This window comes from Petromyzon marinus, chromosome 4 (genome assembly GCF_048934315.1).
Source record: "Petromyzon marinus isolate PM22_M1 ecotype Great Lakes invasive population chromosome 4, UKy_Petmar_22M1.pri1.0, whole genome shotgun sequence".
In the NCBI taxonomy this organism is placed as follows: Eukaryota; Metazoa; Chordata; class Hyperoartia; order Petromyzontiformes; family Petromyzontidae; genus Petromyzon; species Petromyzon marinus.
Window position 1 is genome coordinate 12,606,754 of NC_133670.1, and position 71,256 is coordinate 12,678,009.

The following is a 71,256-nucleotide window of genomic DNA, read 5'->3' on the forward strand; positions in this document are numbered from 1 at the left end:
GCCAGCAGTCTTTGCTCTTTCGAGTGTGCAGTTGTGGCCCGTGTTTGGTCGCCTTAATTACAGCAAGCGCGTCTCTGCCATTGCTCGAAGCCAGTTCCAGGACAAACACGTCGACGGTAATGAAACTCAAGGGATTAATGCAGAAGACGTGCCATCACGGCGACTGGCTTAGGATTGCACTGCTAGGTAGCGCAAAGGGCTTTGCTGTCATCTTTGCAGTAAGTTGCCTCTGTGCATTCCTTATGAATGTCTGTCACCTATTCCTCCGAGGTCTAAGGTCAGCCAAACATTGTCACTGTCCTAAGGGCCAATATGGTTCCAGTGGGAACACATTTTCCATTGATCTGTCATTGATATAAGTGGAAGATTTCAGAAAATAAGACAAATGACCCCCTGTATAGCCTTTATCAGACTGTTCAGGCAAGTGCTGGTAGCAATTACTGATTAAGTCCGGTACATCACACCAAGAGGTGGTGTGGTCAAGTAATCGTTTAATGCTGAGTCGATCTCAGAGAGGACCAGAACCGGCTCAGATAACACTCGCCACTGATGTTAGCCATGGGCAGGAATTTAACTCAAATTGTCGGGTTTGTAGTGAAATGCGTTAACCACTATGCAACTACTCCCCACGAAGCTTGCACACAAACGAAATCCTGTTTATACCGCAGTTAATTGCTGTATCTGAATCCCTAATAAGGCTGGCATGGCACACGAGTGATGGTGTTGCCAGCACCACGTCAGCCACCTTAGTCTTCCCGATGCTGATGTTGTACAATGTACCAGGCAATAATGGTCCTGCCGAGTTAACATAAAACCCAGAGTATGATCGTATGCAATATGCCACTGATGTTGTACACTGCTGGGATTGTAGCGCAGTGTAGATAACCATTTTCCCCACTGCTCCACACCAATATACTCACAATCTAGTGAGTTTATAGAAATGTGTATCAACATTAGCCATATGGCTCAAACCAAACACTGCGGACAGGTTTACTGTTAAACATTAGGATTCATGGGTTCATGGATTGAGCACTGATCCTGCACCACTGAGTCCCTTGGTTCACATCTGGGTTTCGGCTAATGGTGATTAAACTGGGTTCTCAAGTGTAGCAACTTGGTCTCAGCCCAGACATAAAATATATACTTCACCTTATTCCGGATCCAAGACCTACACATTTCAGTTTTAGTTGCGATGAACGATGTTTGCAGCGCAGATCAAATGTGCTCCTAGTTTGGATAAATGCCGAATTAAGTAACTTCAAAAGTAGGGCCGTAATGCATTTTTCCAGGGCCATTTTCTTAAACAGGGTGATTGCACTACTAACTGCAGAATTCGGAATGGAAATCTCCGTTGTCTCGGAACACGACACCCATTTCTCAAGATAAGATGCGGGGTCCTTGAATACTTGCGCCCCCCCCCACCCCCAATTTCGACACGATATGAATAAAGTTTATTTTCAGGGGGTGAAATGCAACATTACGGTGCAGTCACGAGTAATTTCGATAAATACCGCGCAATGTTAAACACTCATGGGACAAAAAAAAGCGTTAACTAGAGCCGTACATTATTTTTTTACTGCAATGCCACTTTCAACAACTGTACGAGAACCTGGCTCTGCGAACCCAACGCAAGTTCAACGTTTAAATCACTCAAAATCGTTCCCTCTTCATCCCGAACGGTAGACGACACGTGGCTGCATCATCGCCACCGCGTACGCGGCTGCTTCTTTCTGCCGTGCGGACAAATTTGCCGAGCGAATTCGCGTGGTAAATGTTAAAGGTGCAGCGCTGCCACTGCTTGCTGCTGGAGGAAGGGGCCTCCACAAGCGAATATTTGGTCTACTCCTCCACGCTGGTTCGACGTGTTAAAAGCGGTGGGAGTAGTCACGCTTGACCCCCTCATACGCAACACTGTTGATTGACTGACTGTCGCTGGGCGTATGCATGTTGAACTTTTTTCGCAACCGTACGTAGTCAACCGTGCTAATCGATAAACGATCATGGAGAGAGGTTGAGGGAGATTTGAGAAAAAACTTGCACAATAGTTTTAACTGCTACCTGTGGCCTGCAAGTCCAGCGTATGAGCCAATATACCACGGCAAACATCCCCGGCGTACGTATTATTAGGCATTAATTTTAGATAGCACGCGTGACATTTTTTTAATGCATAAAACACTGCGTACGCAACTTATCTGCAGCAGGTAACAGCGGCAGCAATAGTGGAATAAAACGGAGACGAGTCAATACAAAATAAAAACACAATTTCAGAGCTCCTCTCTGTAAGTGGCAGGGCCATTGTGGGGTCTGTAATGGGGGGGCTAAATATGACCCAGAGTGGGGTCAAGACTACAGGGACAAGATATTGAAAACCAATTTCTTTGCCCTGCTGGAGAATAGGTCATATATACAACTTAGCAGGCACGCAATTACTCTATAAGGGGATGTAGGCGTGTGCTTTTCCCTTTGTGACAAACCGAGATAAATAAAACAGTTGGTGCAATTAAGATGCAGCCAATTATACATGAGCTGATGTGACAGCGTCGCTCGTTTGGCTATAATTACAGGAAGATGAAATATGCTTAAGGGGAAACACCAAGCACGAGTCAATGTATCTGCACCACTTTTACTAATACAATCCTCAGTTAGCACTGTAAAAGCGTATAGAGCTTATTGCAACCCATGTTTAAGGCTATCTAAAAATAAATTTGTATAACAATTAATGTCGTCAACAACCACGAAATCACCCACTAAATGGCCTCAAGCGGTCTCTCCGTGTTGCGATGGTGCAGTGCACCCAGCAGCACACACGCACGAGCTGATTAATCGCTCAATCTCTACGGTGGATGTCCTCTCAGATGTTCACTCCTTTGGCTTCCGCTCCGCAATTCGCCTCCTACCATTGGCTATCATCGCTTTTCATCGCCGTGTCATGCCCAAGCGCGTGTTCTTTTTATTATTACACGCTTTCTATTAACTCACTCTGTTGTTGTTGTCGTTGTATCCTCAAATCTTGTAACTCAATTTTAACCCACTTCCCAATGTGGTATCGACTACGAACTTGGTATACTTATGTCATACTGATGGCAATACCATATTCGATCATTAAAAAAATACTTCAAAAAACTATATTTTTTATATGTTATGTTTCGGCTTGGGTCTAATTGTCCACGGTCAATTGACGTTGGCTGTAATTGGCCACGGTCCCTTACGTTATGGCAAGCTTCGGGGCCACTTTCTGGAGTCGTGGAGTTCTTCCATTACAAGTAGGGTACATTGCATTAAAGCGTGTTTTTTTATTATTATTTTTAATATTACTTATCTCAGATCAACACTGGACGATGTCTCTAACTTGAGTATATTCCCGAATCCAAGTATTCCTCTTTTCGTTTCGTGACAATCCAAGCGTGCACCTCTCTGTACTTCGATTGCGTGCTGCTCATATTTCTCAACTGGATTGTCACAGCAGGTGATGTACCTGCTGTGACACACATGGCTAAGATTATCTTCAATATTAATCAGTTTTCCAAAAAACACTGAATCCCACTTGTGTCCACCTCTTCATTTCATTCATTTGTTCCCTGTCCGTCTGCAGTAACTGGTCTTTGTATACGTCTGGTGTGATTTCAAGTTGGTGTGATTCCAAGTTGTATGTAGTATGCCTACAACTATTGTCCCAATTGCATAGCGAACTCAATGTACGTGACTGTTGCTCGTGTTTATCTTGAGCCCAACTTTGCAGCCCTAATTAAATGTCTCAATCATACCCTTTAGTTAGTTCCCGCTGGTTATCACGTGTCAATTTAAACGTTGACACCTTTATTTCTCAAACTCAATTTTCAGAAAACATCTGTTGTGAATAACGTTAATTAAAATGTCTCCTTGCCAGACTTCCCTTCTCACATTTATTTTGGTTACTTCATGTACTGTATTATCAGTGGAATGATAAATTTTTGTTTAATGTTTAAAATTTCTAAATATATTTTTATCGATACCTTGGTTTGCGAGAGCATAAGTAACTGCATCAATTTCCACCGAGTCAACTGAATTTTCATAGTCTGCATAGGCAAGACAGATTGGTATTTGATATTGATTCATCTGTCCAGAATCATTTATAGTTTATATGCGATGAATGGTAGAGAAACCTTTCATAAACGCAGTTTGCTCATGTGGCTGGTTGGCCTCGAATTGTTTTCATTATGCTGTTCCCAATGTTTCTAAACAATGTACAAATTTGCAGTGTGACACGAATTGCTCTTCGTCATATAACCAAATTTGAGTAGAAATAGTGGGATCATTCCATGATTCGCATATTTCACATCTTTGAATGCTGAGTAAGTAGGTCTGCTAATTCCGTTCCAGCAACTCGTCCTGCATATTTGACGTTCAGTGAGTTCCATCTCACTCCCCAAGGGCTGTAGAACTTCCAAATAGCCTATTGCAAATTTTTTTTGGCTTTCATGCACCCATTGTTACGACCTCTTCAGTGATTTAAATTCGTGTTCCCATAATTCTCTAATCGTTATTTCCTTGACCATTTCACAGTTCCGCGTTTCAATATTTTGTTCAACAAATTATTTTTTCTATCTCGCCTCTTCGACATGTCTTTCGTGGTTTTCAGAAAATTTGAACTGTTTGTGCTTTTTAATCATTCCCACCCACGTTCAATGCACTATCATTATGCTAGTTAATGCAATATTTAAATTGTTGGCATCCATTTAATAATTTTGCCCCAAGCCATTTGTACCTATTTCTTAGAGCGTCTTACGATTGGCAAACTGCTGACGAAGAATTATTTTTTATTAAACTTGGCACTTCTATCACACCCATTAACTTCACTCTGAGCGATAATTGACTGGAATAAAAATGCGGTGTGCACTTTCAATTTGCCACGTTCATTTCTCTCCAGAGCATCAACACCTAATTTCGGTCCAAAAAAAGAAATCACAGCATCACGTGCTTACATCGCCCTCTAGCGAAGCAACGCGTTGCTGCTCAAAAATGCGTTAACAATACAGCAGTAATATGGTTGGTTGTGGTTGATATGTAACAAGTTAGAGAAGCAATGTCTCATTTATACCTCTCCACAAATGTTATTTTAGACACAACCCATCGGCCCCACGGCTTCCTGGGAGCACGAGATATCGGACCAACCGAGTTCGACTAAGTTATAGGATTATTCTACATCAGGCTACGCTGCTAATTTACGAGTTATTCTGGCAAAAGCATAAAAAAATAAAATGAAACAAATGTAATGCAAACAGGTATAATTAGCATCGAATTTTTATTGTGGTAATCTCTCAAATTTGCGAAACCTCAATGTAGTTTGTACATTTGAATTCGCCACCGAATGAGAAATATCTGTATGAATACGCATTCAAACGGAATGGGATTTGGCCATAAAAAAACAACCACATGAGTTTTAGATGCCTATAATAGTTAAGTATCTTAGATATTTTAGTGCAGGAATGTTTTATAGTTTAATCATGAAGCACAGACACAAAACCCCTTCGTGCCAGATTAAGTAGAATACACAAATATTGATACACACGTCATTCCAACGTGATAAGCCGTGGTCAACCCACTGCCGAAGGGCCCCTCCCTACACCGTTGGTTGTTTGACCACGTCGGTCAATACGGTTGAAGGAGAGCTCAAGGCCAGTTCAATAATGTTGAATCCACGGCTGGCAAATCTAACTCAAATGAGTGGGGTTCTTAACACAAGGCACCAACTACCATACCACCCAGGAATGATCAAATAAAATGACTGTCCACAAAAATAGTTGAAAGTTGATTTGTGTGCATAAAATTCATTTGTCATGTGATGTACTATTAATTTGTAGACGGTACACGTATTGTCAGGCTTCGTCCAGCATTAGTAGATAACTAGTTTAGCGATAACCTGCTCTTAGCGTTTAAAACACGTTTACGAAGCGCGCTCGTCAATATTAATTCCCGACAAGCGCAAAGCGATTGGGGTTCCAAGGTCGACTGCCCAACAACCTCTACACAACCACTTCTACTCATACTAATCATCAGCTGCACTGCCCTCTTCTGACATCAAAAGGACACCGAGTGAAGGCGGAATTCGACCTTTAAATGCATCACATTTCCAATGTTGACTCTCGTGCGTATGCCTTTCAAAACTGTTTCTCTTTGTTTTCAAAGGCTAGGTGCACTGGGTGAAAATATTCGTTTTCTGGAGTAATGGTGAATTGCATGAATGCAATCAGATGTTTTGTGATAATTCAAGAGTTAATTGAAAGGTAGACTCAATTAGGAATTACATAAAAATTGCTGCAGTTAAATAAAACCCTAATTGCATAACCAATCTCTCCATGCTAAACACAAGCAATGTTTATTTTCACAATTACGTTCAGACTGCGATTGCAAGCACAACTCGAAAAAGCTATGGATCGCTCCGTGGGAGCAGCCTCTCAAAAACCTCAAGATTTGATTGCTCTTATACACACGAAATGGAACTTCGCACAAAGCAGTGTGGCAAATGGAACATTTAAATCCTCAGAGCTGAAACGATTAAATATAACATGGCAGGTTTATTGTGTGGCTAATGACTGGGTGAATAATATCACCCATCAACTTGTCAATACTTGACAAGGTGGTGTGACCTGGAATCAAGCCGAGGATGTGATGTTTGCTCAGTGCTCCAATGGTATTAGTCCCCTGAAGCAAAGCCACATCAGTAATGGTTTTCCCCGAGGTCGTTTTAAGTTATAAGCAGATTTTATGTCGAGCCCCATCCCACTTAATTTTCTTCGCAGCCAAGACTCTAATTTGCATGTTTCCTAATTCGTGGAAGACTGGCCTGTCAATGGTCAAGGCTGGTTATGGAATGGCAGCCAAAGGACAGAAACACCCTCTGAGGATAGTCACCACTTGATCGAGATTAAATCACTTCATGTACCGCAGGGTAAGATGGTTTGTAACATTGCAAGACCATGGATGTTGAGAGACCTTCACCCAGCAGTGGTCAGTGTATTTCAGTACATTAAAAGAGACATTTCAGTAATATCAACACTCACATGGGCTTTATTCATAAGACAAGACAAAACTGAATGTCAAAAACTGCTGGTAAAATATTGGACACATTTTGCAACATTATTGCATTTACTGTTGATGATATAAAGTTAACTCCAGAAGTGACAGCATCTCTTTCAAAGTAGAACTCCAGTTGATCTTAACTGCCACTGAAAAAACACACAAACACACAACTCAAATATGCAGTTGGCACCCACAATCCAATAATTTTGAATGACATAAGGTGAACACCTTGAAGCATGTGCCAAAGCAGAGCCAGCACTCTTCAACGTGACTCACAAACTTATTATTTAAACATTTCTAAAATCAATGATAACGAGAAAAAATTCTTACACCAAGATAGTCTATCACATTAACAGCCTCTTTCAACACTCAACGCATGAAAAATAATTCAGTGAGAAAGGAAAAAAAGTGAATGTGACAAGGTGTAACATATAACACTCAAGTAAATTGTGCAGTGTTATTAACACTTAAGTGTGATATAATAGAGTTCAAATGAAGGACATTTGGAAATTCTACACTCCACTTACACAATGATGTTGTTGATGGGAATATGGATGAGTTTCACGAAGAAGCCGATGAAGCCCATGATGGCAAAGCCAATTGCCGTTGCTATTGCAATCTTCTGAAACTCTGCATTAACAACAGATGCATCATTACACAAAGCCATTTACACAGCAGTCAGATGCAGAGGTTACACAGAGAAATACAACTTTCCCTTGAGCATACTTTGTCTTGATAAATAATAAACACTTTTTCAGAATATGTTATACTACAAAGTGATAGATTTATAGAAGTTTTAAAAGTTTATAATCCAAACATAAGCTTACCTTACCCAAAGGTGTAATCATTAATTGCTCCAATAAGCCTCCTATTCACTCAACAAAAGTATTTACCATTAAAGAAATCCAGACAAATTTTGATGTTTAATAATTAGTTATTAACGGATAAGAGGACTTAATATTAAAGTGCAATAATTATGACTGAACATTTATAATCAAGTGCACTGAGGCTGAGCATTTGTATTTCCAAGTATTACCAGATTCAGTGACATGTGCCCCTACAATTAAGCCGAGTGTAGTTGCGCACGCATGCGATCCAGCGATTTGGAGGCAAGGCTTTAGAGATTGTGCATATTTGTAAAATTTCCAAACCCACTGGGCTGTGAGCTGGCCTGGCGATAGCCGTACACCAGGCGGGTTCGTGAGCTTTGCTGCAGATACCTCTTGTGTAATCCTCATATGCATGATATAGTTTATGCGGTTACTCCAGTTTGCACTCGCATGAAAAACACTCTTAAAAATTGGCCAAATGCAATGTACAGCCCTTTGTAAATGTACTGCTGGTCTCCCAACTCCGTGTCAGTCATGGGGTGTTTGCTATATGTTGAACGTCTTTTGCACGATGGGGTAGCACTTTCCCACTTGCCAAGCTCCAATGTACAAAGATAAATGTCGCATGACAAACCGATATTTTCAATTCTCAGAGCTGGAAAATCGAGTTGGTTACTGGGCTCAGACCATCAACACTTTAAAACTCAGCTTAACGATGAGGCAATTGCCTGGATTTAAAGATCTTAGTGGTGCTTAGCTCAGTGCTGAGCCAACCACCTAAAATTGGCATGGTTTCAACTATCACCCCAATACAGGTACACACACACCTCCAATTAGCACGGTTGCCTACATACGGTGCGAAAGAAGTTCAGCACATATACGAAAAACCATAACAGCCGGAAGCTGTGCATCCTCAGGATAATGAATGATGGGACACACACCCTTGCGGTCGGGCTTTGTGCAGCGTTTCACAAGCCGGATGGAATCCTTGGCGAACTGCCTGCCGGGCTCCACGAATGTCATCACCTGGTCCATGATGGATTAGTCTTAACCTGGTAAGGGAAACAAGAATGTCATCATCAGTCAAAATAAATCCACTGCTGGACAAAGTCCTCCCCAAGTTGGTCCCATGATGAAACAATCCACCCAGCACCTGCACAGAAGCCCATCTCATTCACTCCACTACTGCGGCAAATATCCTCTTTGGCTGCTTTCCCTCCTTTGGCTTCCACTCAGGAGTTCTCACCTGGTCCATGATCACTTTGTATGCAAATATTCATCCATGAAATAAGATCAAATCTTATATGAAAGGACGCAGGGTGCGAATGAGTTACATATTTTATTCGTTAAAGTCTGCTGAACAATTATTTTTGTGTATGCTCATGTTGGCACGACAGAGTACAAATTACATGAAATGGAAACTATACGGTTTAACTGCATCGTAAAAATAAGACAAAATAATCGTGTAACAGAATAGTGACCGGAAATACATCACATTGGGGCAGAGGCAGGGACTTCGGGGAGCTAAATGTTAACGTCCAATCATCACTGACGCTCCAGAAACCACCACACCCACTCTGGACACGATTACACTAATACTTGACAAAAGCTTTACTTTTTAACTATCAAGTTTAAAGTTTGTTTCATATTTTTCAAAATCTTGGATGAATGTTATGTAAGAGGTTTTCTTTGCTATAATTAAACAGTAAATGCATCCGCACAGTGAATCTACGCGTGCCACGTGGCACATGCGTACGACGGGTGAATCGATTCTACGACTCCGTCGGTGACTATACAGCTATAGAATCGCGTGCAAAGGAATCGATTCTTTTCACATGATTAATATCGCGTATTGTACTCGCAAAGCCACGGAAATGTATTCTATATACATCACACGAGACACAGGAGCGTCGATGTTTGCACACTATTCAAGACCAAGAATACCAAATCGTTACATCGTCAACGGTTGTTACGTTAAGCCAGGACAGGAAGATCGGTACAAAAAAAACCCATTACCACTTCAGCCACCATTACCATGAGCATCATCATTTTCGTAGTCATCGCCATCATCAGCCCTAGTCATCATTACCGCAACCATCATCATTATCACCACACACAAGAACAACAAATAAAAACACCGCACGAATCCCAATTCCCACAGCCATCGCGCTCCAGTACGACGAGGGTTTAGATACAAGTCGTGGCTGTCTTGATTGATCAGCAACCTCACTCAAGTTGCGCGATCCCATCACATGGCTGAGGCGACGACAGTCAAAATAACAAAAACTTCATGTCGATGCTAGTCATGTTAATGAAGGTGATGATTAATGACACGGCGATAATAATGAATGATCATAACGATATCAATGCTGGGGGGTGATGATATAACGAAAACCGTGAGGTGGTGTTGAAGGTAATGACGGTGTGGGATCAGTGATTATGATGACCGCGTAGGGAGCGATGTTAACACCATTATCGATGGGATCGATGACACCGATGTTGATCACGACGCCGGTGGGGATGGCGTTCTTGATCACAACGATGGGACGAAGATGTTAACAAAGTGAGTGGCCGAGACCGCCGCGTACCCTCGGGGTCCTCGTGATAACCCGGGCCAAACACGAACTCCGTAACCCTTCAAACACATACGTGTACTATGTATACAGTCACATCCTTGGGCCTAACCTAAACCCTTAACCAACCCAAAGTCTTTAACTCGAACACAAACCTCTTTGGCCATGGCGCTAACGCTTGACCCAAGCCCCCTGTCCCTTAAGGCAGCGTGCGGGGTCCGCCGGAACAACCTCACCTGGCCCGAGTCCCTGCGTCTCCTTCTCACCGGGCCGCACTCGTGACGTGTTCTTACAAACGCCTCGCTGCGCATGAGCGAACGAGCCCACGCGACGCGGGACAAAGCCCGCCCATCCACGCTTAAAGCCCGCCCATCCACGCTTAAAGCCCGCCCATCCACGCTTAAAGCCCGCCCATCCACGCTTAAAGCCCGCCCATCCACGCTTAAAGCCCGCCCATCCACGCTTAAAGCCCGCCCATCCACGCTTAAAGCCCGCCCATCCACGCTTAAAGCCCGCCCATCCACGCTTAAAGCCCGCCCATCCACGCTTAAAGCCCGCCCATCCACGCTTAAAGCCCGCCCATCCACGCCTAAACCCCGCCCATTCACCTTTAAACCCGTCCGTCCGCTGCTAAACCACGCCCCTCCATCCCGAACCCCTGCCCTCCGCCTTTAAACCCCGTCCGTCCGCCCCCTTCATCCCGCCTATAAAACCCGCCCCTTCATCCATAAACCCCGCCCTTCTATTTCGATTTAAAGCTTTCGTGACTGCAAGGATTCATCTTCTTTGGTTCTTTCGGTAAAGTCACGTAGAATGAGAATAAAATAATAAATTGATAAAATAAAATAAACCCAGCCCTTCCACCGCTAAACCCCACCCCTAAACCCCACCCCTCCACCCCTTGACCGCTACTTACGTAATTTTCTTGACCATCTGCCATCATGCCCAGCCCAATGCAATGTTTACAATTGAACAAATACATTTAGTTGTATGTGCAACTGGATGGCTTTACGTTTATTATACAATATATACAACAGTACTGCGATAAGTTAAGAGAACGTAGAGTAATAATATATATTTTTTCAGTTTATTTGTAACAAAAAATAAAGCCAAGCCCCATATATGCATGGCTTTATTAAGATATGAAACCTTGAAGTGCTAATACCCTATTTATATTTAAAAATAAGTTTTAAAACATCAGTATTGGACTTTCATGTCAGCAGCCATTCTGAATTTGTATAACATCGGTGGCACTTTCAACTGTAAACCGCTTAATGTGAGGATTAATAGTTATAAAATGCTACATATTTTGCCTTGGGAATAGAACATAGTGGGCTAGCATATTTTAAATCTTCCCATGAAGATGGGTTTGGCAGAGATGCTTCCAGTCCCTGTGTCATGAATCCCCCCAATCAGCAGCATCTCCATTTTCCGAACAGTGCCACCTGTGAGATCTCCAATCTCACTTCCATAGGCCAAAGTTCCCACACCTTTGCCGTCCCGGAGAGACAGGTTCTCACCGACTGTCTTTGGCGTTTTGAGCTGCTTTTCATTGCTCAATGATATCCCTGAGCAGTGCACACTTTTTCCATCTTCTTCTGATGTAGAGAGAGTACGTAGCATATTTTGGCGAGCAGTCGAGTGTTTGGCACCTCTATGGGTCATCCGTTCACCATCGTTGATTTTGGATGAATCCCACTCTGGGGGGTAATAAAAAAAGCCATAACTGACAGATTTGGCTCTGCCATTACTCGGTAAGCCGTTTGTGGATTTCTTAACGTGTTGCCCTCCACACTCAGCCATGTCCACAAATGAAAAAGCTCCTGCCAGGTCCAACCACTCGTGCTCCCACACGCTATCTGGATCGAAAGCCCGACACTCGTAACTCGTGGTAGAGATGTTCCAGGATGACCCGTTGCCATTCGGATCTCGGTCGAAGAAAGACACCAGAGCATGCTGGGCCATGTTAGGAGGAAGCTCTTCATTAGGAGTTGTCCGCACCTTTCTCCAGGCACCCTCCTTGAAGCGGTAGAGCCATGCATCGCCCATGACACGGCTGTTGCTCTTACCACCAAAGAGGAACAGCGCACCGCCGTCACATCCACCAATCATGCACATTGCGTGATGGTGCAGCTGGCCTGGATCAGACCTGGTGCATGATGCACCCACACACATAGATACGTGTACACGCACATGCATGGACGTTGGGATACAATTGCATAAAGAAGCATTAGACTCTTGATTTTGTAGTATAACATTATGAACAACATAATTTGTAAATTGCAAAATAACTGACTTTTAATACTTTTGGTGCAAGGTTCTGCATTGTAATGTCTGAACAATTACTGGTTGGATATTTTAATATTAGGAGGGAAGTGGGATTATCCAGAGAAGCCCAGGCATATAGGTAGCATTTATAAGTACACATGGTAAGCATGTAATGACACACTGCCAAGCAAGTTAATTTAACAATTTAGGATGACAATCTATTGTTTTTTTAATGGCATTTTTACTGTCTTTTTTATATTGCTTTTATTTTTATCTATTTTTGTACTATTTTGTTTACTTTATTCTCATGAATGTTACATTGTTGTATAATTCCCGTATACGTCGCGTAAATATCATGAATGATTACCACACACATGATTCGATGCAAGTATTGTAATCGTGTAAGAATCCATTTCAATAATTGAATTGATTGCTTTGAAAAACTAATTCCTATGAAAATCTTGTTCACATATTTTAATATAATGCACTGAACATTCATTAACACAGTTAGTGTGATGCATAAACACGGGTTTCGATTCACAGATTCACTGTACCTGGCCGTCAGCCTCATCCAGTACTCTGCAGTGAAGTCCCATGCCCAGAAGTCATCAAGAACACGCAGGCGCTCGAGGCCGCCGTACACGAACATGCGGTCGCGCCAGCAGGTCGCCGAGTGGGCGCACCTCTGCCCAGGGCTGCCCCCATTGCCCTTCGCCTCTTCCGTTGAGCGGCATCGCCACACACGGCTCTCTGTGCCCACACGACCGATCATGCCCAGACAGCCCTGTACATCTGAGTATCGCATGCCATGTTCCCACGGCCACTTGGAAGTGAGCTGACCCAATTTGCAAACAATTTGGAAAAGGGGTTAGTCTTGAGTTTCCACAGCAATCCAATACTGTGCCTCTTTTCCACTGGCACATCCGAGCCGAGCAAGCGTGGGTCCTTCACGGTACAGGTGATTGCCAGAGCCTATTGGCCATGCCGAGCCGAATCTAAACCATGATATGCTGCCCTCTCAAGACATTTAAATCTGGCTAAGGTCTGAGTACGACGCGGGGCTGGGCTGATAAGGCATTAATTGCATCTGACGTCAGTCCAGTACACTTAAATATAACATTACCACATCATCTACACGTGACTCGATGCGTTCGTGGCGTACACTGTCAATGGCACAGCTTGGAAATCAACCTGGGCCCGGGTGCAGCACGACTAATTTGTACAGTGGAAAAAGTGTTATTATTGGCCCAAGCCTATTTATCAGGTCCAAATAGCTGGCTTAAACGAGCCTGTGTGCCTCGCTTTGCTGAAGGGAGATACATGCCTTTAACGGGCCCACTCTCAAAACCAGTCGTGACGTCATGGGGTCAACACATGAGAGACATGTGGCCAATGCAAATATGTACCCTTGATTTGCACTTACATATAGGCACAATGCTTAACTTATTTTAACTAACGTTGTTTATGAACAGTATATCAGAATGCAGAATATTGTAATGTAATGTATAATCAAAATATTAAATTAATATGGAGATAATTTTCCCTCAGCTGTGGCTGGAATTTTTTTTTAAGCCACGTTACGGTGACGTGAATCAATTATGTAATGGAATGTCGTTTCTATCAAATTGCAATGCACTGATGACAACCACAGCTATGTTGTTCGTGCAGTACTACTTCTCTAAAGCATTGTATTTTATGTTAAGCAAGCACAACACTGTTTCTCTCAAGCCTCTTACCCAAGTCAAGTTCCCAGAACTCGTTTGTCGGCCCCATCATGTCACGGTGTCCACCGTAAACGTACATGCCTGCACGGTGAACCACCGCCGTGTGGTCACGCCGGTTCTGCGGGGCTGCCTAAATCACAAAGATAAAAGATCCCTTGTGCAGCCTCAAACAGTTTTGAGGCAAGTGCTCTTAGCTAGCAACTATGGATGGCCGGCACGGCATACGTTGGTGGTGGTGTGGCCAGCACGACTCGCGGCTTGTGCACAGGCCACACACGTACCAGTGGATACACCACACAGCCCTTGCAAATGCTCAACCAATAAATCAAGAGAGGCTGTTGTACCTGTCCCGGTCTCATTGGCCCTGGGCATCACCTCCATTTCGTGTTTATTTTATTTGTCCCCACATTTGTCCAAAATGTCTTAATGAAATACAATTTTTATATTTATTACATGACACCACAATGTATAGTTTATAATATATGGTTACACCTTAGCTACTGTGCATATCTGAATTATTTTTGAGACACAATGTTTATATTTTTTGTTAAGCTCTAGAATGTAAAGCATCTTGATATGTCTTTGTATTCAGTCACCAAAATGGAACATTCAAAGTCCACAATATCCCAGTCCAATGATCCCATATTTTAGCATTTATACTACCCATTACATTTGTATTATAGTCCGACTGTAATGTAATGGTATGCATTAGTGCTCGTTCAAATATTTCAAACGCTTCAGTTTTACCCCAGGTAAGAAGTTCAACATGCATATATATACATAAAAAATAGACACATTGTTGAAATGGCTTCCGACTTTGTTGTATAAAGAAGAAATGGTTGTTTGTTTGGGATACAAATAATACTTTAAAAGTTCAGTGAAGTACGAATGCCTGCACTGGCCAAAAGAGCGACTGCATCGACTAGAGACGAACTGCCCTTACCTGAGCTTTCAAGTCAGTTCCTCTAAATTCTTCCCAACAACACTCATCTGCAGATATGAACACAACAAAACATATTTTGAGTACAATTCTCTAACATGAATGGCAATAACTGTAAAACTGTGATTTTCCCTTAATGTCAGTTGTGGCCCAAATGTTTATAATAGCAGAGACCCTCAGGCTTAGAAAAATAATAAGCCTGCAGCATAGAGCTTCAAAATAAAATGGCACAAATGCAAGTAACTTTGGACAAATGTTTTTCTGAAAAAAAATCTCTGCCCAAATGGGGTAATGTAAAGCGCTTTCTGAAAACATGGCCATGTGATCTGAGAGTGCCCTGAGATGGTGATGGTTGTCACTTATTAAGAAAATGCAGATTTTACTGATTTTGCATTTGTTTAAGAGATAAATGTATTCAAACTTACTGATGTTGTAGTCCCACAGAGGCGTATGGTCAGTATCGCATAGTAATCCACCAAACAGATAAAGGTGGCCCTGTAATTTAGAGAAAATCATTCATTATAGTCATATAGCAATGCTCAGCATTTGTACAAGTGGCAACACAAATGTAAAGTAATACAATGAGTGGGATTCACAACAGATGCGATGGTCTCACGATGTATCTGTTCATCGATTAATATAAATTCTGAGCCTCATGATGTATGCATTTGATGAACTGTGTAAGATTCAATCTTAATCGATTCGTATTTTATGTTTTGATTTACTTCCAGCCACTGCACGCTGTTAAGCTGTATTCATTGCAATGTTGAAAGAAATATATTTTATTGATTAGGGACAATGTACTGAATCGTGAAGGGGCAATGTGCAATTGCATACGCAATTTCGATATACGCATTTTGGAAATGTTTATAAAAAAATATTTCCCCAAAAAATAATGAATCTCAGACCTCTTTTTCACAAGGCCCCAGCATTGGGATGTTTGTCCAGTTCCATTTTAAGTAGTGTTTTATATGTGGGAGGATACGCGAGTACTCAGAAATTGCATATGCATCTAAAAAAGATGTCTCAAAGGTCCACACAGATGGCTAACGAACCCATTTGTTGTACCGCCATCTGCTGGCCAACTCAAAGACCAATGGGTTTTGGAGTTTCAAAATCTCTCTGTTTCTCTGACCCTTGCCTCCAAAGCACTGAATTATAGGCATGCACCACCACAACCAAATCGAGTGCATCTGAATATATGACCAAAGGCAAAATGTTATAAACACTGCATGACCTCTGCTTGCATTTGTGTGAAAAGACAAGGATTTTTGTTTTGCGATATAGTATTTCTCAGATGCAATGAGCCAAATTGGTAAACAGATTTAATCCGTATGTATGACCATGTGGCTGTGCTGATACCTTACCTGTGCTGCCACCATAGTGTGTTCATGCAAAGCCGGCGCCGCAAATGCCTGCGTACGTTCATCTAGCCTCTGCCACATGTTTTTACCTAGGTCAGTCGAGACACACATGCCAAACATATTAACCACAACCATCATAAGCTTATGACTGCAGTTTATGAATAGCGAAATATAATTTCAGAGGCAAAAGGTTATTCAATTCAATTAGATTTGAAGTCAAATTTATCATGTTCCACAAAGGAATTTTCTTTCATGGTTAGCGTGCTGCGCAAACCCGTTAAGAGTGTAGATGCAAATCAAGTGTACAGAATTATTTTCTAGAACTCCTGTCATCCGTACTGTGGGCAGCTGCTTCACAGCAAGACGTGGCATTCCTCCTCCTCTTACTTTCCTCACATAACTTAGTTTTGCAACTCCCTTCAGCTCTACTTGCAATTTCATATCACCCTTCTCAATTTAAGAAACCTGTCAGCTCTCAGTTACTACCCTTACTTTAGCCTGCATCTCAAAAGGCAAAACAAACAGGGGGAAACAGTCACAGAGGAGAACAGGATGAAAAATACCATTCAGAATCAACGACTACACACGTGCTCTGGATGCCTTGCAAGCATGATGTCTGCAGACGTTTTGGCGCTTTCCATTAAAGACCTAGAGCCTCTGCTTAAATCAATAATTGTTGGCCTCAAGGCAGGTTTGGGGCTCAAAAAATATTTGTACTTTACCATTCCATAACATTTTACCCTTTCCTTTTAATGTCCACGTTTCAACTATTTCTACTCATCTAGCAATACTTTTCGTCTGTCTCCAATCGGTGTTCTCCCATCCATTCTTCCTTCCAGTACTTCAGCAGACAGCCCTGTCCTCTCACAATGTGCCCAACGAAAATATCATACAGCCCTGCATTTGCTTGCTCATGCCACGATTGGTGGAAAGGCCTGCACATGAAAGCTCTGTACATCCCTTCTAAAGGGTATCTGACCTATTCAACCCTGCTGGCCGGACATTTTGGAAGAGGTGGGAGGACCCACACTTTACCCAACAGCAATGCAACCTTCTAATCGACGAACTGTAGTGTACTGGGTGGACAGAGGTGGGGGGGGGGAATTTGGAAATTTGCACTCTTGTTTCAACTGCGGTGCCACGAGATCAAACCGGTGACATGTGGATTGCAAGGCCAGTGTGCCAACCATTACACCACAGTAGCATCATGCCTATTTGTCCACATTTATCCTTCCACATTTCAGTTATACTTCTTTGCTCACTAGGTCTTTTCCCATAGGTACAGCCTTCCTTCCACAGGTTGCTATTGCTGCTACCCCTGTCCTCTTACAATACTACTGGACATCTGTGAAATTATTGGACATTTGTGAAAAAGCGCTTTATAGCTCATCGGATTCCTCCAGCATAAATAGAGATTCTGAATCCGAAATACAGTACCTCCCACGATTTGGATTGGGACAATAAGGACTTTCATTGAGCAAATGCGATCACGATAACAGCACAAATACCTGGCTCGTACTGCCAGAGGTCTGCGAGTGAGTGGCGCGCATCTCTGCCCCCGTGCACGTAGAGTAGGCCCTTCCAGGTGGTGCACGCATGTTTGCTGCGGTGAGTGGGTAGCCCCGCGTCCCCTTCTGCAGGGCCCACCACCTCCCAGCACAGGGAAGTTGGCGTCCCAAGCTCCTGCAGCATGGTTCCCAAGGCCGCCGCCACCACCACTAAACGCGGATCTAGAGATTGGTGAAAATGCACAAACTTCAGTGAGATCAAAAGTTTTTTTTAAGGGAGACACCCAGGAAGCATGCAACATTGGCAGCGTTAAACCAACGTTTTCCCAACATTCCATGTTTACTAAGCTTGGACCTACGTAAATCATTTAAACGGTCAAAGCATCTGAATAAGTTAACCCTATCATTGTGAAATTGAACATTTAACAAATGAGAATAAATGAGTAATAGACATTTCAAGAATTCAGAGTGAAATGTAAAAGTATAACATTTTCGATGAAGATACATTTTTGTGTGAATAGACATTAAAAGCAACACGCCAATGTGCCGAACACATTTTTCATCTGTCTACGATGATCTACGACAACACCAAGGATCATGGCCATTGACAACGAAAATGGAACAAGTTGAAAAGTGTGCAAAGAAGCATGGAGAGGTGAATTTATTTGAATAATATTACAGTACTGAACACTGAGAGACAAAAAGGGAATCACATGGATCAGATCGCATCTACTGTATGGTACAAGGGACACCGAGGATCAAAAGAGCCTTTGCGTTTTAACACCTTTCTATCAATTATTACCCAAAACGCAACGTTGATTAGTCTGGGAAGGCGTGGGGAGGGCCTTAATCATCCAGCAGTGGATCGATCGTTTAGTTTCTTGTCCTTCCCCCGCGCACCTCTGATTAGCACGGTTGCCGAAGTACGGTGCGAAAGAAGGTCAACATACAGGACATACATCAAAGGCCGTTTAACTTACTTGGATAAAGTGATTCGATAACTTATCGGGCGAGGCCGCACTCTCCTTACAGATGTGACTACGGGTAGATCGTAAAACAAACCACAAAACAAATAGATTACTAAATAATAGAGTCGCGTAAGGCGGCAACTGTTGACTCCTCAGCTGTCACCCAGCCGAGAAACAAACACGAGACCCGTACGGTATTGTATAATCGCGTATGTATATACAAAGTGGCCAGGGGATGGCAGTGCCCAACATCGATGGATTGTTGAATCAATCTGTGCGGGTGCGTGAGCGTTACCTCCTCGTACGCGTTCTCTGGATGCTCCATCGCCAGCTGTGGGCAGACTCTCACCAATGGATTGTGTCCAAACATCACAATGAAGCAGGACACCCCCTCCTCTTGAAGACCAATCTTGAAGAACCGGTTCAGGCTTTCGTAGGTAAACAAAAATGAATCATTACGCGTATTGTATTATCACCATTACATAACCTACACAACTGTATTCTTCCCACACCTTACTGCCACAGTGTCTTCTAGGGTAATAAATGATTCACTATACCCGAGCCAAACATTCTTATACATACCGTTGTCAACCCATAAGGTTTATCCGCATTCTTGTACAGGGAAATTGAGTTTTCAGGTCCACACGGCGTCCAGCCGTTTCAATAGGGGTAAAGAAGCATGGTTTTTATGTCGATTAGTTTGTGTTTATCCCTTGTGATGGGACTTTGCAGGATGAACTTTGAGATTAGTAAGGGGCACGGGGTGACCAATAAGGTGTCTGAATTGGTCTGTAATAAGGTAGCGCACTGATAAGGGGTTGACAGGAATGTATTATATAATACTTCAGTATTATTAAGCATTACGTACAAACGGGGTACTTTAAAAGTCTCGTCACTGTACACAACAACCTTGCCATCATCATCATCATCACCACCACCACACGCAGAGTCGCTTTGCCTCCCGCTCTCGAGTTCGAGCCAAAGTTGGTAGCGATCGTAAAACAACAACAAAAAACCCCGCGGATAACAGCACCGAGATTACTACACAAAACATTCACGCAGCTAGAAGCAGACGGACCCAGTAATAACAACAATAATAATCATCATCATCATCAATGTGCACAACCTTTTTCTCGATCCACTTGCCGAATAGTGAAGGGCCTGGGCCCCCACGGCGTGCGGGTTCCGTTGCGGGTGCTTTGACCATACTTCACCTCGCGGGTCACCGCGGGTTGTGACTGAGGCAGCTCACGGCGACAGGGATTCACGGATGTCGATCGCCACCGACGTTCTTGTTCGAGGTGGTCGGGAAGAAGCCTCCCCACCCCACCCTCGAGTTGACGACGTCTCAGTGCGCTAACCGCTGCGCCACCCATCGCTACCCGAGGTCCCCCCCCCCCGTCACCCCATCGGACCCCCCCCCCCCCTCCTCACATCATCTCCACTGCTTCTGTGTTAAAGCTGAACGCAACACAACAACAACACAACAACAATAACCCCCTCCTCCACCCCCATTAAACTTTGACAGACTGTAGGGGCAAGTGTTGTTATCGCGAGCACTTACGAAGGCCGGCACGGCACACGCGCGGGCGGGTGGGCGTCCAAGCCACCACGCCCGGCCGCCTTTGTCTCCCTCGAGTGGCGATGTGTTACTGACACACCGCACCAAGCCGAGTCGATCTGTGTCTGTGTGTGTGTGTCTGTGTGTCTGTCTGTGTGTGTCTGTGTGTGTGTCTCTGTGTGTGTCTGTGTGTGTGTCTCTGTGTGTGTGTGTCTGTGTGTGTAGAGGGGGGCGGGGGGGGTGCGGCCGTGAACCGCTGCGCCACCGCTCCCCACGGCACCGTGACAAGCACGGCTCAAGCGACGACTGCTCCTCGTGCTTACCTCGAGTGGTGGTGGTGGGGGGTAGTAGTAGTGGGGGGTAGTAGTAGTGGTGGTGGTGGGGGGTAGTAGTAGTGGTTGTGGTGGTGGGGGGCAGCGGCACGAAACACGGCGGCCGTGCCGCTCCCTCCCCTCTGCTCCTCCGCCCTCCGCGGCGTCGTCGTCCGGCTCTGGGACCCCGCTCGAGAGCGACGATGCCGCTCTGGCGCCGGCCACTAGAGGGCGACAAGATGACACAACTCTAAATTTCGATTTAAAGCTTTCGTGACTGCAATGATTCATCTTCTTTGGTTCTTTCGGTAAAGTCACGTAGAATGAGAATAAAATAATAAATTGATAAAATAAAATAACACAATAATATTCTCACGACGTTTCGGCCACAACACAAGCGGCCTTCATCAGGTGAAGGGGGCGAGACTGTCTGGTAGGACAGCGCTGGAGTGAGAGAGCCACGTTCAGATCACGGCTTTTAAGCTGTGTGAGAGGAACAAAGAGCCTTAGAGTCGCGGCATCTCTTCAGAAAGGTGAGAGACTCGATTAGTTGAGCCTTCTTATCCCGAAGTCTGTTGAATGATCTTAAGGATGTGTGGAATCCCTCCCCGTAGAGGCGGTTAAATTTCGATTTAAAGCTTTCGTGACTGCAATGATTCATCTTCTTTGGTTCTTTCGGTAAAGTCACGTAGAATGAGAATAAAATAATAAATTGATAAAATAAAATAACACAATAATATTCTCATGAAGGCCGCTTTTGTTGTGGCCGAAACGTCGTGAGAATATTATTGTGTTATTTTATTTTATCAATTTATTATTTTATTCTCATTCTACGTGACTTTACCGAAAGAACCAAAGAAGATGACACAACTCGCCGAGGGCCGCGAATCTTCCACTCGAAACTTTCGTGACCGCTAGGAAATTCATTTCCTCCGTTCTTTTTACCGTAAAGTCACGGACATCGAAAATGAAATTAAGCAATAATTAAAAGTAGATTTTTACAAATATATTTTTTTAATTTACATTTTATTTTTTGTTATTATAAAATTCAAAATAAATTAAAAATAGATTTAAAAAATATTATTTCAATTTATATTTTAGTTTTTTTATTAGAAAATAAAATTTAAAATAAATTAAAAAAATAGATACAAAAATTATTATTTGAATTTACATTTTATTTGTATTTTCTATCTACGTGACTTATATCTTTAACATTTATTTTACTTTAATCGAGGACACACGCAGAGAAGAGATTCCCCCGGGGGCTTGCAGTGATTTAGGCGACAGCCACATTTGTGCAGGAAGGAACGAAACAGGAGGAGGATTTTAATTTAAAGCTTTCGTGACTGCAGGGATTCATATTCTTAGTTCTTTCGGTTAAGTCACGTAGAAGGGAAACAATAAAATAATAAAAATATAAAACAGTAAAATTCTCACGACGTTTCGACTGCAACACAAGCAATCATCATCAGGTGTGAAATCCACAGCTACGTGACTTTACCGAAAGAACCAAGAATAGGAGGAGGATTTCTCCACGCATCTGGCTGTCGCCTGATGCAGCTAGTTGTAATTACTGGCGAAACGTCGTGCTCAGATTGTAAATGTTTGTGGCTTTGCTCTCCAACACACCGGTGTTGCTGTACTAATACCGAATTGGCCACGTTCTGTTTACGTGTCAAACCTTACTAATTGGCTGTGTCGGGTGGTGGCGGGTTTAACGACACATTGATATATTTACGCGATCTAACCCAAAAACATCTGTACATTTAACTTTACGTTATTGTATGATTAGTGGTGTAGCTTGTGAGGTGGGATTTTTTACAATTGGTTCACATTTCTGTCTGTTGAGTTTATCATCATTCACAGAAGGTCCTTCCTCGTGTTGTTTGAAACTGAAGGCTTGAGAGCAAATTAAATGCTGTATATTGGATAATACTATTGTCACAGAAGATGACAAAACAAATTCAGCCATCCTATGTGGTCGCTGTGTAATGTTGTGTTGTAAGCATGATGTTTGTGAAGGGTTTCCTACTCGCGACAATCCACGTGGTGCTTGCTGAACGGGTGTGAGAACGACCCAGTACATCTGGGACGTTGGGACCAACGTTGGGACCAACGATTCGAACCGCATGCCCAACGTTGGGCCAGCAAACGGAGGCATGTTTACTGGGATTGTGCATGTGTGGTTTGTGTTGTTCACTCGGTAGGTACACACCACTCCACGTGGTGTCGTGTCGCTGCGTTTATGATTACGGTGTAAATGTGTACGTACACACGTTGCATATGTACGGTGAGTGTTGTGTTATTTGTACGTCCTGTAGGTCGGGTTAACCAACATTGCGAATGTGGTGCATGCACGGATCACTCCACGTGGTGTCGCTGTGTGTTGTAATCAACATGTGTTGTACCTGTACATGTCCCGAGTGATGTGTGTGGTACCAGGCATGCAGCTTTGACATTGATCGTAAAAATTCGTCACTCACGAAGAGAATCCAACAAAAAACTCACCAAAGCGTGTAAAGAAACATGATGCGTGCTTGGGACTACGTTAACATACAACCCAGCGCATGGATTAGAAGGCATGCAGGTTAAGGACAGCAAGTATAACTGTTCAGAACATAGATGGAGAGCTTGGGCTGTGTCGCTAGATATGATTGGCAGATGGTCAACAAGATTCATCTCGGAATGACGGCCAAGGAACGGGAGCGCGTGAGAGAGAATTTTTTTCGGCCTTGGAGGAGATGGAGCGGTGAAATTGGATCATTATTACATCGCAAGATTTTGGGAGAATTGTTGGGGAATTGGAAAGGCCTTCAATCCTCCAATGGGGTTTCCCTTGGCCGAAGAATGGTAAACACTGGGATGTAAAGATGTATCGCGTGCCTATGTAAGCATCCAAATCGGCCACGTGTTCTCGCGCGCGGTGCTCACTCCACTCCACGTGGTGTCGCTGTTTATGAATGAGCCGCGTTTCGTGACAGCTCCACAAAGCCGCACACCACGACAACGCCACCACACACAGGCAACGCCGACAACACTCCTCCCCCGTCCCTCCGCTATCCCCGCAAATCCAAGCGGATCCCGGTGTTGCTTCTGCCCCCCCCCCTCCCAGCGTCCCCCCATCCATGGCTTGGACGCGGCAGTCCGGGACCCCAGAGGCCGAGGAGGACCCCGTGTTCGATGAAGAGGGAGACGAGCGGGACCTGAGGCTATTGGAGTGGCGAGGCCTCATGGCGAAGAGAGAGAAGGTGAGGAAGGGGAGTGGGGTGGGGTGGTGTCCTTCCTCCCCCGTGTACACCTCGCGGCGAGACTCCCATCAGCAACTCCCTCGTCTCGTCGCCCGGGCCATCGTCGTCAAGATGCCTGGCGACGAAGGACGTTGCCCGGGTCGCCTTCCCACCGGGTGAAAGCCGCGTGGCTCAGCCGCCCAGCAGGGGGGGGTGGTGGAGAGTGCGTGGCCGAAGGGACGTGGAGCGGGGAGGGAACGCAGAGACAGCGGAGTACGCGAGCCTTAGCCGGCTAGACACGATTTCTAACCATAACCAACTCGCCATACAGCCAGACAAGTCATTATAACTTAGCCAGCCAGACAAGTCATTCTAACTTAGCCAGCCAGACAAGTCATTCTAACTTAGCCAGCCAGACAAGTCATTCTAACCTAGCCAGACAGACAGACAAGTCATTCTAACCAACTAGCCAGACAGACAAGTCATTCTAACCTACTAGCTAGCCAGCCAGCCAGACAAGTCATTCTAACTTAGACAGCCAGACAAGTCATTCTAACCTAGCCAGCCAGACAAGTCATTCTAACTTAGCCAGCCAGACAAGTCATTCTAACCTGGCCAGACAGACAAATCATTCTAACCTAGCCAGCCAGACAGACAAGTCATTCTAACTTAGCCAGCCAGACAAGTCATTCTAACCTAACCAGCCATACAAGTCATTCTAACTTAGCCAGCCAGACAAGTCATTCTAACTTAGCCAGCCAGACAAGTCATTCTAACCTAGCCAGCCAGACAAGTCATTCTAACTTAGCCAGCCATACAAGTCATTCTAACCTAGCCAGCCATACAAGTCATTCTAACTTAGCCAGCCAGACAAGTCATTCTAACTTAGCCAGCCAGACAAGTCATTCTAACTTAGCCAGCCATACAAGTCATTCTAACCTAGCCAGCCATGCAAGTCATTCTAACCTAGCCAGCCAGACAAGTCATTCTAACTTAGCCAGCCAGACAAGTCATTCTAACCTGGCCAGACAGACAAATCATTCTAACCTACTAGCCAGTCAGACAGACAAGTCATTCTAACTTAGCCAGCCAGACAAGTCATTCTAACCTAGCCAGCCATACAAGTCATTCTAACTTAGCCAGCCAGACAGACAGCCAGACAAGTCATTCTAACTTAGCCAGACAGACAAGTCATTCTAACCTAGCCAGACAGACAGACAAGTCATTCTAACCTACTAGCCAGCCAGACAAGTCATTCTAATCCTAACCTAGCCAGCCAGACAAGTCATTCTAACCTAGCCAGCCAGCCAGACAAGTCATTCTAACTTAGCCAGACAGACAGACAAGTCATTCTAACCTAGCCAGACAGACAGACAAGTCATTCTAACCTAGCCAGACAGACAAGTCATTCTAACCAACTAGCCAGACAGACAGACAAGTCATTCTAACCAACTAGCCAGCCAGACAAGTCATTCTAACCTACTAGCCAGCCAGACAAGTCATTCTAACCTAGCCAGACAGACAGACAAGTCATTCTAACCTAGCCAGACAGACAGACAAGTCATTCTAACCTAGCCAGACAGACAGACAAGTCATTCTAACCTACTAGCTAGCCAGCCAGACAAGTCATTCTAACCTAGCCAGACAGACAGACAAGTCATTCTAACCTAGCCAGACAGACAAGTCATTCTAACCAACTAGCTAGCCAGCCAGACAAGTCATTCTAACCAACTAGCCAGCCAGACAGACAAGTCATTATAACCAACTAGCCAGACAGACAAGTCATTCTAACCAACTAGCCAGCCAGACAAGTCATTCTAACCTACTAGCTAGCCAGCCAGACAAGTCATTCTAACCTAGCCAGACAGACAGACAAGTCATTCTAACCTAGCCAGACAGACAAGTCATTCTAACCAACTAGCTAGCCAGACAGACAAGTCATTCTAACCTAGCCAGCCAGACAGACAAGTCATTCTAACCAACTAGCCAGCCAGATAGACAAGTCATTCTAACCAACTAGCCAGACAGACAAGTCATTCTAACCAACTTGCCAGCCAGACAGACAGACAAGTCATTCTAACCTACTAGCCAGCCAGCCAGACAAGTCATTCTAACCAACTAGCCAGCCAGACAAGTCATTCTAACCTAGCCAGCCAGACAAGTCATTCTAACCAACTAGCCAGCCAGACAAGCCATTCTAACCAACTAGCCAGCCAGACAGACAAGTCATTCTAACCAACTAGTTAGCCAGCCAGACAGACAAGTCATTCTAACTTAGCCAAACAGACAGACAAGTCATTCTAACCAACTAGCCAGCCAGACAGACAAGTCATTCTAACCAACTAGCTAGCCAGCCAGACAAGTCATTCTAATCTAGCCAGACAGACAAGTCATTCTAACCTAGCCAGCCAGACAAGTCATTCTAACCAACTAGCCAGACAGACAAGTCATTCTAACCTAGCCAGCCAGCCAGACAAGTCATTCTAACCAACTAGCCAGCCAGACAGACAAGTCAATCTAACTTAGACAGACAGACAAATCATTCTAACCAACTAGCCAGCCAGACAGACAAGTCATTCTAACCAAAACCAACCAGCCAGCCAGTCAGTAGTACGAGCCCTAAACCTTCACTAATTAGCCAGACAGTCATGCTCACTCCAACCATAACTAACTATCGAGCCAGACAGTCGTGCTAGCCCTAACCAACTAGCCAGACAGTCAGTAGTGCTAGCCCTAACCATAACCAACCAGACAGTCAGTAGTGCTAGCCCTAACCATAACCAACTAGCCAGCCTGACAGTAGTGCTAGCCATAACCAACTAGCCAGCCAGACAGTAGTGCTAGCCCTAACCATAACCAACTAGCCAGCCAGACAGTAGTGCTAGCCCTAACCAACTAGCCAGCCAGACAGTCAGTAGTGCTAGCCCTAACCATAACCAACTAGCCAGCCAGACAGTAGTGCTAGCCCTAACCATAACCAACTAGCCAGCCAGACAGTCAGTAGTGCTAGCCCTAACCAACTAGCCAGCCAGACAGTCAGTAGTGCTAGCCCTAACCATAACCAACTAGCCAGCCAGACAGTAGTGCTAGCCCTAACCAACTAGCCAGCCAGACAGTCAGTAGTGCTAGCCCTAACCATAACCAACCAGCCAGACAGTAGTGCTAGCCCTAACCATAACCAACCAGCCAGACAGTAGTGCTAGCCCTAACCATAACCAACCAGACAGTCAGTAGTGCTAGCCCTAACCATAGCCAGAATCCTACAAGCATCTCGACTAGCCATAACCGTAATCAACTCGTCAACCAGCCACACGAGTACTATATCGACCAATGGCTCATAACTAACCATTTAGCCGATCAGTCACTAGCACTACTATACCTACCTCAAAACCTTTAACCAACTAGCCAACTAGTCCCAAGCACTAACCCATAACCTCCATATATTCATAATAAAGGTGTTTGCGTTAGATCGCGTTATTTATAAATGTGTTGTAACCCTCCACCACCCGACATGGCCAAACAGTAAAAAGTATGTTACGTTTACAAAACACAAATAGTTCACTAATTTAGCCCACCGGTGTGTTTAAGAGTGAATCAGTATCATTTACAATTTTGAGTACGACGTTTCGCTGGTAATTACATCCAGCATCATCGGGCAATTTGCCAGAATGGTGAAGCCCTCCACCTGCTCCCGGTCTTAAATAGAGCAGCAGGGTGACGTCATCATTTAACCCAAACCTCCATCTACACCAGGGGTGAGGAACGTCCGGCCCGCGGGCCGTAAAAGGCCCGCGAAATCATTTGGGGACGTCCATAAATGACGTCACGCACCTGGGGAGGGGGGGGGGGTTTGAGAAATGTGACGTCACATCAAAATGCGCAACTTTAAATAAACATAGACAACACGTTCTACTTCATTATATAGACTTTTTAATAAATGTTTTCTCCTACAACATCAGAGTGCAGCGCCACATTAAATACGCACTACAATGACAATAGTGTAAAGCGATTTGAAGCATGTTTTATATATTTTTTAGAGGGGAGGGGGGGGGGTCAAAAATCGTTCAAAATCGCGTGACGTCATTTATGGACAGCCCCTTTGGTCTGGCCCTGCCAAGGCAACCGCAGGCGCAAACCTGGAAAAGCAGTTGCGAGTAGCAACATCATCAATACCAGCTAACATCACACACCAAAGAGAAGCAGTTCCAGCCATCACATTAGGGGTGACTTAATTAAATGTTGGACCAAATATAACAGGCTAATTTTTAAGTTGATAATTTTGTATGGCCCGCGATTTATGTTATAAATATCCAAATGGCCCTTGGCAGAAAAAAAGGTTCCCCACCCCTGATATTCTATACAGTGCTCTACATACCCCCTTTCCAGGTGGTTGCCTAACCCCCCACCACCACCTCCTATCCTCCCTCAACTCCCTGCAGGAGGGCTACGTGGCTGGCCTGGAGGAAGGCAAGGAGGCCACCCTGCAGAACGGCTTCAACCTGGGCTTCGGCCGGGCGGTCGAGAGGGCGTTTCACACGTGGCAGCTGAGTGGGGCGCTGCGGTAAACGCCGCGCAGTCATCTTCATCATCACGATCAGATCATCATCGGTCATGATCAATCCACTGCTTGAAGGCCTCCCGACCCCATCGCTATCTGACGCTGTCCGAAGGTGTTGCGGTGCATCAAGTATGTGAGCTACTGTGATTTCTCCATCTCGACTTTGGACATCATTTGGCTGCTACTTCATTGTAAATCTTGTCCAACACAATCCCACTTCCCAGTGACTCCTCTACTTAGGAACATTCGACTTAAGAACTTTCAGAGATGGGAACAAACTTGCCCTATGTCCAGTCATAAGTTCAACCGCCGTGCAAATATGGCAGTGGTGGCATCTACATTTGCAGCACATGAAGCACCAGTGGCATTTACAGGAGATTATACAACTTTTCAAGCCATTCCCCGCGTTTAGTGTACATGGCGTACGACATAATTAAATCAAGTTGGAGTTACGAAAAAATCGACTTACGGACAGACCTCTGGAGCCTAACTAGTTAGTAAGCAGAGGAGTCCCTGTATTTTCTTAAGTCATGTTGTCCCATAACTTTCGTATGTTGTCTAATCCACGTGTTCCTTTCTGGCTCAATAATTCCAAGCATGCACCTCTCCATGCTTCTTTGTGCGTCAGTCTTCAACAATACTCAGTCATGATTATATGGTAGTCAATCACAGTACTAACACATTAATCGTAAATCATCACGATCACATCATTATTGTAAAGTAATGATCTCAATCATCATATAACATTCATCACACTGACCATCACAATGAGATCACTGATTCTGCAATCACTACTAAACTCATCACATTGTGGTCAACACAATGGTCATTATGCAGTTATGTTACAATTATTGATAATCGTCATTGAAAACAATTGCATCAATTTAAAGACCACATGCATACCTATAGCTTTACCCTATTTAAATTATGGGATGGGGGGAGCATACGTTTAATGTAAACTTTAAACAATAGCTGAGCATTCAGCGGTGGGGGGGGGGGGCACTCAGTCCGCTTAAGTTCGCCAATGTTGCGGGCTGTAATGATGGCTTGTGTTCTAGAGTACGTGTACCTTTTGTGCTGTTTACCAAATCGAAGATGCGTACACATTGCAGAGCACTGGAGTCGTGGAACGATCAGAACGCTGGTGCCTCGGACACAAGGAGAGAGCTAAAGGAACTGCAGGCTGCGTTTAGCGAGTTGGGACAGGCCATGATGGCGTGCGTTGGTGCAGAGTGCGATGGCACCATGGATACCGACGACCTAGGCGAGGCCCTAGAGAGCATGGACATACAATCTACAGCACGCGATGTGGATTGTCCACCAGTTGTGGGCAGTGGCTTTGCCAACCCCCCGTGGACACAAGGCATGGATGCATACTCTGAAGAGAACAAAAATGAGTGCGACCCTGTGGATTTCTGTAAAAGCGAGCTGGCATCTGTCCACAATTGCACCCCCAATGGGAGCGTTGGATGGAATGAATTGCAGATCAGGTTTCAGCAGCTACGTGAGAGGTGTGAAGCACTGCTGGGCCAAGCTGGACTGACTCGAGACAATATTGCACTGATCTTGTGTGAACATATTGGAAATTAAATGCGAATAGGACAATGGACAACATAGAATGTTCTCACGTGGTAATTTAACATATTAAACAATACTGAAGTGTAAAAAATAAATTATATGGACATTGTGTTTTTGATATTCTTGCCATTCAGCTCTCCAAGACTGCATGAGTGAAAAGAGCCAGGTGTTTTTTTTCCACATTGGACTTTTTTTTTATTGGCGACAGGTTGTGAAGCAGTAATTTTGTTTCGAGCAAGTTTGGAACTGAAATTGTGTGATTTGCCATATCTACCATAAAATTCGGAGTATAAATATAATCAAATATACATTAACACTGAAAATGTGCCAAGTTTAAATGCGAAAAGCAATAAAAATTAATTGGAAAATCCTCATGTCAAGTCTCAAATGCATCGATAAACAGATCTATATGAAAACATTGCGACGTTTTATATCACAGTAACAAACAGCTTTAATTTATGTGTAATTACAATATAGTTTATTTATGCATACAAATATAAACATTCATTAAAATACATTTTTTTATGTTGTCTTCCAACAAACTGAGGCATAACTTTTAAACACAGCTGAACCTTGAAAACTCACACACCACACCTTGTAAACCATGCAGCAATGCATAGTGGTACTGGAATGAGGACGCATGTTCACTACTCAAATGCCTGTCATGTAAACAAGCCTAACTACTGCATGTGTATAGGGAAACTAGCAAAAGTGCTCAGGGTTTAATTAAAAACCAAGCTAATTTACAAGGCCTTTTCACACTTAGTGTCCAAAGGTGTAAAAATAAAAATCTTCCTAACATCAGTTGGACTTTTCCATTTAACTATTTTACATTTTAAGTGCTACACAGTATTACCCACATAAATATTGGAGAGTAGGATGAAAAAGGATTTTGCACAGTGCTTTTACTTAGGCTATAGCTTATAACTTCACGTAGAGCTGCCAATCAAAGCTTCATTCATAAGATCATCATCTATCACGCATGGGCTCGGCTGCTGCGAGGTACCAGATCCGGATCTGAAAGACAGGTTGGATAACGGAGGCTGTTCGCTGAGAAGAGGAGACTTGGGGTAGTTTTCTGGTTGTGTGCTATGGTGTAGTTTTTCTTGATCTTGTGCATGGTTCACTTCTTTGTTTCTCCTTTTTTTATTGCTCTTAGAAGGTCGCTCTCCCGACAGGTCGATGAGCAAATTACCTCCATCCTCTGAACTCAAGCTATCGTATGTGGAGCTTGACTCGGACTCGCTGCAGCTGTCACCTGTTGGCTGTGGGTATGCTGGCGATTTGATGCAACTCGGCGAGGGCCGGTCCATTTTGGGGGTAGAACTTTCAGAAATAAAATGTGATCCATACGCTTGTTTCAAACTCGCCGGTCCCTGCTTGGTTGCTTGGTTGGTGCTGTCCACAGATTTTGAAGTCGGTGGTTTGTTTTTGATGCTCGGAGACCCTTCGCCATCAGGCTTTGAGATTATTATCTTCCCAACACTGCTGCTGCCACTACTCCCGACCTTTGGTTCCAAAGTCTTTTTGAGACCGTCAGTAGATGCTGTCGACAAAGATGCAGATCCCAGCACCACTTTAGACTTGCCCTCCCTCTCAACCTCCTTGCGCTTGTGTGGGTCAGATTTGCTGACAGAAACGTTAAATGGTGAAATTCTCTGTGGTGCAGAGCTCGGTACTGTTTGTGCAAGGCCACCATTAGCTGGCTGTGCTCGAGAGGAACTTGGAGCAGTATCTTCACTTGGCTTTGAATCCACACATTCTTCTGCCCCTCCCAATCCAGCTCCAGTTGCTGTGACCCCGTTTTTTAGCTTGTCAATCACAGCTGTTAGAGAGGGCTTACGTTGGCGAATTGATGACTTCGCAACCTTGCTGGAGCTACCTCCCCCGACTGACATTACAGGTGAGGACCCCCCACTTGGTACCTGGGAAGCAAAGCCCGACTTGATTGGCTGCGATGTAGTTGTAAAAGATAACGGCTTGGATTCTGGGTTCGCAACTGAGCCACCATTGGCACTTGAGGCTGGAGAAGTGTTGAGCACACGGATTTTTGGGCTCTTGGCAATGTTAGGGGTGTGTTTCACAGCAGCAGAGTGGTCGGACGTCATGGGGATTTTGGATCGGGATGGAGAGGAGGTTTGCTTTGTAGACAATGATGCGGAGGTAGAGGGTTTTACTATAGGTTTCATTTTGACAAGTTTGCTACCACCTCCGTAGCTTACGGGCCCGCTGCCTTGCTTCTGCAAGAAACCTTGCTTTGTTGGCAATGAATGGGATAAACCCTTTCCTGCCATCTGCACAGTCCTGCTGCTCCCATGCGATGACGACACAAACACAGAACCTCTGCCGTTATTGTTGCCCGTGGCTGCATGTGATACGGGACCAGGTTTGTTCCCAGAACTTCCTGTTCCTGATTTGCTGTTGCCTCCACCACTGCTGGTTTTGACTTTAATTTGAGGGCCGCCCTGGCGAGGAGAGGAGCTCTGAGAGGTCAGTCTCACTCCAGGCTGCCCCCGTGCTGTAGCAGTGGAAAAAGCTGGACCAGACTGAGAGGGGACTTTACTGCCTACATTTTGCCTGAGTGGTGAGGAGGAAGAGATATGTGGAGTGCCAGGCTTGCTGCTGCCGCTGGAGCCACTGTGTGAAGTCTTGCTTACAGTCAAGCCGCCAGCTGAGCGTTGGATGGTAAGTTTTGGGATTCGTGGGGCCGAGCTAGCAGGAGGGGTCTGTGAGCGACCTGGAAGTGCCAAAGGTGACTTTTCACTGCCAATGTTTGCTGGTGGAGTTAACGAGCGACACGTAGCCATGCTGTGTGACGTGGATTTGCCGTCCCCATCCAGGCGCCTGTGCTTTAGCACTTTATCTTTTGCTTTAGCATCAGGTAAAGAGGAGCGGCTGCGTTTCATTCCTTTTCCATCGTAATTGCTGCCACCACGTTGAATGCTGCCTATGTTTGATTTGTTTGTACTGGCTGTGCCGGACTTCTCCGTTAACTTGCAAGAATCCTTTGAACTCTGAGTCATCTCCGTTTTTAAATGCCCTGTGGGTGCAGATTCAGACAAAATATTGGACACCTTACTTTCCTGTCCAGATGTTGAACCCGTTGCAGTGCTAAAGTCCAAGTGAGAGACACTGACTGCTGACTGCGAGCCATCGGTTGCCACCTCCACCCTACTGCTGCTATCGGCACTGGTGAATGCTTGCGTTTCTGCCTTTGTGACCGACACACCAAAAACTAGCCCTTTCTCCTCATTCTCACCGCCTTGAGAGTTTGAATCAAGCAAGTTGTCCATGAAGCTGCCGACGGGTTCTGCATTGTTAAGTGCGTCGCTGTTAAAATCGAGTGCTTCAGGGAAAGATTGAGAATCTTCATCTCCACCACTTCCAGCCCCTGACAGGAACTGGGAGGGATCTGTGAATGTCGTTGTGGCTGTGCTCGGCCCCTCAAACCCCTCTGCGTCAAGAGGTAAGGTTTCAGTCCTCGGCACATTTTCTGCAGGAGACATGCAACTGTCCTTTTCCCTCACCGTTTGCCAATCCCATGTTGACACTGACCCACATTGCGCTAAACACTTTGCAAGCAAATTACTTCCTTTTTCTGTCCCATCAAGTGGCAGGTGGGCAACACCAATACCAAGAGGAGATGAAAGTCTGACGTGGCTGGAAGGAACATGCGCAGATTCTCCTTGGGGGTCGCTCACAGGACGCAGTGGTATCTCGGAGAGGAAATCTGGTACATTGGCAACCATGTTGGCCAATCCTTGCTGCAACTGGTTTGGAAGTCCGGTAGCTTGAGAAACACCTGGATATGTCAAGGCTGGATGAGGGCTACTGGTGTAAGGTGGTAGAGGCAGGGAGGAGACTGACTGCTGCTGCTGCTGTGCAGGATGGGGCGAGTTTATGGAAAAGCCAGGCAAGGGAAGGTGCACATGTGGCAATGGTGGCGTTGATCTTTGTGCACACGGGGAGCTATGTGCAAGAGAGCCAGGCTTGTGAGCACAAGGTGAGCTCGGAAAGTCCGTGTCACCACCACTGTCGCTTTCTTGCCGCTCCATTTCCGTGCCATCAACATTTATGTCGAATATCTCGGTATTTGTTTCCATATCCATTGAGCACAGTTCATTTGGAAACTCTTCATTCTGGTCTCTCGGGGACGTGTGTGAGCGGGACCGCCACTTTTTTCTGGACTTCGAGACCCTACCCGACACTTCTAATTTGGGTGGGCTTGCAGTATTGTGGCTACTTGGCCGGTCAGACCCAGAGTAAGGAGATGAGAAGTCCTTAAGTAGGTTGAACAGCATAGGATGGTTTTTTGTGTTGGTGGGTAAGGTCGGTGATGGCGTTTGCGCATTGTGGGGCTGCTGCTGCTGAGTGCCCAGAGCAGGTGCCACACCCAGCCCACCCGTCACTTGTAGGAGGCTCGTTAGGATTGGGTTTTGTGCCACCTTGCAAAGATCCACATCACTAAGTGAAAGTAAAGACTCTTGCTGTTGCCCTCCGGGAACGATGGCCTTGCTCTGTTGGTGAAGATGGTTTTGGTTGTGAGAGTGCATGCCGGTAGGAAAGGCAGGACACGCAGAGCCAGAGTATGCGGCAGATTGTGTATTTGCAAACTCGGGGGTGGATGTATGTACGGTGGCTGTGCTGCTATAGTGCATCGGGGGGGTGCCACTGGGAACTGGAGGTGGGGGGACGCATTCAGGCGAGCGGCGAGCCAGGTTCTCCAACGTTGCGCTCAAGTTTGAGGCCATGGCGGCCAGCACTGACGCAGTCTCCGGCCGGGACTGCAGCTCGGGCGCAGATGCCTGGATCTCAAGTGCCTTCCTGTTCATTGCTCGCATGGCCACTGGCACGGACAGGCACCTGAAGAGGGTAGAGGGACAAGAGCAGCCTTAAGACCAGTTGCACAAAGCCCCGTTTTACAAATATTATTGCTTTCAATTGACTATTCAAAGCCAAAATGTAAGTCCGTGACTCCACGAATATAGTCGTCATCAAATATTAATCTTCTTCCCTTGTTTGGTCAAATAAATCTGAATATGATGGCTTTTTCTACAGATTTATTGGAAAATACCATCCATTTTGCCACGGAGTAATTTCTTGTAAACTTCTAAAGTGTAACGAGACTGCATTATAGAGCGTAGTGCCAATAATAAACATGACCATTTGTAAAATTGTAATTAAGATTTGTTTTTAACATTTGTTAATGAATAACTAAAATGTACTCATAAGGGTATTCGTAATTTTGTGGAAGCAATATCAAAACACACGCTGCATTCACTACCCTTTTAAAGTCACCCCTGACGTCAACGCACTTATTCCATTACGTGATTACTGCACAAAGCCAGGATTCAAAGGAGTCTAACAGTTGGTGAAAATGAGCTTCAAAATAAGCTTTGCATTAGATCAGTGTTTTTTTTATATAATTGACAAAATGTCCAAACTGACTTGTGTACGTCCATAAAAACCACATATCAAGAAAAGTAACAATAGGAATAGTCTGTTGCCAAGAGAGTAAAAAAATCTCATCAGTACAGCCAGCTGGTCTTCTTCAGGAAAAGTATGTTTTATGATTTATTTTTACTTAACGTGCGAATTTTTGTACTATGACCAAATCCAACCCTAAAAATAATTGTACAAGAAATCTATCGCAATTGACACCTTCGTTCACGTAGTGGTAAGTGGTGACAGGAGACTTTGAGGAAGAGGGTTGACGATATCATGTCGTGGCACTTGCCTCTGAATGACCCTGGTTAGGTAGAGGTCGGGGCAGATGGGGGGGTCGAGTAGCCCGGTGTGCACTGTGCAGCATGGCTGCCAGCTCTCCGTCACATCAACCACGACTGTATTCATCACCAACAAGGGGCAATTCAAGTACGATGTATGGGACTGTGTTGGCACAGTCGTACTACTAGCACTGGCAGCATTGTACGCTACTGACTGCTTTATATTTCTTTTTGCAGAAGATTTAAGGTTGCTCCACATAATTTGGCAGTGAAGTATTAAAGGAGCAGTGATGTGACCTCGTGGCAGTGCATTTGCCGCTTATTGCAGACAAGGTTGGAATCCAGCAGCTGCTCTGATTAAACCTGGATTTGTATTAAGCGTGAAAATACACTTTGCCTGGTTCACAATGCATATTAAAGATCGCGTGATATCATTCGCAAGAGTAGGAAATTGCGTGTTGTGATAAATATTACCTGCAAATTACTCAATTGTAATCTACATACAAATCATCACCCCTCCTGTGAAAACGTGGCAGGACCCTCCTGAAAGAGCCGTGATACTCAGTGAGGCTTTCCTGGCTAAAACAAGCATAATAAAAGTGACTTAATGTAATCTTCCATACTTTGACACAGTGGCACATTTTTCGATTTCAGTTACAACAGCAAATGTCAACGTTTCATGACAACATGTGGACAGAATACATCATCATCGTCACCCATGATCAATCCACTGCTGGATGAGGGCCTCCCCGAGTCTATTTCCTAAAATATATATTCTCACGAAAGTTAATTAAGTATATTTGTTACAGAACAAAATTCCAAGAACCCAACTCTTACTATATATTTTTAAACATGTTTATGGCCAAAAAGCAAACATTTATTTTAAATGCATGCGTAATGTTTGCATTCATAGATATGCTTACATCTTATGGCTTAAGGTAATTGAGTGAAACCTGTTAGAAATGGACACTTACACAGTTTTCCACTTAAGATAAAAATAAAGGACATTCGTAGAGCAAACATTTTAAAATGTCTACAAGCATAGTATATGCACAGTCACGGATCAATGCTCTAGATACATATCACAGGAAAAATATGCTAAATGTATAACTCAACTTGACAATTGCTTTCCTGCCTACGCCTTTACTCCTCTCCAACAGACAAAATGCCGCAGCCCGGATAATTTTTAGCCTCCCACACAATGCCCATCTTACAACTGCTACTCCCTGCCCACACCAAGCTACGACCAGGCCTACCACAATCCCTCTTGACTACTCCCACCTGTCCTCCTGTCACCACAACTACCCCACCACTTTTAATAACCTCACTCTTTATTTTAACCACTATCATCTTTCATACGATTGTATAATTGTTTTAAAGCACCTTGGATTACGGTGCAATATAAATCTATATAAGATAAGATATATCAAGTAGATCATACTGTGTACTGGAGCTTACCACAGGCCATGCTGTCCGTTAGTGGGTGCTGGAAGGTGACTGTAAAGCTGTAGTCCGCAAGGGGACTCACTTCAAACTGGTAGTAATCAGACATATCTGGGAATGACAGAGCATCAATCACTATCGGTTAGTGTGCACACATGCTCAAGCTATTATGAGTGCTTCAATCCACTTCTGTGGCATTTTCATACAAATAAATTGATAAGAGACCAATGTGGTACAGAGCTCTGCTCCGGGATCCACACAAATCACTCGCCCAAGCCTAAACGGGCACTTTACCCATGCCATCTGCCTATACAGAAATTTCAGAATCTGTGATTTGAATTAAAGTTACCTTCACTATTGGTTCTGCAAATGTAAACTACACAAAACTTCTGTGCAAGTCATTACTTGTTGCATTTGTTATTCTTCACATCGTGACACTAAGAGCCACTTTGTAGTAAAACTCCGAGCCTAAATCTCCAATACACCATTGAGCCTTGAGATAGGTTTTATGTGTGCTTAATGTTAAGTTTCTCAATTGTATAGATTTCTAGAACCCATTAATGTGGGTAAACATCTATTATTTAACAACATTTTAAAATATATTACAGCACCCTGGCTATTTACATTGTGAAAGCCATATTTATACAACTTAAGTAAAAATGGATTACAGCAGAATAACGTAGACTTACAACTCGAATAACTCATTAAGGTATAAGGTTATCTTCATTGCCTGTTAAACATTAACTCTCATTGATTACATCGTGCTGTTTGTTGCTAGCCAACTTAAATTTTGGCCTTTCGGTCTGTGCTCAGCAAGTGATAAATAAGACTCTCAGAGATGACTTCCCTCAAGTAGTACTAATTTTAGTGCCATGTGATGGGTTGACTAATAGCCTTTAAAATCAACAGCAGAGATTAGTGCAGGAAAATAAATTGTTACGCTGTATCATACTCCAAATGTCTATGCTCAATGCCTTTACCAACCTGCACTGACAAGCATGGTGAAGTATGGTCAAATTACTCCAACAACCCGTATGGTGTAGGGGAGGCCCTCATCCAGCAGTGGATTGGAAAAAATGTTCCATATAAACTTACACATATATTTTTACTCTTGAATAGGCTATCAATGCACGAGGGCAAAATAATAATAATTCGTGACGAAAACCGTGAGCTCAAAGCCATCGACTTGTGGAAAGGTTAAATTGTTACATTGCCTAATCTGCAGGGTCACCCCTGCTGAACCGGACGCTTCTCACCGTCGGTGATCCCAGTGCGCAGGCAGCGGCGCATGCAGCTGTCCAGCAATGCGTTGTAGATGAGCTGGCGCCGCACGGCCGCCAGCACGGCCGGCACGTGGCTGGGGTGCGAGAAGGGCACCTGTCTCACGAGCGCGCCCACCAGCTCTCGCCCATCCTGCCGCACTGCTCGCTTATTCAGGAAGTAACAGTGCCGTTGGTCCGGAAGGACCTGCTTGCCACACACACAGTTGCATGGCGCCGTTTTAAAAAGGGATTGGCCTATTGGCCTAGTGCTAGGAAGGGATGGGGAAAAGGCAAAGTGCTCAAAGTTTATTTTTGGATGGAATTCATAAGCATTTATCAACCCAGTGATTCATGGAATGGCCACAATTTAGGGTCCAAATTTATTCAAAAATAAAATATTAATATTTTTACTAAATAATTTGTTTTATCTTGGTTTTTGTCTTATTTACAGTTTAGTTTTTTAATCTGCATTAATTTGCATATAATTTGCACGAATAGTAAGTTATAGATTATTTCATTTAATATTGAATTGACAAGGTTGTTGATTTAAATTGGGTTAATAGAAAGACAGATGTAAGAAGTTTCAAGGGGAGCTATAATAGTAAAGGGAGGAAGTATTTTGTCATGCATGAAGCAGCTGGATACCATAGGGATTAAATGAGTCAACCAAGCAAGTAAATTGTGTCAAAGAAAATAACACTGTCATCTTATTATTTATTGCATGTGCTGATAAATGTTACATTGTTTGTATGCTATTGTGCTTATCTATACAGGATGTCCTGAGGAAGAACTTTCAGCCAAACTTAAAATGTTTCCTTATGTCACAAATATTTTTTTTACCAAACATGAAATAGCATGTGGTGCACACATATAAGGTATACACCAATGATTGTGCACTCACACATACAACGTGCCACCAGTGTGTGTGTGTGCATCTCCCCTCATTAAAGTGCACACCAATTGAGTTTGGAGGGCAAAAGTTCAATGGAAATCAAACTTATTTTTCAAATATTTAAATGCGATATTTCTCACAACACGTATTATACTTCACATTCTTAGAGTTAAGCAAGCCTCTATAAAGTCCCCATATAGGCACACAATGGGCATTGTGGTCAGCACCACATCTTAGACCTCTGTGTCTCAGCAGTGCTGATGCTTACACAACACACCAGATAATAATGAACACATTTTGAGGCAATGATATGCATCAGCTGGACTCCAATCCAAGTAATTAAAATTGCTTCACAGTGTGCACACATGGACAATCGTGTATTGGTCTGGCATGAACCCACCACACAGTAGTACATTGCATGTTCAGTAGAAGACCCTGGCTGGGGTGGTGGTGTCTGTCCTTGTGTGACGTGACCGATGAGCTCAAAGAGAGGCCCCATCGTATCCACATGCGTCACAGGAATCCCTGTCAATGAGGAACCCACATGCACATAACACACACAATGGATGCATGAGCATGCACAGACTAACACACTGTTTATAGCTTCGTAGATTACTGATGGCACAGAACTCGCCTATGTACTCAGATTGCCATGTTTTCATATGTTTTGTCAACTCAAATTGGCTGCCATTATAACCGGGCGTCCACATTTTCTGGGCTGAGTTTGCTTCATGTGAATTTCCTACATCAAAATTTGGGCTGAGCAGAAATTAATCACCAAACGTCAATACAAGATTCTGTAGGCAGCAGAAACATACAACAGACGATTTATAACATCGCACAATTTTGCAAATGGACAAAAAAGCTTGAAGGCAACTCAGAGGCGCGGAGCCCAGCTCACCCAGTTGAAATTTCGTCGGAAAAAGTACATTTATAGATTAATTTAATTTAACATGTAGAATTAAATACTTAATTTTATCAGCAACGTGAGCTTGGACTTTTACTCCTCACAAATATTACTGGGAAAGATCTTCCCAACTCGTGTTATAACTCAACTCAGGAATTATTTTTTTTAACCAACTCAAGTTTAAGCTCCCTTAAGGTAAGGCTAACTTGAGTACACTCAAGCTGACTGGAGTAGGCTGTCCATGGAAATGTAGTATTAATGAGCACCTGTTAGAGAGAAAGGCAGCCCAATGCCTAGCCCTTTTGTCTCCATAATGCTGATGTTTACACACTGCACAGGGCACTTGTTTTTGGCAGAGGAACGCTTGTGCCGGCTCATACCACTTTTAGACGACAATTATCACTGCCATTGTGAAGCCAGGAATGGAATCAAAGTCATTGGGATCAAAGTACAGTACGTGAACCATTGCGCTCACTCCCGACCATAAACCTGCATAAATATATCACTCTTTATGGATATGAAAAAAATCAAATTAAGATAATTGAATATAACTGGCAATGTGGGATTGTTGTACATTTGAGGTATAAAATGTAAAGACAACAGTGGAAATAAAAACACCACAATACTGACGTGAACCAATCCTTCATGACTAACATGTGCAGTTCAACTGCACCTGTTTTGGTTTGGATCTGCTGCATGGCCGTGTCGGACAAAGGCAGGGGCTGTGGGAACTTGAGGTAGAAGCAAGCCGGTAGATCGATGCTGTTTGCATTTGAGATGGCGGAGAAGGACGGCATACTGGGAGAGGAAAAACACTCGCTGATTAATGAGCAGTCACTCAAGTAGAGCAGATGTCACTTTGAAGATGGCATTCCAAAGCAAAGCCACAACACATCACGAGGCGTCAAGAGTGGCTGATTCCAGAGTCTTCTTTAAAATGTCACCGTGAGTGATGTTTTTGTTCTTGCATACTAAATAATAACACGGAGCATAAGAATTCATGATGATACTCATGTGAAGTTCAATGTGACATTTTTCTATATTTTACCAACATTGTTTCTGTTGGTTGCTATGGTTGCATGACTGACATGCACACACTCCCGTATGTTACCAAAACTGCAATGCTCTGCACATCCTATAGAAAACATTGCAGTACAAAATATAGCTCCGAAGTCATGAACTTTAAATACTATGTTGGTTTTATGATATCTGTTTAAGAAGCACTTGAGTCGCAACCCTATATAATTATTACAAGATCTAGATATTACTTTGTTATAACGTATCATTCAGGTCAATCTTTCCACTGCTGAAGAAAGATCTTTCCACGCTGTCACCATCCCACAATCCAAATTATACCATGCAACAATCTAGCTCCTGCACATGATTAGCATGGTTGGCTATGTACGGTGCGAAAGAAGTTCAACATCCATACATCTCCATGGTGGAGGTCATATCAGGGACTTTCCCTCCGACAGCTATCAATGTTATGAAGTCTCAACCACCGATGTTCTGTCCAAGCACAACTTACTTTTCTGAACAGTTAGGGGCCATCCATTTAGTATGAACGCAAAATTCTGTCAAAACTTGACCCCCCCCCTCCCTGTACGCACGCATACTTTTTACAACCCCCCCCACCTAAATACGTACGCTTGATGCATCCCCCCCGAATCCTATAGAACGGCCGATATTTAATCCATGCAGAAACGATCAAGGATGAATAATATTAACGTGTTTAAGCAAATAGATAGTCCACCGCTGGACTAACTCATTTGAAGGTCAATGTAGACATTATCGAGGCTTCACCGCCCCCCCATGCGTACGTACTAAATGGATGGCCCCTTAATATGTCCTGAACATGATTTTTTTCGCTGATCGATGTGTTTCCCCTTTCTGTCTCTCAGATTAATTCTCTACATATTTTGTTGTGCACTTTTTAGCTTTTGTTCAAATACCCTTATCAGTCTATGATTCTGATACAAATTACAACAGGTAATCAATATACAGTGATCAGACATTTATTTAGGCACATCGACACATTTTTTAGTCTTTTATATGGTGCATTTGGTCCAAATATTTGCAATTATGGCAGATGGGAATTTTCTTTTCCACTCATTTACTGTGCTGTAACATGAACACATGTATCATGCTCGAGTGTCAGATTCCAAGCTGGGTCCAGGAAAAGCTATATTTCTTTCCTAGTCATCAAACCTTAAGCTGCAATTCAATAACGCCCAGCAAACACTGACCCAGAGCAGACTCACCCGGTGCCATCAATAGGGTGTGTGCCAGCGATGAGAGGCGCGATGGGCAGCTTGAATGGCCCTGTAGTCGCTTCGATCATCACGTGCGCGTTCATGCCTAGTAAACGAGGCACTGAGCGTGCAGGGAGGGGCGAGTAGGCTCAGAGTGAGATTACAGCAGTGGCCACTGGACTTTGATCGAATATTTATGCCACATGCGTATTCATGGGCACGGAGGTGAAGGTAACATCCCGAACATCTACAATGACCTCCACATGAGATGTGACACATGTACTGCTCTGTTGATGCTTAGTGCAGTACATGTGTCGGGCATTAGTTGTGAACTGTGTATCGATCCTGCATCAATTCCAATTGGCATACTTAGAATGTTATGATAACTCCAAAACAGGCCTTTTATAAAACAAACATCTTGCATTGATAATATAATAAAAATGCATGCACAATAAATAGAGCTTTCACAAGTAGCAGTCTGGTATGGCTTTTGAAATTGTATTGTTAACAGTGCTATCCCTTGATGTGCAGGTTACCATTGTTATCGTTTAACGTAACAGTGGATTTTGTCTTCTCATCCAGCAGGTCGTATGGCGAGACGAAGTATTTGAGGGTCATAAGGTGGCCTGCAAGGTCATACAGAACAGAAACAAATGCATTAACCAACCCACATTAGCAAAAGCCAGGCAGTGTAATACATACTAAAACATCTGTAAAATAAATTAATACTCTCTACATCTTTTATTTTGATTTAAAGCTTTCGTGACTGCAGGGATTCATATTCTTGGTTCTTTCGGTAAAGTCACGTAAAAGGGAAACAATAAAATAATAAAAATGTTATTGTTTTATATTTTTATTATTTTATTGTTTCCCTTCTATGTGACTTTACCGAAAGAACCAAGAATATACTCTCTACATCACTTATTTATGTGCGACGACTTTAACAGTAAGAGCTGTTCAGGTTGCGAGGAACCTACCTCCCATGCGAGGGCTGACGTACCCCACCACGCCTTGCAGAATCACTTCCTCTACGCTCACATTGGTGGCTGCCCTGTTACCAAGCATAAACACCACACAATAGCCGTCACTGTGAATGCTCCATATAAATTACTTTCTCTTTAAATTTTGATGGTAGTAACATTAGACCAACATTTATTTTTGGCCAAAGACCAGTATGTGGAATAACAAAACATAAATCCGTTGATGTAAAGACCCTTGCATCTCCGCACTTGGCACAATCCTAACCTGTGCATCTGAGCCATCTTGGCCAGGTCCATCTCCAAAGACTGTAGGGCAAGGTAGACCTTTGTTTTCAGCTTGCTACAGGAAAAAAAAACACAGGCCATATTTTCAGACGGCTTATCTCTCTGGAAAGAGGCACAAGCAAATTAGAGCGTGTGCCAGGGCCACTCTACAGCCAATGAACTGTAACACTGAGCCCTGGTGCGCATTCCCCAATCCCATGGCAAATCAGCAAGAATGAAAGCTGATACTAGAATGCATAGCCTCAATGTCATACGTTTATCCATTTTGCAGTTTCTGCCAAATTCGTACCAATGTAGGGCCAAGGAATTCACACCTTGACACATCTTCTCGACATGACCAAGTGACTGTAGAAACTAGATATGAGCACACCTCAATATTAAAACAGTTTTAGTATAGGAAACACATTCTCACATGATACCAGGAGGGGGGAGACAGAAGGCAACTTCTGATACAAGCACACTTTGGGGTAAGCAAATCTCGACTTGCACTCAAGGGGTGTGCTTGTCCAAATTATGCCATTTTTCACCACTAAATTCTATTTTGGATTTGTAATCAGCTTCTAGCTATGATGTGATGCACTTTTACCGTCTAACTCATTTTGGCAGCAGAACCTCGTGTTTCATGGTACACCAACTTGGAAAGAACTTCAAAGTCCTTTCCTCAATAATCTTCAAGGATCTATCTTAAACAACCACTGAACCAAGTAAAACGCCAAATTGTGTATGTTGATATTTAACCAAGGTTGTAACTGGGCTGAAAGCATGAACTCTTCGTACAAGAGAAACTATTTCGTCCATCAACCAGTTTTTCAATCTGTTTATTTGTATTTTATCTTTCACAAAGATCTTGATTAATTAACAATCTGAATTAACTTACACCAGTAATCTCAGGCCTGTGCTACATGAATGACATGGTACTCTAATATACATTGGGCCCCCTTAGCCACCTCTTGTTGAGGCTAATTCAACACTGCCGGGCCCCTTGAGTGGTTTGCCAGACATGGAAAAGCTCCACATCCTCAGAAAACCTTAATGGCTGGCTCCCCCTCTCAATCATGCTGGAGTAATGAAGCACTTGAACAGTGGAGTGCAAGTACCTGTCTCCTGGCAGCTTGTAGAGGCTTGCCAGCCCCTCCAAATGCTTCGAGAACTCCTCCAAATTCCCTTCTCTAGACAACAGCAGCATCAAAAGTGAGCCTCACCACAGTGCAATGTGATCATTAAGCTCCATTCCAATCTCTAAATGAACAGTGACAGTCATACAAAAAACTATATTATTCGTGTTTTCCTTCTCAAGCCACATTCATTTCGTGTCTAATAATCCTCGTACTTATACACTACTTTAAAGCATTGCACCTAGTGATACTAAATGTCCTAGCATGCACTGGATCTGCCTGTGAACATGACAGCTAAATCATGATTAAATTGTCAAGAAATTAACTGAAACCAATGTGTCTATATACCAGCTACAGACTTCATGTGATGTCACAGTTTACAGTCGTTTCAAATTTCCTGAATCCTTTTCAGCTGGAAGCAGTTTTGCACGTGCAACTGGCTGATTATTATACGACAGCCTATCATGTCCATGCACTCAAAAGACGGTCATCTGTTTAATAAACAATTCAAGAGTTCTATTATGGGCGCTATGAAAACACATTGCAGCACACATGACGCATCAGCGAGCACAAGCTAACAATGTCCGAGTGTGAACAAGCTGCACAAGGCTAATCACATGTAATGTGAGGTCCCTGCCAGCATCTCTTGCAGCACTACCAAGTGCTGAGACACCTGTAGAACTTTGACAGCAATGATCGATTACATGCAATGAAGAACGTATTTGGTGGACAACTTAATAACCTGGGTAGAAGCAATACATTTACTTAAGTTGCCAAAAAGACATTGGTGCGGTTTTTAGCATAGGAATAAACATGTTCTGACAAATGTATAACATTTATGGTATTATATAAATGCATGTTTTTTTTTTAAACTGACAGGTGAAAGCACCAGTGTAAGACGTAAATATTGTTTGTATTAAATTTGTGGAATTGATACTGATAATTTTTTTTTTAAAGGGTTCCATGACTTCAATATACTCTTTCGAAAAAAAATTATACCGTTAAAATAGGAACTGTAGAAACCAACATTACTGTCAGCTACAGCTGCAGTCAATAAGCTGCTTACCTCAGTATCTGCGTCAGCTCTGGACAACTCTAAAAACACAAACAAAATGTCAACATCAGCATTGGCCCTTCTAACACAATGCATACAATGTCAAATCTACGTATTATGCAGTCAGCCATGAGAGTTTATTTTGTAGGACTATACCATGTGGAAGTAAATTGTTTCAATGTCAGAGGGATTAACAGTTTATTACACATGTGCGCACCAAATACTTTTGTTTCGGAAATACAACCCAATTTAATAAACCTAGGAATCTGTTAATTATTTCATGAAGAATATTAATCTAATTACGATGCCCCTGCATAGCTCACTGCGCTATGGAAGCTGGAGACTGACAAATGGAATTGCTCTATTTTTTTTCCCCAGTACAGTACTTTATAAACATGTTGAGACTTCTTTATCACTCAAGCTTATTTTAAAATGTAAAATGCCAGTATTGTCTGTGCTGCAGCTCCACATTAAATACTTCTGTCAGCATACAGTATGCGTTTAAGAGTTTTAAAAGCTCATTATGTACTTTACAAGAGCACACAAATGAGCAACTGTGAAATTACTTTTAAAAAAATTATGAAATTGAGGTCATCATGACTGTGTTAGCATTTAAAGACTAAACGATGACCAGGAGATGGTAGTACAGAAAGTTGGGTTCTTTAGAATCTACAGATTTTTTATGTTTAAAAAAATGTGTATATAATGCTCAGCACTAATATATATCAAAGGTTTGTATATCTTCAATATGAAGCGATATACATGAAGTTTGTTCAAGAATCGTTTGAAAATCTAAAAATTAAAACTAATTTACATAGCACAGCGTCCGAGCTTTCAACAGTTACAAGACTGTATACTGTAGAAAATCTAGCGCTTTATGTAACAGTTTGTTTATCAGAAGAAAACATAAGAACTATATTTCAGCTACAACAGAAGTAGGAAGTGTAGTTAGGTTTCATTAACCATGGGTGGATTATCCGCGTTGCCAATTAGCCGTCTTGCGCAAATAAAAATACAAAGTTTCTGTGCACGCTGGTTTAACTAGCTGTTCCTCACTCATCTGGGGTCAAGAACCCAGTGCCCACGTGACTTCATATTTCCACAAGTAAACAGATTACTGTACAAAATCAACTAATTACTTGAAGAATCAATCAAAACAGACAACACAATCAAAATCTTCATCCCGATAATATACACTTGAGCAATACATTTGTTTTAAAGCCTCACTTAGATGTTTTTCATTATCCGGGCACTCCTCTTCCCCATTACACCAAATAAACGTGAGTTCACTATTATCGCAGTGCTGTGTAAAGCAATTCCTATCACAATTATTTACTATTCATGTAGTTTTGCTATTCCTCTGTTGCAGAGGCACTACAGACTATATTACTGGTAGGAACCTCCTGGTTACACCAACCCACAGGGGATTATACTGGTAGAAACGAAGTTGTAAACTGAGTGTACCAGCCTGCAATAGATTAATTTGTCCGTCCGTCCGTCCGTCCCCTTTCAAAAGCCCCATACTACCGTATACCGGGAAACAATTCCTCATTTTAAAATGCAATTGTCATTTTTCGGCCCAGCCCTTAACGATTTTATGATACATTGCTCCAAAATGAGCAGATTTCAGTCAATAAGGATTTCACCATTCCATTCCTCTACAGAGGTTAATTTGTCCGAAGAACCCTCAACGATTTTGAGGGCAAAAAGGTGGGAAGACACTCTCAATTTGCACAATTTTACGTAACAATGTCATAAAATTGCGCCAAATTCCAATGTTCCTACCAGCCCACCCTGCAGGGACCTGTTTGTGTCCGTCCGTCGTGCATCCAAAAATGGGAGGGGTGGGGCTGGGTGGAGGGGAGGGTGGGGAGGGGCTGGGTGGGAAGGGAGGGGCTGGGTGGGGAGAGTGGGGAGGGGCTGGGTGGGGAGGGTGGGGAGGGGCTGGGTGAGGAGGGTGGGGCTGGGTAGGGGGTGGGGAGGGTGGGGCTGGGTGGGGGGTGGGGCTGGGTGGAGGGAGGGAGAGGTGAGGCTGGGTGGGGAGGGGCTGGTCACCCCGTGGTGCCCTTATAAAACTCAACGTTTAACCTACTCACACCGGCTTGTGCCCGCCCTCACAGTCGGGCATATTTGCGGAATACACCACGCCGCCGTTGACCCTGGCCATTGACCGAACAACCCAACGTTCCTACCAGCTCCCTCCGCAGGAAGGTGTTAAACGACTGCAGGCTATATTAAACCACTGCACAGTTGTCTCTCCTTTAATGAAGGAATAGCAAAACTACAAATTATTTTCTGAAGCCCTCACATGGCTATTAGACCTCGCCATTGGCATTTAGCTCCTGGATATACTTCCACATGCAAGAGTATAATTGTAGTCATTCTAGGAGTGTGTATGTACAGCCCTTTTGTCAATCCACTGCTGGGCGAGGGGCTCCTCAAGCTGCGGGGATCGTGGGGGTTATGTGACCACACGTCACCATATTGGTTCATGCGGATTGATGAAGGAGGGCGGGGGGGATCACAGATAGATGTATAAAACTAGATTTTTTTTCTACACTACCCTCTGCTGTCCACCACGTAGCCCTGAAAACCCCTATGACTATCTGTGTACGCATGGTGGTGATCTATCATCCTTACTCGTTCCTGCTTAGCTTCTGATATCCGACAAGGTTGGGCGCATTCAAGGCAATCTTGGGAATGTACAATTCGAAAAGCATTCTATTATATTTAAATTCAGCGGTCAACTGTGAGTCAAGTATTACTATAACAGTTGGATGATTATTGTTGTACGAGTATTATTATACTCAAAGTGGCATCTTTACGTTGAGAGTCGACTTTAGCCTATGGGTACTTCATTTTTGGTAACAGCTGGCTGGAGGAAATTATAACCAATTCAAGAGAAGACCATGTAAAAAATATGCAAAAGTGGACACCGAGGTCGGGTCCATGCATTAAATGGTCATATAAAGCTGGGTGTCATCAGCATTGAAACATTTGTCAACATGTAAACTACGGATTAATTCCAAAGAGTGGTGAGAAAATATTGGGAAGAGCAGGAGACTGAAGATGGAACCTCGTGAGACACCAGAGCACATGGGTTTACTGAGAGAAGAACAGTACTTGTTTGTAAACATAAAGAGCAGCTTGAGGGGGGTAAAAGTGATACCAAGAGAGAAGTGTGCTGGCGACACCGACGTTGTTATGGAGGTGCTCAAGGAGGATAGAGTGGTCGAAAAAGCAGCAGAAAGTTCTAGGAGAATTAGAAGTGAGAATGACAGGAGAACAAAAACAAGACAGCTGACATCAGAAATCAAATTTTGGGGGTCAGAGAATTTCGACTGGCTTCAAGTAAGAGATTTCAACCTCCAGAGCAAAATTATGAAATCGATGTCACCACTATCGATATTTAAATAACTAACATTTCAATACAGTGCATTGAAATTGAGATGGCAAAGTAAAAAAAGATAATTGAGAACAAGTTATCTAAAGCCACTATTAATAAGTTGAAGAGGAAAAAAAAGGAAAATTCTGAACAAAAGACAAAATGCACAGCACTCTTCAAAACCGTGAGAAAGAAATTGAAAAAAATAGAGCACAACAAAAGACAAAAGGTCTTGAGAATTGATGAGGCATTCAAGGCTAAAGGGCATTAGTATTTTTTTTAAGAAATCCATGACATATATTCACTACCAAAAAAAACATAGGGTTCATGTCAATTAGCAGGGGAGGTGCATTCTACTGAACTGCTGGTACAGGAACCATGTCGCTTACTGGTTGTCGAGTTCACTCGAGATGAGAAACACTGAACAAACGGCCAGAGGCTGAGAGAAAACTCACGGCAGGGTTGATTTCACCATGATGGGCTACCCTCACATCGCTCACAACTCCAGATGGCTCCATCTGCACCTCCAGGTAGAACATGTCCGAAGTGATATAGCACTCTTTTCCTGTGGGGCCGAGGTGGGACGCCAGTCTGTGTCGCACACATCACAGAGGCCACCCTTAAGGAGATGTCTATGCCTTGAGGCACATGTTGTTCAATATCCAAACATTTCCACGAGCTTGTATTTTTATATTCTATATATATTTAGTGAGCTCACCTTCATGGGGCCCATCAATGAATGCTCCTGTGTACCCATGATTATGTCTTGTACATTATCAATTACACAAAGTATTTTTGTGGTATTACTGATCTATGAAATGACTTTTAGTACACATGTAAGGAAAAATGTGTCATTAATATATATTATGTCATCAATGATCCTTTAAAAGGGACTCCATGCTGAATGGTTGACCATTCTTTAGCACAAGCCAACCTTGTATGCTATAAAATGTTTTCATTAATTACCCATCAAAAACTTAAATTCCTTTATGAATAATGACGCATACAATATCAGGAGCCAGATTCACATTTGCCCCATTATTTTTAATTGAATCTCTGCAACGTTTTCATTGCAGAGATAATCAGATGAGAAAGAACATGAAGCAACATTCATGTTCCAGTCAGGATAGGATGTATTGCAGAAATGTCCAAAAGCTGGTGTTGCAGAGGGAAGAATGTCAGGGATAGTGTTATGCTATATATCATGGCTCTACCTGGAACGTTGAAAGAGAAAAACGCAAAAAAAACATGAGTATAGAGAATTAAAGTTTGAACTGATAACAGCCTCCTCAGTGGATTGTTCTTGAAGTCATTTAATATTCCCAAGGTACAGCCAATACAACAAAACACAGGCAGAAATCTAACAAAATATATAATCAAATATTGCGCGTGGATAATCCTTTGCAAGGGTGTGCAGGGGCATCGGATGGCATTGTGTAAAATATATGTAACAAAATAATTCGATAAATAAGCCCATGAAGCCCTTAACATTTTCAAAACGTGTGCATTTTACCAATGAAAATAACATGCAAAACAGTGTATATGCAAATGTTCACATTCACACGACAAGGATGTACGCACAAACCTACTTGCCTAAAAAAAGACGATGCATGTGGATGTTCACAGCAATAAACACAAAGAATATATAACTGGCAATGTTGAGTGTTTTCATTAAACTGTGCTAAAGAGGACAGCTGAAGCCAGTGCCATTCCTTTCATAACTGTAATAAACATGTAACAGTATCAGCAGTTAGTTCAGTAAGATTAATAATTTCCTCTTTTTCATATATATAGACCATAAATGCAGCTATCATAAAAAACTGTAGTTTAATTGCAATCACTACAGTGCACTGAATCTAAAAATACTGCAAATGTGCTTGTTATCACCATACTTCACACCCCCACTCACCCGTTGTGCTTGGCCAAAGCCTCCAGCCGATCCACCATTCCTGGGAGGGAGTTCACTGCACATGCACAAGATGCAGCATCGTTTTAAAGCTTGCACCATCATCAATTTTACAATAACATTCATAAATAGTCAGATAACAATTAATATAGTCTTACATTATTGATACGTACATTGAATTATATAAATGATGATTTAGAATCGTGTTTACTTCGAAGTAACTTCTCCAAATGTATACCACTATGGATTATGAATTGTGAAATGGGTGAATTATTACATTCTTAATTAGAACCTGTTTGAAATAAATAAACATAATCTCATATTGTGAAAATTGCACCGAAAGAACCAAAGAGTGTATTTGTGACAATTATCTATGGGGAAAAATATATAACTGTATCGGCTAGTAATTAACTAGTACCCAAAATGCCATGGGGAATCAGTTATGTTGCAATGTGTGTAAATGTACAAGGGGTGGTCCAAATGGTCAGGGAAACCCCTGAAACAAAAAAAGTCACAACGACCTGGCTTATCTTGATTTTCTCAATTTTACAGCAATGAAGAGTAAATATTTCTTGGCACTGACGATATGGATGACTTTTTGAAGTGTTTACGTTACAATTTAGTTTTAGAATAACAGTAAACCCTTTTGAAGCCGGACTAATTGGGCAAGTCTTTTTCGATTATGGGGGATGTTCGGAATACAGCAAATAATTATAATACATCACTAAATTTGTATTAAAATTGTATGTAATGAAGACATTCAATTACCACTTAATAAGACTTACCTATATATGTAATATTTATAATTTAATAAGGCTAAATAATCACTACAGTATAGATTAATCTGAGTCACCATCACAACGAAGGACAGGAAGGCTGAGGGGTTCACTCGGTATAGAAGACTAAGGAGATTTTTCTGACGGGCTTGAAAAAATTAATTTGTAACATATAAAATGTATGTCAAAAACAAGGGGGCAACGAGCAGGACATGATTTCCAAGGGAACATGTTGACCTAATTTTACATAACATTTAATTACTTATAATTCAGTAGGCTCACATGACATTGACTTCTCCAAGACAGAGGTTCTTTGCAAGCCATCTGGCTACCATGAGAGAATCGTTCCTGAGGCTATCCACATATACAAACACAGAGACAATTTCAACCGAGAAGATGGATTCTGGCTTAGCAATCATTGGAAGGATGTGATAAACCATTTCGGGTCTTAATTGATTGTTCATGCTTATGGTGGCTTTCAGACCGCATCCATTATTTTCATCTCCCCCCTCCTCTTTTCCGAACATAGATGGACTCGTCCATCTGAATAACTGCCAAATCGCTCTCCGTGGTGCTAACGTAAAAAAAAACTGCCACTTTTTTCAAATTTTCTTGCTGTGGTTTTCACACCTGATGATTGCTTGTGTTGCAGTCGAAACGTCATGAGAATTCTATTGTTTTATATTTGTATTATTTTGTTTCCCTTCTACGTGACTTTACCGAAAGAACCAAGAATATGAATCCCTGCAGTCATGAAAGCTTTAAATAAAAATGTAATTATACCGCTCACAGCTTAATTAGCAAGTAAACAGCATTCGTGTCAGAGCTTCTTGGTTTATTCGTGAAATATTTATATATGTATTTTCAGAAGCCTTCTGCTTTACCCCAAATTATGCCCTGCTGCAGTCTGTTTCAATAGATTTTACTGTATTTTAATGAGTTTATATAATGTTTTACCATCTCATATGCATCTTATACCAAATGCAGTATAAAAATAAGAAACCTGTGGCAGAGTTGATTACCTTTGAGCACCTTCTGGATGGTCTCCAGACAGTGTAGGAGACGCTGATGACCTCCTGACTCCGGCATCATGCGCTTCTCCTGAAACACAAAAATCCCCCATATAGATTTTAAAAGACTGCTGGGGCAAGGGCTGTTAGCAAGCACCTGTGCATCTTATATATCCTACACAGGCTGTTGAGGGGGTGGTGTGGCCAAGACCATGCCCGCCCACCTTTTTCTCCCAAGTGCTGATGTTCTACGTACCGCACCAATGGATAAATTCTCTACTGATGTTGGTCGTGAGTTTGAATCAAACTCAGATCGCTGGGTTCGGAGTGCAGTGTGCAAACCACTAGGCTACCGCTCCACCCACACATACAGTATACACGCTGAAATATAAGATCCTTCGTATATCCTACATAGGGGACTGGGAGCAAGTGCTGTTAACGAGCACCTATGAAGGCCGGCACAGAACACGAGTGGGTGATGTGACCAGCACCACGTCCAGCTGTCTTTGGCTCCTTACAAACATGTACACATTTTTACCTAAGATGCAACAAAGCACAAAATAACACTTGGATACACAAACACACGTCTGCTTGGCTGCAAATTGTAATGTAACACTATTGACTCGAGCAGCTTCAGGTTGAATGTCTTTGCGTGACTGAGCTCTAAAGAGCTGCCAGGTGTTGAGGGAAAGTGATCCATTCTCCCATGACTGCCACTAGTTTTGTTTTCAAATTCAAACATTCTATTTTAAATATATAAAATATATGCAATAAGCTGGTATCAAGCAACTTATTTGATCAACGTATCATAATGATGATAAAGTGTGTGCAAAATTGTGCATAGCCTAAATCATCCTGAGCCACCTGCCTTTGGCCCCATTCACAGAGAATGAATTCACGAATGCCAATGAATGGCAATACTGGTTGAAATTTGTGTCCAGAGTTCTTGTTAACCTTTTCTTCCACTTAAATATACAAATGAGATTTGTTATTTTCCATGTTATAAATTGCGGGAACTTAAGATTACTCCACCACTTTCGATGTGGCAAAGGCAGATCCCGATAACCTCAAGGATGTGCCATTTTGGTGAGAGCATAGTGACCAGAGAGGCAACGCGAAGTTTTCAAGCACCATTGTCAGGAGATGGTCACCATCACCATGATGATCCTTACCATGGCCTGCCGCACAAGCTTGAAGGTGTCGGACCATGGCCTCCCTACAGAGTGCTTGGCTCGAAGCCGCTCCATTAAAGCGCTGACCCGATCAAGGCGTTCCGTATCTGAAAGTGAACCGTTTTGGTGAATATCGTGAGAGATACAACAAAAAATGCTCAGTTGGTTATCTCCAACGTACAGTGTGCAAAAATACGCAAGTCAGACGCTTAAAATGTTGTGTCGTTAGGGCACGTGACGCAGCCAATGGGCCAGCATCCAAGGGGATCTAATTTTAATGCAATTAAATGCATGCCTCTAATTTAATTGTGGGTTAATCTGGTTGTGTGCAGGTTGTTATGCACAATTATCACACACGAACTAGTTCGCTAGTGTGTTTGTGTGTGATTTCAACTGGCAAATGTTTTTTTTTAAACATACAAATGTTTTTTTTTTATAAACACATTTGATAGTTTTATGAAATCAGAGGTGGCTATATCTTGAAACGCCCATTAAACAAAATAAAGCATCGGAAATTCCAAAGCTTCCAATCTCAGTGATGAACTTAAATTTGAAAATGTCCTCAATATAACTTTTTCACAGTACGTAGCCAACCGTGCTAATCGGAGGTGCGGGGGAAGGACAACTAAACATAAAAAAACAGTTCTAAAGAAATTAGTTTTCAATTCAATCTGTACTATTTGAAATTGTCCTATTAAGAAAATATATCATGGTATGAACGCAATTGTTGCCATGAACACAGCCTCTGCAGCAGCATCTCAATACCTATCGACATCCCCACCATCTGCAGAGCCAACACATTACCACCACCTCCACACACCCATCACATTCTCACCACCACAATCCCCATCACATCCCCCATCACCGTGTGCTGGTGCTGTTCCCTGCGGTAAGCTCATTGTGCATGCGGTGCAGCACAAAGTGGCAGTAGCAGCAGTCGCCAGGTGGCATACACAAACCTGTGCCACACGGAGCGCACAACCCATCAATTTGCAAAGCGAATAAAACTATAGTGCTGCACCGGTCTGCACTTTCATAACATTGGATCCCAACAAAAAAAAGACGGAAATGAGATTTCCAGTGTTTACCACAGTCGTTAAGTGGGAGCGGTGAAATGCATGCAAGCATGAGCGTGGAGCTGAGACGAAATAATAATGCAGCCCTTACTACTCACCACGGACTTTATAGAGTTAATGTTCACCAGTAAATAACGTATTACTTATCACTCGTACCGCAACAATTAATCTCAATAAACATCACACATTACTCATTAATATGATTACATAACAAAACCTTACCACTCCCCAACCACCAAATATTCACTCTCCTCATCCCTCTGCTTCATCGTTTTCTTCTATTGCTCTCACTCCTCACCATGTCCACACTTACCACTCAACCCATTACCTCCTCCTCAACCCTACCACTCACCAATCACTGCATCCTCACCGTCAAGTATTCCCTCTCTCCCGCACCTCCATCATCACCTATCGCAACCTCTCCACATTCGCCCTCACCACACAAAACCTACTCACCATCTAGGCAGTGCTCACCAACGACGACTCACTCATCCTCACCATGCTCACCCTTCGCCATTCCCATCCTCACCACTGACCACCTCGCAATAGACCCTCAACTCTCCACCATCCCTTTGCACTTTCTCTTCACTCGCCCTCACTATCATCTCGATCTCACCACCCTCTAACCCTCACCCCCCTCCACTATACACCACTTGTACCCTCACCCTCCTCTCACCACTTCATAGCCACACCACTCACGCCCTCACCACTCATCCTATGCACGTTCAACCAACTTCTCACGCTCGCAACTAATCTTTAACCTTCATTGCTCATCGGATTCCGCTAGTCTAAATAAAGCTTTTGATTCGAAACCTCACCACCCCCCCCCTCTCAGCATTCATATGTAGCCTGGCCACCCTCAAAACCTTACCACACTCACCTCACCACTCACTCTCACTTCATTCACCTTATGCTTCATCATTCACCCCCTCAACCACCCACCGACACACGTGACCATTCACTTCATCCACCCACACCAAATCGCTTACCCCCCTCACCAATAAACCCCACATTCTCTCCCCCTCACCACCAGCCCCCCCATAATCCTCACCAATAACTCTATGCACCACCATCACTTTCACCCCCTCCCACCACCACCACCACCAGCGTCGTCGTCACCTGTGCGCGGCTCCGGGGACAGCGTGATCGGCGACTGCACGGCTGCTCCCGCCTCGCGGGCGGACGGGACCCGCGCTGCCGCCATGTCCCTAGGCCGCTTCTGCTCTTGCTTTTACTGCCTTCTGCAGTCGCTGCCCTTCGCGTCTTCCCCACTGTCGCTGCTTTAGTCGCCGCTTCTTGCTGCTGCTGCTGCTGCCGCCGCCGTCTTTGCGTTCCGCAGCCGCACTGCCGGCCCGCGCGCGCTCATTGGCCCAGCGGGAGTCACGTGGGGCGCAGCGGGGGACCCCTCCGCCCCCCTCGCCGCCCACTACTTCGCAGGGGTCGCCTCGATCGCGCGTGACGTCAGCAAACTCGGGCGACCATATTACTGCGGGGAAAACATAACCTTTGGATTATTACACTATAAACTATTGTTTATTTGAACAGGTAAGGGTCACAGAGCTATATCGCTCTTTTTTTTCTTCTTCCAGAAGCGACCCTGCTATCGTAAATAAGCTCAACGAAAGCTCAACGAAAGTGGCCCGATGGTGTTGAAATGTATTGCAGCCGAATTCCTGCCAAACGCGTGATGTTGATTTTAGACGTGGAGGGTGTGTGGGGGGGAGGGGAAACCGGAGAACCCCGGAGAAAAATCCACGCGCCCACGGGTCGAGAGATATACATGCAGACTCCCAAATATACAGCAGGCGTCAGTGTTGGGATCGGTATAGAACCAAACGACCTCCTCGCATACCAAGGCGAAGGAGTTCACATCCACCCCACCAATGCAATGTGCGGGGATTTGTTTGTTTTTTACTACTACGAGCCGAAAGAAAGGCCTTGGGCTTCGTCGCGTTAAACAGCACGGCACTTCCGCGCGCACTGCGCCACTTCGCCTCCTCTCAAACCCCTCCCCCCCCCCCACGTAAGATGGCCGGCCACGCGGAAACGCGCACCAGCGCCCCGGTTTCTCGGCGCCTCATTGGCTAGCGGCTCCATCACGCGTGACGGGCGGTCACGTGCGGCCGTCACGTGCGCGCGGACCACGCGCCGTTCTCCATCCCCCCCCTCCCTCCCCGCCCCAATCCCAAACAAGCGGCGTCACTTCCGCTCACGGAGGTTCACGTAACCCCCGACACTCCTGCGTGAGGAAGGCCTGGCCTTCTTATGTACTCCTGAAGGGCTATTGCCCGAAACGTCGCCGATGATATATTACTCGTTTTAAGGCCGCGATTGTTGTTGACGAATTGCACCGAATCTTCCAGCACATGGGGGGGGGGGGGGGGGGCATGCCTGGAGGCCGAATTGCGATCGCTGATTGGTTGAGAGGGCGGGGACGGGCGTCACGTGCGAGGGGCACGCAAAACAACAGCACGTGGTGCCAGCGACGTCAGCCGAGGGCCGTCGCTCGCAAAGTTCAACACGGAACTTGTTTGGTGGTGACACTGAAACTATTTACTGCCTACCTGTTCAACCCCTCACCGTATTACAAACCACTTCAGGCCTTATTGTCCACACCGTGCCCTTATAAATATCAACGTTCATCCTACAAAGTCCTATCACAAGGGAGAAATACAAACTAATGGACAAATTGAAACGGCTGTACGCCGTATGGACCCGAACACTCAATTTCCCTGTATACAAGAATTCCGGTACACCGTATGGGTTGACAGGTTTGCTATCTTCTTGGTTCTTTCGGTAAAGTCACGTAGAATGGAAATAAAATAATAAAAATAAAACAAAATAAATGTTTTATTTTTATTATTTTATTTCCATTTAAAAACATTTTGTTTTATTTTTATTATTTTAAATTTCCAGTCTACGTGACTTTACCGAAAGAACCAAGATGAATCCCTGCAGTCACGAAAGCTTTAAATCGAAAGGTATGCTATCGTTTGTACCAGGTAAGGCCCACAGCTATATACATAGCTATTTTTTCAGAAGCGACCTGGCTATTACAAATGATAGCTCAACGAAGTGGCTTATCGTGTGGAACTGTATCGCGGCCAAATGCTGTGAAGGCACGTGCAAGGGAAACAAAAACGGGAGGACCCGGAGAAAAATCTACGCGACCAGACCACGGGGAGAGAAGACACCGCAAACTCCAAATAGACAGGAGTCAGGGTCGGGATCGACCCCACAACCTGTATAATAACCAGGCGAGGGAGTAAACAGCTCGCCACTGTTGTCACCGCTGGGTTGGCAGTGGTGCACAACAACAACAAAACACAACACATTGGTCAACTACACCGTGGCTTTAATGATTTCTTGGATCGGCACCGGCCTGAATGTGGGCATTCGTGTGCCGGTAGGGGGCGATGATAGTGCTTGCGTGTAATTACTGTGGCTCGACCGATGTCGGGGTGACGTCACCTCTGAACCGGTGCTGGGCCTCCCCTAGGTTGACTCGGCCTCAACTGATTACCGCTCTATCAAAATTTAAAAAACGACAATCTTATATTTGCAACGGATTCTGAATGACACGCACAGACATGTTTATGGGGCACTTAAAATCGACATTTGGGGGGCCTTAAAATGAAAAAGTCTCGAATTTTTCAGATTGTCCCTGTTGTTTGTGTTCTAAAAGCTGCCTATGTACCAAATGTGTCACCTTTATACCTTGTCGGGAAGTACCCTCGAGGTGTTTGAGACATACGGATTAAGCTCTTTATTTATATTCTTGGTTCTTTCGGTAAAGTCACGTTGAAGGGAAACAATAAAATAATTAAAAAATATATATAAAACAATGTTGTTAAATTAAAGTGATTTGTTTACCTTTCCCATACTTTGCACGCCTCTCGTGTTTTTTTTGTATTTGTTGTAACTACTGGACATCCGTGAAAAACAAATCTTTACAGCTCCATCGTTATTCCTCCAGTGCACAAAGCACACCTGCTCTGAGAACGCCTCCGTTTCACTATGACGTAATTTGACGGCGGACGTCACTCTCAAGTCACACTTTCGCCGTGACGTCACACTTTGCGCGGCTCGTCGAGGCGACGTCACGCCGCGTGGGGGGTTTGGGGACGAAGGGAGGGGTTGGTGTTTGATCGGATGACGTCAAACCCCGCCGTTGTCGACACACAAAGCGGCCGCTTTGCTTTGGTGGTTGCGCCGCGTCGAGTCTCGCCGCTTTCGCCCGCGATGTTGAAGCGCTGCGCCCGCTGAAGCCCCGTCACGTCGAGGAGCCGAGCCCCCACCGCCGCCGCTGTTGCTGCTGCTACTGCTGCTGGAGGAGGACGAGGAGACGGTAAGCGCCGCGTGTTGCTGTTGACGGAGAGCGAACCCGTAGCCCGTGTCGGTACAGCCCGCCTACTCGTTCTTATCCGCCCCCCCTCCTCCATCCACTCCGCCTGTCTCCTTCGGCGGCGAGAAGAAACGCGGCGAGACGGTGGGGCGAGTGGCGGGTGGGGGGCGCGGTAGGGAGTGGCATGTGTGCCGTGTCGTGTGTGTGCGTGAGTTTACATGGTGCATTGATACGGGGTGTCTACTCGTGTGTGAGTGTGTGTGTACATGGATAGTTGTGTACGTTGAAGTGCGTGTGTATTACAATGCGTTATCCGCCGGTCATCTCGGGCGGCAATCCCATAACGCGTGGGGGGTGTCTTGTCCCGTGACCTGCACGAAGCGAAAGCCTGCCACACTTCACGTGACGGCCTCGAGGTGCACCTAGCCTGGCACGAGAGCCGTGGGGACGTCACCGCCACTTAGTGGCGAATAGCGACTGTTTTATAAACCGGGTGAGATCTCAATAGACCCAGGATAGTCTCATTTGCGAGAGTGGCATTGGTCACCAAAATGGTCAAGTGTCTCCTTGTGTGTGGGATGTGTGCACGAATAGGCTGTGTGAACGTGTAAGTGGATAGTGTTTAACGTTCATACTGTACCGTATAGTGTTTGTAGCTTGTATGAATTCTGTACATATTTAAATGTGTAACGGTGTCAGTGTTTTGTGTGTGTGTGTTGGAGAGTGTATACTGTATACAGTATTAGTGGGTTTGCAGAGTATGTGTACTGCGTACTTTTAGAGGAGAGTACTGAATGTATACTTGTGTATATGTACTGTATTGAGTACTACATATGTGTGTGTATTTTGTGTGCCTCTGAAAGTAGTGTATTGTGTACGTGTGTACAGAAGTGTGTTTGTGTATTTTACGCTTTACATATGTTATGCATACACAGCAGTGTGTCATGTACACTGTCACGTGTACGATTGTGTCGGTGGTTCTCGCCACGTGTCAAATGCAAATACAACAATAGATACTCGCAAACAGCTCTCGCTGAACATATTTGCGATATGCGTATCGAGTATTTAAGTCCATATTTATGCCCATAATGTCATGTAATTTTGTGTATGTGAAATTCCAAGTTTATTTTATTTAACCAGGTGATAACCCAAGAGAGCAGGATGAATCTCATTTGCAGGAGTGACTTGGGTCTGAATGACAACAGCAAAACAACGACGTGTTAATACAGCAATGAAGTAATATACTGCATAGGACATGTGTGCAGAACACAGGCCAGTGTGTACACGTGTTGTGTGTGCACATTCAAGTAATGTACAGTAATGTGTCTGTGTTTTAAATGCAGGGATGTTTGCGCGTGTACGGGCGTGTGTGTGTCTGTGTGTAATGATTGACGGACTTCGCTGCCTCTTCACAACCAGGGCTGCCCGTGCAGTGTACAGCCCGTGTGTTACTCCACTGCTGGATGAGAGTTATTTTACCACACTTCAACGCGCTGGTCAGTTTGGGTTGAAGGTGAGGCAAGTGCAGAACAATTGATTTCTGCACTTCCCTCTCTACTGCCCACGTCTGCAATTCTTGGGTTTTTTTGTGTGGTTAGTGGTCACCTATTAAAGCACGATCATGACTCAACGCTGCTTAGCTTTTGAAGTTGTGATTGTATTGGGCGCATTGCATAAACGAGACTCATCCCGGTCTCGTGATGCCTCAGCTGGTTTAAAAAAATTCAACTTGAAACTTCCAACTATATTTGGTGTTTTGATCTTATCCTCCTCGTTTGTTGAGTTACATATTTCCCCGTAGAAGTTTGATCCCATGGATCTCTGTGTCTGGACAAAACTCTATGCAGCAGGCCCAAGATTCACACGCTTGCAACGAAGTACGTTGTAAGTGATGCATGAGAAGACCTTGTTTGATTGCACTTCCATTTATACTTTATTTTTCACGAGTGATTTCCTTGCATGCTGCAATGATACATTTACTCGAGAATATGCCATTAAACCAACAGGTTTTATTATTCATGAATAGCACATGAGGCAGACAAAAATACATTGGAGCTTTAAAAAGGGGATTACTTATATATTCTGGAGACGATGAGGCACGTTAGGCTTAAGATTATTTAGGCATGTGCTGTGAAGAGATAATAGAAATGAAATTAGAACGATAATGGAGTTTACAGAGACCAAGGGTCAGATTGAAGCATGCGGTGGAACGAGATATTGAGGATAGTTGATTTGACTGAAGCAGAGACAGAATTGACGTGTGTAGAGAAATATATTTTGAAGTACCTCCCTCATGGAATAATGGGGACGATCAGCTTGGAATAATATTAAAGAATAGCAAATGAATGAATCAATTAATACAACAGCACGAGTCTGCGCAATGCAATATCCATTTAGAGTCGAATACAGTCCGGTATATGTGGCACTTTTTGGGAAAAATCGGCAGTAGTTGACCTATGGATGACTGCGGAATGTCCACCACTGACTGGCTCAGGGTCGCCAATATAGAACGCGTTGTCGTGTCCGCTACGTGCTCGTTTGAGCAGGGAGACAGACGCAGGCTTGTGATGCACTGTTGAAAACACCTGCGATACGCAAGTCTGTCGTTGTTGCTTTGCCTTAGCCACGGGTGGGAATTCCACTGCGAGACGGTCGCTCTGTGTAGGCGGGGGTGGTGGTCCCTTTGGTAGTGGTGGTCCCTTTGGTAGTGGTGGTCCCTTTGGTAGTGGTGGTCCCTTTGGTAGTGGTGGTTCCTTTGGTAGTGGTGGTCCCTTTGGTAGTGGTGGTCCCTTTGGTAGTGGTGGTCCCTTTGGTAGTGGCGGTGGTTGGTGGTAGCTGCGCCTATGGTCGCTCGGAGCTTGGCGTGCCCGGACCTGCTGTACACCTGGCTTGCCTCCCAGCCTCCGAACTGCACACACACTCACACGCACAGAAAGACGACGCCACACTTTTCTGCACTCCACATTCCTGGCACAGAGCGGGGGAAAGGCAAAAGACGACGTGTACAGTGTGTACGGCCCTTCATCAATCCACTGCTAGGCGTCATCACGCCGTGTCGATTATGGGGATTGAACACGTGTCAAGGATTACCCTTGAGACCCGGGGTTTTTCACAATTTTGACTGTCTCGCGGCCGTCCCTTGGATCTTCAAATTCGTTTGTTTACCTGAAAGTAATCAACAAAGCCCTGTTTATTGCAGTCGCACCGGCTGCTGGCCGATGATTCGGGTCTTATGTGAAGGTCAGCTCCCAAAAGTTGCGTCTTTACTTACAGAGAAAAGTCGGGGAAACTCGTAACGCCTGTCCAAGATTATTATTGTTCCATTTAATGAGGCGGTGTTCACGAAATGGTTTACATTCGCGTATTGCTGCTACGCAAACTTTTTTAGTAACCCCCCCCACCCCCCGTATTTCCCAGTGTGCTCGCTCTTGCCTGCATGACAGTTAAATGTTTCTGTGCGTCAGTTTTTTGGGGTTCCCTCAGTTTCGTGTGTTTCTCTCGGTTTTCTGGGGTTTCTGCCTCACTTTATTGGGGGATTTTCCCCACAAGGGTTTTGAGGATGGCGTGGGCCTCAGTTATTTGAATCCTTTGGGGTGGACATGTATGAAGTTGACTATACGTCACCACGCTGGTCAGTGTGGGTTGATGGAGTGACGGCTGGCAAGGAGGGCACCCAGGATCGCTTCACTGATGTGTTTTCTGTGGCGGGCAGTTGAATATAGATGCAAAAGAGAAATTGGATTTTGACTTTTAAAATGTCTGAAAGGTCCAATCCTTTCCTCGTTTGTGGACATGTTGTGGTTGGAAGTTGATAGCGGGGCATTTGAGATGGTAATTTCTCCAGTCTGCCTTCGGTCACAAAGCTGATATCGAGAGAAACTGAAACGTATTGGAAATAACACGACAGCAAGGTTTTCTGCTGTGACTAAATGTGTGATTGCAGGCAGGGGTTTTTATGTTCTAAGTCTCTTGATGTTTTTTTCTGACCTCAAGGGAAATTACAAGCACCTTTTCAGGTGTAAATTATGCTGCTATTGTTATTTGCAGTGACCAATGTTTGTGTGCACATGGATTGCCTGTTTGCTTTTAAGAATGGCAATATGAGAGAACAGTCCTGTGTAGCTAGTGGGAAGAATGTTCCCACCTTACCATGAAGGCTATGTATACATTTTGAAAGCTGTTAAAAATGTTTTTACATTATTTACACGTGTTATTTCTCCTAAGTGTGATAACCGCAGGTTGACCTTTATAACCCTACCTTGACAAATACCAATGTCAACAAGGCTGCTATCAAAATGCTCCAAAACACTGCTTAGGTACGTAGTCCTAAAAAAAACACTTGTTATCTGCTCACAATTAGAGACTTAGTCCGAATGTGCGGAAGAAGTAGAACAGGGTGGAGTGAGAACTGAAACAAGCAACGGAAGCGTTGGTTGCTCAGGAGCACATGTCAACACAATGACCTCACATGGGGGTGGGGAATTCCGCAGTGTGATTCATGGTGATGTCACGTAGCCTCAGGGCTTAACACCCAAATGGTGCTGGCTCGAAGACAACATTACAAGTAATTTTCTTTTCGCCAGGTTTGTGATCACTGACTAATGAGCCCCTTTCAATAATGACAGCAGAAACATTTTCTTTCAGCCATCAGTTAACTTAGTCCACATTTAAGTTAGATGGAGGCAAATTTATAGTAGAGCACACCCGTAATCCAGCACTTTATAGGCAAGAGTTGGTGGATCATAGATATTTTTGAGACTACCAGACCAGCTGAGCTATGAGGTGGGTAAAAGATAGCAATGCAGTAAATGATTTTTGCTTGTTACTCTGATTTTTTCTTTATAGAATTTAGCAAACACACTCTCCCATTGTATGGTCCTTTTGAAAAATATCTGGAGGCTAAATGTAACTTTGCCAAAAAAAGTAAATGATAATTATTACCCTTACAAATGAAATGGTAAAAACGAAATGTAAAAAAAATGTGCATGCTGCTGGGGAGGCGGGGGGTGAAAATTGTTGGCGCGTAGTGCATGTATGTATGTATGTTGAAATTCTTTCACACCGTACGTAGCCAACCGTGCTAATAAGAGGTGCATGGCTTCCCAATCAGTGAGTGTTTCACGAAGCACCGGTGGTCTGCAAGGCCGTGAAAAGTCGTAGCTGGAACTGTTGCATACACTACGATTTTTTTTTACAAACACCATTTGTTCTGCTCATTGCACAACTATTGGGATTAGTGAATAAAGAGTAAGTTAATCATTTCCATGGATATTTACTATTTTACTGTGCTTTTTTGGTCATTTTAATTTAGAAAAATGTGTCTGATGCTTGGTGGTCCTCAAAGGTTTTTGAGGATTGGTGTGATGCACAGGTCCAGAAAGGTTAGGAACCACTGTCTAGTCGACAGCGTTTGCTGCCATTCATAGCACATCATGCACATCTGATGCTCACCAGTTTATGGCAGTCACGTGTAAAGTTTCCTCCATGATTCTCTGGTTAAATTTCAACCTACGGCTAGGCCCTAACTCCCTGAATTTGAGCCCCAGTTTGCATAGATTAGGTGAGCCATTGCGTGAAGGCAGAGAGCTCTCTAATGTGAAGGTAAACATGATGATCTGCAACATTTATACTATAAACGTATGCCTGCTTGGTTTTCATTGTCTATTGAGGCCAATGGAATATAGTTGTATCAATGGCTCTATAATATCAGCAGTCTTTTCAGACCTGATTGTAATTGCTAGCCATTAAACCTTATTTGCAAATGATAATTTTATAGTAAACTTGAACGATACAATCTATATTTGAAGCTTTCGTGACTGCAGGAATCCATACTCTTTGGTTCTTTCGTTAAAGTCACATAGGTATAAAATAAGAGTTTGAACAATACATATTTAACATTGCAAAGTTTACTAAAACATAAGTTGTACTCTTTTACGCAAGTTTATAATACATTTGCTACCTTCCACAAAACACCTGATAAATAATTTCCACCAAACTATGCAACAACATTGCAATGCTACATCTGATTTGGACAGGAGACCTGGGATTGAGAGATTTATTTAAAAGCTCTCAGGTAAACAAAAGACTGCCAGGATTTGTCTTACACACATCAGATGATGTGGTGCTGTATAAAAAATATAAGCAACTTTGCTTATTCTATAGGGTACAGACGCACACACATGCAAAGTGCATATAAAATCCAAACAAGCCTCTGCAAAAAGCATAATTCACTATCAATTATCTTCAGTTTAAAGAGGTGAGTTTATGTGAGCACATACACACCGTGGCCTGCGCACCTCTCTATTTAGTCAGAGAGGCCACATGTCTGGTACATTTAATGATAATTTATCGACGACGGAATGCTGAAAATGTATTAACAGAATAAATTTATAAAGCATTACTATTGTAGTCTCAACGCCATTCCACAGTAATCTACTCCCTGGTGATATTCAAAGATGTATCTGGGAGGGGGGGGTTTAGATATCCAGCCATTTGTATTCATGGCGACACATTGCATTTGAACCAGGATTCGACACTCGTGCCAAGGTTTAACGTTTTCATGATGGAAAATCTGATTCTTGGGTGTGAAAGGTGGTATGGGGGGCCACGTAAATGAAAACGAGGATATATACAATAGAGCGTTATTATCTACAATTTTCAGATATGTTCATTTCAACATAATTAACCGAGTCTTAACTAAATAATGGATTCAGGAAGGAAAGGCAAAAGTGGAGCTGTCCTGAAGGGATTGAGTTATGGTCAAATGTAAAATGGGCGGAAAAGTCTGAGAGGTCACAGTGCTGTTTCGCATGCCTGACTACAGGTTGCGTGAGTTGAAGAAAAAAAACACATCTTTGTCGAAAATATATTTTTTAAGCGGATGTTTGCTTCTCGGAAAAAAATTTCAGAAAGTAAAATTGTTTCGCGGTGCTGGAAAAGTTCCTTCCCACAAACAGCACACGTCACGTTGAGTACAGGTCTACAAAAGCACACAACCCAACCTGTCCGCTGTTCAGTGCAACCGCAGTCAAATGCCGCAGCGTTTTGGTTCAGCGTGCAAGAGGAGGTCTGTTTTTTGTTGTTTGAAGTATTTTCTCTACTTGAAGTTTCTTACTCGGCACACACTTGTTATCAATTATTTCCTCATCTTTTAAGGTAATGTCTTCAACTGGCATGGACTACAGATGACTATCATTGTATACTTTAAGTGTGGTGCTTTCTTGTAACACACAGTGTGCTGACTGTTACTGAGTTTGAAACTAAAGCAACGGATTCACACTAAGGTGAAATGCTGCCTAAGATATATCGAGCATAAATGAACGGGAGTTTTTAAGCACTCGTGATCGCTCGCGCCTTCCCAAGTCCATCCTCCCTCCCATTCTGCAGCTCTCAAATCGTTTCTCCCAACAGCACAGGAAGTCGAGTGCAAAATAAAACAATAGGGCTGGAAGTGGGTTGAAGAGACCTCTGTAAGCACAACGCTAGTGCCTGGTTTCCGGGCAGCTCCAGGGGCAGGCAGGGATTTCCTGACGCGCGAGGGACACTTATTTTCTACCGACTGCACCGTAAACCACATTGGTCGCTCGTCCGGGTTCTGCTACTGGTGATTACACGCGTCGCTACAAGGCTCGGACCATCCTCCTTCGCGCACTATTATTGCAGGCTCAACTCCTTGTCAGCTTTGCGTTATAAAGTTAAGTAATAATATTTGTTCCTTGTTTTTGATTATCAACAATTCACAGGCATCTCATTCGCACAAAACAAATGGCGGCAAACAAAGCCAAGGGGCAGAATGCGGCCCTGCACAAGGTGATCATGGTGGGGAGCGGCGGCGTCGGCAAGTCGGCGCTCACCCTGCAGTTCATGTATGACGAGGTGAGGCCTTTGGTGGTGTTGGTCCGATTTACAATTCGCTTTTGCAGCGGAGCCACATCACAGCCACCGTAGTCATTGGTTTGCCTCACTTTTCGGAAATGCATTTCTGTAAAAAAAAAATTGTCCCATTCTTTAAATGTATGTTTTCTTGACATGACAATATAATCGTATTTTGGACTGAATATTGAAATAATTTCAAGCGTTAAAACATAGCAGTGTATACTCTTTGGTTTGTTCAGTAAAGTCACATGACTTTACCGAAAGAACCAAAGAGTATGGATTCCTGCAGTCACGAAAGCTTCAAGTCAACATAGCAGTGTAGTTTTTATATTTAAAGTTCTTTACATGTGCAGGTTTTGTTTTCTTGCAGTCTCACCAAATATATTTTCGAGAGCGATCATTTTACGCCATTACCTTTTGGACATACTGTACTAGTTGAGGTAAAAAAGAAATGAAATTATTTTTTTAATGTTAAAAGTCTAACATTGAAGAAAGCTGCTCTATATAGCCAAAGTGCTCACCTGCTTAATGGATGTATTTATTCCAGCATGCCTAATTACTTTAGTATCATCAGTCTTCCTTATGTCAGGGATTTTTACTTCTCCTTGGGAACATTACGACTGTTGAGCCTTTTCATTTCTTTCATTTATTTTATTACTTTGTGGTCATGCTGTGCTGCTCTACAGAGCGGCACAGGCTGTCAGATTTTTGTACACACATGAGGTGTGACTAACAGTGCTCTTCAGTTATCCTCTAATGCTTACCGACTCTTAAGACTGTTTTTCAGCAGGTTCTTGTAATTGCGATGTTTGGCCAATTCCATTAATGTATCTGCCGAAACGCGATAATTTGGGCAAAACTCGCAACTCTGTCTCTGTCTCACTTGCTCCCCGGCTTGAAGTTTGTGGAGGATTACGAGCCCACCAAGGCTGACAGCTACCGCAAGAAGGTGGTGCTCGATGGAGAGGAGGTGCAGATCGACATCCTGGACACGGCCGGGCAGGAGGACTACGCCGCCATCCGAGACAACTACTTCCGCAGCGGCGAGGGCTTTTTGTGCGTCTTCTCGATCTGTGAGCACGAGTCGTTCGCCGCTACCCTTGAGTTCAGGTGTGTATTCCCCACTTCCACCCCCCCCCCCTTACCCAACTACCTCAACCGACTCCCTCACACGACTACCTCACTACCTCATGCCAACCGGCTGGCTTGCAATTTTAGCCTAGCGGACGTGTGTAGAAGTTGGCCCTTTAGTGATGCAAGCGTGAAAGTTACTTGGATGTATGTGATGATTGTGGGCCTGAAGGCTTATAAACACAAAGCAGCTAATGATCAAAAGGTTACAGGAAATTTGGGAAAAGATGACAGGAGGGAGTTCCAAAGTGGAGCAATACGATGGGAACGAGAAAAGGGTGATTCTCTCGCAGCACAGTATATGAACACAGTATTGCTATAAGGCAGCTTTCGGACTGGTAGAACAAGTCCTTGACGTTGGCAGATGCATTAGGGCATGAAGTTTGTAAGTATAGTCACCAGGGATACATAAGCATTTGAACGATAGTGTGAGCGTGACTTGAGTGAACGAGTGAGCATAGTAGTATCAATAAACCAGGCTGCTTTACTTGGGATTCCATTAAGCAGAGTAAAGTAGGAACCAGTTGGTCTACCTTCAGAGCTTAATTTAATTAACACTTAAGATATGGATCCATCATCAGGGCATTCTATAGTAAACTGGTCCACATCATAAAGGCGACCCATGTCATGTATTCACTAGGCATTTTAATGCGTATAAACATAACTGCATGTGAAAAACCCTGTACAAGAGACCACACCTGAACCACAGGGAGCAGATATTGCGCGTCAAGGAGGACGACAGTGTGCCGTTCCTGCGGCCCATGTCATGTAGCCACTAGACATTTTAATGCGTATAAACACAACTGCATGTGAAAGACCCTGTACAAGAGACCACACCTGAATCACGGCCACAGGGAGCAGATCTTGCGCGTCAAGGAGGACGACAGTGTGCCGTTCCTGCTCGTGGGGAACAAGTCGGACCTGGAGGAGCGACGGCAGGTGTCGTCCGAGGAGGCGCGGGCACGCGCTGAGCAGTGGCGGGTCAGCTACGTCGAGACCTCGGCTAAAACCCGTGCCAACGTCGACAAGGTGAAGCACGCAAAGCAGTAACTATCCGTGTTTGGTTGTTAAATCGCTCGCTGCCTTTGGCGGAGACATGAGCACCACAGACCATTGCACGAGGGCATTCATGAATGTACAAGTGAAGTGTGATGGTGGATAATTGGAGATCATTGTGTGAGAAAGATTCAACATTCAGGATTATGTGCTGGCATTTCAGGGTGGCTGTGCAGGAAGTGGGGTTGCTGACTCATCTTGTGGGTCTTTTAAAGTATTAATTTGTGGTACTCCAGTTTACTGTCGCAAATAATATACAGTACAACTCTGGCGAGTCATACCTCGCCTGCAGTGACCTGCATACACTATTTTTTGCCATTTCTTCATGCACATTACTTTATATAATTATTTTGCTCAACTTTGTGGGGGGGTTTTTTTCCTACATAGGTGTTTTTTGATCTCATGCGGGACGTCCGGAAGAGGAAGATGGACGAGGGGAAGGACAAAAGCGGAAAAGTGAAGCCGAACAAGAGCCTGCTGCAGAGACTGCGAGAGCGGTGCTGCTTGCTGTGAGAATCTGCATCGCTGTCGGCCCGACCTTCAAAAGGACGATTCCAACTAGAAACACGTAGCTCTTATCTTGTAGATACCTACTTTGGGTGTGTGTGTGTGCTAGGCTTCTGAAATTAGTTTGATGCATGTTTTAAAGTGACTTTCAGAGCTCCCTTAGCAGTCTAGTGATATCACCGTGGTATGACTGCTGTACTCTATAATACAGTGTCGCTGCAGTGACATCACCAAAGCCCTATAGTGGCACACTTGAAAGTCATTTTTAAATCTTTTTGGCATTAACAAAGTTTCAAATTCGTCTCGGTCAGCCCAGGACATGCAGTGAAGGTACAAGTGTATGACATAAGAGCTATTCAACTCGTTGGTTTTATTGTGTTGCATTTTTCTATGAACCATAACCATGGGCCATTTCACCATATCCCAGCCTCTTCAACCATTCTCTCAATGTTTATCATTCATACCCTAATGATAATTACTTTAAATCCACCTCGCCTAGCAATGCATACATTCCATTGGAGTTAACTATCCCGGCTGGGAATCTCACCGACCCTTCTTGGCAAGCCACGTAAATATCATCTGCAATTTATCTCTGCTCTATAATGTCTGCCGAAGCACTCCGTGAGACGCTG

General features: G+C 43.8%; 5 protein-coding genes across 10 annotated transcripts in view; 2 read left to right on the forward strand and 3 right to left on the reverse strand.

Annotated features, from left to right (window-relative positions):
- Window positions 1–7,029: 7,029 nt before the first annotated feature.
- Window positions 7,030–10,852, reverse strand: SEC61G (SEC61 translocon subunit gamma). Its single transcript, XM_032946190.2, has 4 exons — window positions 10,699–10,852; window positions 8,831–8,941; window positions 7,587–7,689; window positions 7,030–7,205 (listed from the first exon to the last, which is right to left on the reverse strand). Exons 2-4 carry the CDS (start codon window positions 8,922–8,924, stop codon window positions 7,196–7,198), a joined length of 207 nt encoding a protein of 68 aa, XP_032802081.1. The 5' UTR covers window positions 8,925–8,941; window positions 10,699–10,852; the 3' UTR covers window positions 7,030–7,195.
- Window positions 10,853–11,455: 603 nt separating this feature from the next.
- LOC116938699 (leucine-zipper-like transcriptional regulator 1 homolog) lies at window positions 11,456–21,319 on the reverse strand. Of its 3 annotated transcripts, XM_032946186.2 has the most exons (10): window positions 21,119–21,318; window positions 19,530–19,662; window positions 19,247–19,304; window positions 18,267–18,488; window positions 16,762–16,847; window positions 15,820–15,889; window positions 15,398–15,444; window positions 14,467–14,584; window positions 13,285–13,480; window positions 11,456–12,611 (listed from the first exon to the last, which is right to left on the reverse strand). In XM_032946186.2, the coding sequence occupies exons 4-10, from the start codon at window positions 18,448–18,450 to the stop codon at window positions 11,798–11,800; spliced, it is 1,515 nt and encodes a 504-aa protein (XP_032802077.1). In that variant the 5' UTR covers window positions 18,451–18,488; window positions 19,247–19,304; window positions 19,530–19,662; window positions 21,119–21,318; the 3' UTR covers window positions 11,456–11,797. The 3 variants fall into 3 exon arrangements, with proteins under 3 accessions (XP_032802077.1, XP_075913014.1, XP_075913003.1); XM_076056899.1 differs by lacking the exon at window positions 19,247–19,304 and having other exon boundaries at window positions 21,119–21,319; XM_076056888.1 differs by lacking the exons at window positions 19,247–19,304; window positions 21,119–21,318 and adding an exon at window positions 20,361–20,611.
- Window positions 21,320–24,036: 2,717 nt separating this feature from the next.
- On the forward strand, window positions 24,037–30,837 carry YAE1 (YAE1 maturation factor of ABCE1). Its single transcript, XM_032946185.2, has 3 exons — window positions 24,037–24,354; window positions 28,773–28,894; window positions 30,004–30,837. The coding sequence occupies exons 1-3, from the start codon at window positions 24,232–24,234 to the stop codon at window positions 30,479–30,481; spliced, it is 723 nt and encodes a 240-aa protein (XP_032802076.2). The 5' UTR covers window positions 24,037–24,231; the 3' UTR covers window positions 30,482–30,837.
- On the reverse strand, window positions 30,637–57,739 carry MED1 (mediator complex subunit 1). 2 transcript variants are annotated; one of them, XM_032946182.2, is made up of 18 exons: window positions 57,563–57,739; window positions 56,830–57,196; window positions 54,635–54,741; window positions 53,475–53,553; window positions 51,680–51,734; window positions 50,226–50,361; window positions 46,398–46,426; window positions 45,314–45,385; window positions 44,197–44,271; window positions 43,929–44,002; window positions 43,488–43,577; window positions 42,961–43,072; window positions 41,373–41,497; window positions 40,193–40,317; window positions 38,895–39,105; window positions 37,654–37,749; window positions 36,207–36,312; window positions 30,637–35,332 (listed from the first exon to the last, which is right to left on the reverse strand). In XM_032946182.2, the coding sequence occupies exons 2-18, from the start codon at window positions 56,912–56,914 to the stop codon at window positions 31,399–31,401; spliced, it is 5,511 nt and encodes a 1,836-aa protein (XP_032802073.2). In that variant the 5' UTR covers window positions 56,915–57,196; window positions 57,563–57,739; the 3' UTR covers window positions 30,637–31,398. The 2 variants fall into 2 exon arrangements, with proteins under 2 accessions (XP_032802073.2, XP_032802072.2); XM_032946181.2 differs by having other exon boundaries at window positions 56,830–57,739.
- Window positions 57,740–59,849: 2,110 nt separating this feature from the next.
- The window catches only part of LOC116938696 (ras-related protein Ral-A-like), a 13,337-nt gene continuing 1,930 nt past the window's right edge, over window positions 59,850–71,256 (forward strand). Inside the window, exons 1-5 of one of the 3 annotated variants that reach the window (XM_032946179.2) lie at window positions 59,850–60,058; window positions 67,798–67,930; window positions 68,832–69,040; window positions 69,916–70,090; window positions 70,505–71,256. The exon at window positions 70,505–71,256 is cut by the window's right edge and continues 1,930 nt beyond it. In XM_032946179.2, coding sequence (XP_032802070.1) covers window positions 67,820–67,930; window positions 68,832–69,040; window positions 69,916–70,090; window positions 70,505–70,630 — 621 coding nt within the window. In that variant the 5' untranslated portion in view covers window positions 59,850–60,058; window positions 67,798–67,819 and the 3' untranslated portion in view covers window positions 70,631–71,256. Of the gene's footprint in view, window positions 60,059–67,071; window positions 67,122–67,634; window positions 67,659–67,797; window positions 67,931–68,831; window positions 69,041–69,915; window positions 70,091–70,504 lie in introns of those variants that run through there. The other 2 variants (XM_076056934.1, XM_032946180.2) reach the window with 2 other exon arrangements.

Coding starts and splice junctions, on each gene's coding strand:
- LOC116938699 (XM_076056888.1), bottom strand. CDS start 20,441: ATGGTCAAAGCACCCGCAACGGAACCCGCACGCCGTGGGGGCCCAGGC. Junction 19,663..20,360: donor GCAAGTGGATCGAGAAAAAG/GTTGTGCACATT, acceptor TACCTACGAAAG/CCTGAACCGGTTCTTCAAGA. Junction 14,585..15,397: donor GAACTGACTTGAAAGCTCAG/GTAAGGGCAGTT, acceptor TTTGTGATTTAG/GCAGCCCCGCAGAACCGGCG.
- SEC61G (XM_032946190.2), bottom strand. CDS start 8,924: ATGGACCAGGTGATGACATTCGTGGAGCCCGGCAGGCAGTTCGCCAAG. Junction 7,690..8,830: donor CACAAAGCCCGACCGCAAGG/GTGTGTGTCCCA, acceptor TTGTTAATGCAG/AGTTTCAGAAGATTGCAATA.
- MED1 (XM_032946182.2), bottom strand. CDS start 56,914: ATGGCGGCAGCGCGGGTCCCGTCCGCCCGCGAGGCGGGAGCAGCCGTG. Junction 43,073..43,487: donor TACGTTAAACGATAACAATG/GTAACCTGCACA, acceptor CTGCACGCTCAG/TGCCTCGTTTACTAGGCATG. Junction 39,106..40,192: donor ATGCAATGTACTACTGTGTG/GTGGGTTCATGC, acceptor TGTGGCAAGCAG/GTCCTTCCGGACCAACGGCA.
- YAE1 (XM_032946185.2), top strand. CDS start 24,232: ATGGCTTGGACGCGGCAGTCCGGGACCCCAGAGGCCGAGGAGGACCCC. Junction 24,355..28,772: donor TCATGGCGAAGAGAGAGAAG/GTGAGGAAGGGG, acceptor AACTCCCTGCAG/GAGGGCTACGTGGCTGGCCT. Junction 28,895..30,003: donor CAGCTGAGTGGGGCGCTGCG/GTAAACGCCGCG, acceptor TACACATTGCAG/AGCACTGGAGTCGTGGAACG.